Source organism: Cryptotermes secundus, unplaced genomic scaffold (genome assembly GCF_002891405.2).
Source record: "Cryptotermes secundus unplaced genomic scaffold, Csec_1.0 scaffold247, whole genome shotgun sequence".
In the NCBI taxonomy this organism is placed as follows: domain Eukaryota; kingdom Metazoa; phylum Arthropoda; class Insecta; order Blattodea; family Kalotermitidae; genus Cryptotermes; species Cryptotermes secundus.
In genome coordinates this window covers 593655-665743 of record NW_019740656.1, presented here as the reverse complement: position 1 = coordinate 665743, position 72089 = coordinate 593655, and the positions used below count along the sequence as shown (strand labels likewise).

The 72089-nt window shown below is 43.9% G+C and overlaps 1 protein-coding gene across 1 annotated transcript; it reads left to right on the top strand.

The window, feature by feature from the left end:
* The first annotated feature begins 21012 nt into the window (after positions 1-21012).
* Positions 21013-69511, top strand: LOC111872408 (knirps-related protein). Its single transcript, XM_023866274.2, has 3 exons — positions 21013-21488; positions 61183-61260; positions 67020-69511. Exons 2-3 carry the CDS (start codon positions 61183-61185, stop codon positions 68250-68252), a joined length of 1311 nt encoding a protein of 436 aa, XP_023722042.1. The 5' UTR covers positions 21013-21488; the 3' UTR covers positions 68253-69511.
* Positions 69512-72089: the final 2578 nt, after the last annotated feature.

Genomic DNA, 72089 nt, shown 5'->3' with positions numbered 1-72089 from the left:
GGACACGCTAGCAACTGCACAGCTCAGTTCCACAGAGTGAATTCGGATCAGGTGCAGTCTCATTGTTACTTACATACAGGCCGATCTCGTAATTCTGCAGACATTGGCACTAGATGGAGTTGAGTGGTCAGCTTCACTTCCCGGCCGTTTGTAAGCATGGGGTACTGTTTTCGAACCCGGAATGGGACACTTACTATACTGATCGTTCTTCTTAATCACTGTAGGCAACGTTCGGGATTTCTTTCCTCTCGCTCTCACTTTGGAGAGTAGGGCTGATTTATCAGTTTCGCTGAACATTTTTACGGACGGTAGGACTCCTTGGACGGGTTATCAGCTCGTCGCAAGGCCTCTACCTGAACATAGGATAACGCAAACACAGTATAAATACATACAAACACCAAACATCCATGCCTTGTGTGGGATTCGAACCCACGATCCCGGCTTCCGAACGAGCGAAGACAATTAATGCCTTACACCGCTCGGCTACCGTGACCGGCGAAGTCAGGGGATAGCAACTTCAAAATAGGCCACGGCCACTTCATTATTCACTGATCATCTTACCTTTGAACGCTTGAGTAAACGACAGATGCGGACCGACCACAAGTTTTGAGCCAGAGGCGTATGCACGAGTGTTCCTCTGCACTGTCTGCGTCTACTTATTAACCATAGCCGGGAAGGTACAATTTGAATGCAGCAAGTGGCAGTGAATTTTCACACCCTCCCACACCTAGCATAACCAGTGAGATTCGCCCCTTTGTCACGGTAAGTAGAGCATCTGAGAGCCGGTCATTCCTACAGCGGTCTGCGTGCCAAATCACGCTTCCTCGCCCTTCCTCTCTCTGTCTCACTCCTGAATATAAATTGGTCCGAACAGCTCTATTTTCTGGGATACAACACCGTGCAGTCCGGCGAAAGTCAACCGACGTTTCGGAGGAACATATCGCCTCCATCTTCAGGGTTGAACCGTAAGCCAAGAAATAAATAATAATGAATGGATAGACAAACAGATATATAGACAGATGAATAGACAGACCGGGTGGCCTTTGTAGCGGAGAAGTAGTGTGTTTCCTGTGATGTACGACCTAAATTTCGATATATTATTTAGAAGAAATTCAGTCTTTAACATACCAAAATTCTGCATTCTGCCCACAGAGTGCATTTGTGTGTTCCGTATGATTCTCACAATAAACAGCGACTGTTTCCCTAAACAGCATTAACCGGTTGGGCTTTGTAGCGGAGACGTAATGAGTTTCCTGTGAAGCACGAACTGAGTTTTCTGCCCTCAGAGTGCATTTGTGTGTTCCGTATGGTTCTCACAATAAACAGCGACTGTTTCCCTAAACAGCATTAACCGGTTGATCGCCACTTTGGAATCGCAGTATGCGTTATGTGACGGAAGATCTGAAGAGTGTACCAGTCTGTAGGGCAATATGTTCAGGCCATTTGTGTTGCAAAGTGTCAGCACTTGATATGCACAGCTTCAGACCAGGGTAGCTGACCCCAGGGACCTCCACCCAATACTTAGGCTACTTACTCGCTGCACCGTAGCCTTCTGCTTGCTGGGTGGGCTCACATACTTGCAACTGAGGCCTGCGGACCTTGCAGACAGAGGATTAGCAATAGTACACAAAGGACATGACACTCTTCGTAATGAATGAACTTGTGGGCTAGCAAATGAACAATGAATGAAACTGCAAATAATTAGAATTAGTTAGGCAAGAAGAATGGAAATGAGTGGCTGGGAATGGGAAGGGATCAGGGGTGTCCAGCGACTAACTCCACGGAACTGAGCCCTTCTCGAAAAGCCGTCAGTTATGCAGCTACCCAAGAACTTTCCAACATTTCATTTCCGTGTTCATAAGAGCCCTCCACTCCTTTTCCCACAGGGGGTAAAGCGGCCGGTGCATGAAGGTGACCATTCACCTCCAACTAGTGCCGAGGTCAAGAAAACGTAAATCTACACATCCACTCCCCCATACGCCTTCATAGCTTAGTGTTTATTTAGTTAAGCACAGGGACAACTTCACATTTTCTGTTCATTATGGGTTACTTGATCATAAACAATAACACAGACATTTATTTCAATTTAAAAAATGCGGAAGAAGAAGGAAATGAAATTCTGGTGAAAAGGAAAATGAAGGTAGTCACGATAAAATTTTTGTGATTACAATTTTAAACAAACGAAGGTAGGCAGTGGATATATCTGAATTTGAGGAGGCACGGCTGGAGCGTGAGGCTCCCATATGCTATAACATATATACACAGACTAGGCTTCCTATCTGAGTCAGTGGGCTCGATCAAATCGACTGCGCATTCTACTGACAGCGACCAGGCCTAAACACACGAACAGTATGTACAGATATATTCTGAAGCATGTTTCCTGATGTACAGGGAAGATATTTAAGTAGGTCACTATTGAAGTTGAGGTAATAAATTGTAAATTTGTAATGTAAGGCGTATGCTATGTTGTGCTGATGGTAAGCAGAGATAGAAATCAAGAACCAATAGTTACAAAACACGGTTTATATGCGTTGTATCTGTACAATTCCGACTGTGGTAATGAAGGTTGTGCTAAGTAGTTTCTATCGTCTTTTCGTGGGGCAGTTTTCTTTCTGCCGGGTTAAGTACATGAAGCAGCCAGACAGGAAACATACGGTACATCTTGAAGACGCTGGCTTGTTGGGCGTGATACAAGAGGATGGCTTACAAGCCTGCGCTGTACCACTCTGTGTCATACACGCACAGACGCTGGCTGGTACTCACACATTTCACACTTCTCTTTCTTTCCGAAAGAAGCAACAGTAGGTAGCTCAGTGAGTGTAGTGATTAGACTATGGGCTGGGCAACAAAGAAATCCGGAAGAAATAAGGTTCTATTTCCTTATCCACAATGTTCATTCCTGCTCTGAGTTCCACCCACCCTCCTAAGCAATTACAAAAGTGGCCAGGGCGTGAAGCTCTTCACCCACATCATCATCATTAAAAATATGCGTGGACCTATACTTCCACGTACCAATACATCTTCGTGGAGTCATGCGTTAGCTTTGCTTTTGAAGTGATCTGTGAGATGTCGCCTTGAAGTCCGACTGCACGATATCATATTTCTCTCCCTATTGAAAGCTGTGAGAACGCTTACTGATGACTTCAAATGCCACGTCTGAGTTCTTCGTTTCCTTGGTAACCAAGGAAACAAAGAACTCGGACGCTGTGTATCAGGGTCTCTGTTGTTTCCTGATCTCATCCTGATTCTGCGCACAGTCTCCATTTGGCGCCCCTCATTGGGATTCCTAAGTGTGCCGCAGGAGGGACCCATTCTCCAACACGAACACGAATTCGGAATTGAAATGTTCTTTAAAACCAGCATCGCACCGGTTCATGGCGATGTTGGGTACGGTTCAGAAATGCCTTTGTCCCTCAACCCTTACACTTCGAGACAATGGTATCGGGCAGGCTAACCTAGCTGTAAGGCTCTAAACTAGTGTTCTGAAGGCTTTTATTTCGAACTTCGGGTGGGACACTGGCTATCCTGTCTGAAGTACGTCCCGGAATTCCTCACTTCCTACAAGGGAAGTTCCGGGATAATACATTGATCAGGCCACAATCGTTTCCAATTTATTTTATCCCCTGTTTTTCTAACATTCGACGTTATAAAGCCTAGATAATTGCATAGTGGGAGCCCATCCTCCTATACACTGGATACCGACGTTAATTGTCCAGGGGTAAAGCGGAAGGGGCGTTAAGCTGACCAATCAACTCCATTTAGTTTCGAGGTCAAGAATATTGGAGCTATACCCTCACACTCCCACGTCTTCATGTTTTAGTGCTTAATTAATTAAGCACAGGGTTTAATTAGAGCAACAGCGACCATGTAACGTGCTGATCCACCGTTCTGGGAGCCCTACCGACTGTGTATCACATTAAGAAACTGAAAGATAAGGGCAGGGCCCAAACTGGGATGCAGAGCCACTAGAAGTAGTAGTAGAATATCCCAAAGAAATGTAGAGTTTGAGGTCATGACGGTGGTTATGAAAAGGCCAATTTTCTGGGATATAAATGTAACGCCGTGTCTTCCGGTCAAAGTTAGCAGACGTTTCGGAGGAAAACATCGAATCTGGGCTGAAGAGTAAGCCATTCAACAAACAAAAGCGGAGTTTGCTGCCTAATTCATGCCATTTTCTTGCTTGGCTTCCTCTTCGACCATGATGATAGAGGCCATATGTTTCTCCGAAAATCGGTTGACTTTCACCAGATTGGGCGGCATTATATCCCACGAGAAAAATTTTCTTACAAAAAGAAACACTACCCTTAACTCACATGAAACACGTGATGGTTAAAATTAGGTGTATTTAACCATTTAAAGAGTGTATCTATTTTAAACAATGCCCTACAAGGAACTCAGTCCGTACCTGACAGGAACACATTACGTCTCCGCTACAAAGCCCAACCGGTTAATGCTGTTTAGGGAAACAGTTACTGTTTATTGTGAGAACCGTACGGAACACATAAATACAATCTGTGGGCTGAATACAGAGGTTTGGTATGTCACAGCGGGGGTTTCATATAATAATTGCTGTGCATTAAAGGGGTTAAACGTGTTTGTGTTCATTCCCTATTTCTTCAGGTATCCTTGTACAGAGCAATAAAACTAATATTTGCACAAATTGGTCCTTCTAAAATTGCTACCTGGGAGTAATTCATAACTAGTTTATCAGTTGAAAGGCTTTAGGTGTGCTCAATTTAGCTTGTGTGCCGTTAGGTTTAACAATCATTTCCATGCGACTTGGTTGTAAAAGTGTGTTCGGTGAACCAATACAACTGAAGGTCAGTTTTGTACTATGAGACATCTTCACTGAGGGCCAAGTCCTATCCTCCTGCAATGTGAGAACGACGGGTACCGCAACTGAAGAAGGCAGTAGAGGAGTCCTACAGACCTTCGCTATGGGCCCTGCAAACTGAATACAGTGCAAAGACCCCAGAAGAATACTGGAAGTGATACCGTGTGCCCTATCAGAAGCTTACCGACGTTTCGGAAGAACATAAATGTCTTCGTTTCAGGGTAGATGAAGTCACAAACAAATAACCAACAAAAAGCAAAAGCAGAGCCCTCGACCCTGAAGATGGAGGCAGTACGTTTCTCCGAGTTGTCGGTTAAATTATATCGAATTACGCTGCGTCAAATCCCGAAACTTCGATTTGAAACCTTGCGATTTGTAAGTAACAGAACTTGTATGCGATTTGACGCCCTTGTGTCGGTGAACATGTAGATCACATTATTGTTGGCTGTAACTTCTGTAGTTTGAAAAATGGGCATGATTCGGGAGAACATATTGCCTCCATCTTCAGGGTCGAAGAGAAAGACCATACGGGATTGTAATTTCAGAATATGTGGAATTTGAGGTTCCCGCAATATGGCTGTGATGACGTGTAAATTGGTAAATAAATACCAGGCTTGAAGGAATCAGATGTGTACCCCTTAGTGTACAATATGGATGCAGCAGGCTCCTCCGAAACGTCCCTAACTATCTACCAGATTGCATGGTGTCACGTCCTATAAGAAAACAATCTTAGTTCATATTGAACACCAGTGACATCGAAATGACTGGTCTAGCCAGTGCTCCGGGTTCATATTCGGGAATGATCGGTTCGAAACTCAGTGAGGGTATCGGCTAACTACATTGAAAATTTTCAAGGTTCACCTCAGTCCCTCTGGGCAAATTCTAGGATAGTACTCCCTTCCAAATCATTTCCAAACCAGAAGCCATTATTTCGGAGTGGGAACAGCTCAGACGGGACAGCGATTGGCTACAGGCTAGACGGTCGGGGTTCGGTTTCCAGGAGGGGAACGTTTTTTTCTCTTGTCCCTTAACGCCCAGACCGGCTCTGGGGCTCACTCAGCCTTCTATAGAATGGGTACCGGTGACGATTTTCCCGGGAGTAAAGCGGCCGGTGCGTGAAGCTGACCGCTCAGCCCCATCTTGTGACGAGGTCGAGAATTCTGGAGTTGTACCTCCAGTCCATACATCTTCATGGCATGGTGATTAATTAAAAACATGGATACATTTTATAACATTGTTCCAACGTTACGCAATCTCGATGTTGGAAGCACGAACTTCTATCAGACAAGACGGCGTCACATTCCAGAAGATATTCACCGCCGGGACACCGGGTCACAATGATTTGCCAAGTGAATCTTTGGAACTCACAAATGTGCCTTTGTGACGCACATGCCTTCTCGTGTTGATGTCGCATCTATTGTACACATCGAAACAAGATGTGGGTTATAACCTTCGACCTGATCACCGTTAGAGCAGGTAGGGCCCGCAAGGCAATGGAATGCAGATTCAGCCATCTTGTTTGTGGGTGTTGGGTTTCATAGCCTCTCTCGATTTTCACTGCGATCGACTAAAATTGCTTCCAGAAGACAAACGCATCCGGGTGTCCCTTTGTGGCTTGCGGGCCCAATTCCGGAGATCAGAATTGCTCGAACCACTGATTTTAACCTCCTTTCCTTATTTTGAAAAAGGAATAAAGCAGGCTTATGCGAACACGATGCTGTCTGTATGTTTGTGTATCTCCTGAACGCCTGAACCAATCTTTATTAAACTTGTTATGTATACCATGACAACTGAGCCTATCGCAACGGCGTACTTCTTAAATCTGTTGCCATTAGTCTGTGTGTCTTCGTTTGTATTCCACTCTCGTTGCTAGGCATCGGCTAGGCAAAATCGTTACCGTGGCAACGAATGCACATGCAACAACAGAATAACTGCTACACGCGTCGTTTTCTACACGGTCTGTGTTGTATCTTAGGAAAATAGGCGATTTGTTCTTCCCAGAACTTCTTGTTTGTTTCAGTTGGTTACTTAACGACTCTGTATGGCGACTAGCCTAAATGGTAGGATGAATGATGAAGTAGACGGGATTTGTAAGGGCGGGGTTGTGGCCTCACCGAGATAATATGGCGGTATTTTCCTGGAGTGACTGAGGAAAAACACGGAGGCTTGTCACTCTAGTCGATGTCTCTGCAGACTCGAACCGAGCAGCACAGAAGCACAAGTCTACAGCTTACCGATCGGTGTTCCCCTGATGTACAGAAATACAAATACTAATTTCGGGTCCACACAGCGATACACTTGGGTCCTTACGTCGTGTGGATGTGGGTAGTGATTCAGGCGTTTCGGAAGTACCGGGGGCTCTTTTGTCCGGGGCAAAGCAGCCGAGGCGTGAAGCTGACCACTGACCTCCAACTAGTGCCGATGTCAAGAAAATGTGGATGTATACATCCACTCCCCCATACGCCTTCATAGCGAAGTGCTTAATTAAGCACAAGGACAACTTTACCTTTACGTTATTTAACGATGAAGACAGTAGCTCAGAATAGGCAGTGCCGAATGAAATAATGAGTAATAAATTAGGATATGTAAGGAAGTGGCCGTGGCCGAATTTGAGGTATTGCCCCGGCATTTACCTGGAGAGACTGAATATAATCATGAATAACATGAGCCAGGATAGGCAGAGCCTCGTTCGAGATCCGAACTAGAAACTTCCCGAATACAAACTCGTTAAGTCTGATGAGTTTGAATAGAAGAGAAACAGAGTCCCAGATACGAGACAATCCGGACAGCCTGAAGCTCTGCAGAGAATGCTAATGTGTGTTTCCTCAGGTGAAAGTGATATTTGGGTGTCTTGCGTTGCGCGACAGAATGGCTGTCACCATTACCTACTGAGCACTGCAAACAGAAAAGAGATCTTGTCGCGTTTGCACGTCGTTATTTCGGAGTTAGCGGCGTGGACCGAGCACATTAGCCATGGCACGCATGCGCAACGAAATAATGAGACGGTGATCTAGTTCAGAATAAGAGGAGCCGGGTTAGCTCAGTCAGTATAGTGACTGGGCTACAGACTGGATGATTAAAGAATTGCGGTTCGTTTCCTGGCAAGGGAAATAGATTTTTCTCTCCGACACAGTGTCTAGACTGGCTCTGGGGCCAATCCAGCCTCCAGTCCAATGGTTACCACAAGCGTCTTCCGTGGGTGTAAAGCGACCGGGGCGTGAAGCTGTCTGCTCACGTCTATCTAGTGCTGAGTCTAAGAATATTTGGAACTGTACCAATGAAACAATTAGACAACTAATGAGAAACCCCTGAACTAACCATCTCGCAAATTAGTCAAACAGTAATGAACCATTCAACCAGTCAACCATTGAGCAAACCTATCTAGCCCATCATGTAAGAGTCGAACAGTCTGCCAACCAAAGTCAGTTAATCCACCGGCCAGTCAACAAGGAAATCACTGAACCAACTCGCGAACCAGTCGGCTAAACAAGCCAAACAGTCAACGAACTAAGCAATCAGTCAACAACGAGCAAACCAATCAACCAACCATCTATTCAACGAGCTAAAAAGGTAACTAGTGAGCAACCAAAGTTGGTGAACTTAACATGTCAGTCAACCAATCAGTCCACAAACCCAAATCTATCCTCGGTTGAATTGATTTGCACCGCTGTCCAGAGGAGGCAGGCGCAAGCCCTCACTCGCCTGCCCAGGGTAACAAGTAGAGGCACGGACTCAGGTCTTGTCGATAGGAAGCGCAAAAAGTGAAATCCCACGAGTAGAGAACCGCGGCCTTCAGAAGGCAAACTTAACGAAGCGAAGCCTGCCGCGTTTCTTGGTCTTTATGACAGGAAAGCAACTGTGAGGGCGGTCTTCTAAGTGGAACAATTTGGCAAGAACATGCTCAGTACAAGCTGCAAGTCTTGACTTACACGCTGTATAAATGTACGCTGTTGTTTGTTTCCTTTCAGTTCCCAGGGACCATGTTCTGGTTCAGAACTCTTTCTAGTCCGCTTTCTTTAACTAACTCCGCGGCTTTAGTCCGCAAGCGAACTATACCGACCGAGCGACCGCCGCTTGTCGGCGATGTTAGTGCCAACTTTTGCAGATAGATGGTGTTGTGTGGTCAGCGCAACGAATCCCTGCGGCCGTTATTCTCGGTTTTTTAGACCGGAGCCGCTATTTCCTTGAAATAGCTCCTCAATTATTCTCACGAGGCTGAGTGGACCCCGTTCCAGATCCACTACATCTCATAAAATCTGGTAGCGCTGGGAATCGAACCCAGGACCTCTTGATCTGCAGCCAGGAACTCTGAACACAGAGGTGGTCCTTATTTTGAAAAAAAAATAATAAAAAATAGGCTTAAGATGGCCCGGATAGCGCAGAAGCTATAGCGACTGGCTACGGGCTGGACGACCAAGGGGTGGGAGTTCGAGTCCCGATGGGGGCAAGAATTTTCACTTCTGCATGTCGTCCAGACCGGCTCTGGTGTCCACCAAACCTCCTATCCAATGGGTAACGGGGGCTCTTTTCTTGGAGGTAAAGCGGCCGGGGAGTGAAGCTTAGCAATCACTTCTAACTAGTGCCGAGGTCAAGAAAATCCACTCCCCCCATACGTCTTAATGACGTAGTGCTTAATTAGTTAAGCATGGGGACAGCTTTACCTTTACCTTAAGATATCTATTTGCTATGTATTCCCCCCCCCCTAAAACCCTCTCGTTTCCTGCGCGGCCCGTGTCGTATCAGAGGGAAGTATCCGATTAGTTCTTCCTACACCTTCTGAGAGGGGTCTCGGATAGCTCAGTCGGTACAGTAACTAGCTACATTTCCTTTGTGGGTTATTTAGGAACCTGTCAGTAACGAGTCTACATAGGATGACTGATGAACTGGTAGGAATCTGGAAGGAAGCTGCTATGGCTGATGGAGGAAGAGGGGTACAGATATTTTCCTTCGCTTAGAACTCGCCGTTACGTAACCAAGTTTACTTCATTACGAAACGAATTCAAAGCTGCGCACGCGATTGCTGGGCATACTGACAAGTGATCTGTCGTCCCGGAAAAGTAGTACAGCTGTTGAACCGGCTGAGTGGGAGGGGAAGGCACGCGACTCCCCCGCGAGGAGGAACATGTGTTGACGCGAGGACACAACACTTTCACTTCTGTCATTTGTTTGCGTATTCGTTACTAGGGCTACTGAGACTGTGGCGTAATGGGACAGCTCCGGTACATCACGAGGTGCACTGTATATTGGTCACGCTGTTTGCGCAATCGCAACTTCTTACGTTTACGAGGCTGTCCACTTTGACGCCCGAAGGGAAGTGTTAGAGATTTCTGGCACGTGGCATGCCGAGTCAGAAATCCGAAAAAAAAACAACAATTTTAATTCTTGCAGAACCCCCCCAAAAAATTGAATTAAATCCTATAAAATTTGCGACGAATTTAAATCTTGATCATTTTGCATGTAAATATATTCCATTAAGTAAACACAACCATAGACCTAATTGCAAATACGGCATCTATTGTGTTATTTGAGGTAACCAGGGTAGTGACCATGAATGATGCTATCTACTGGTGTGTGATGCCGTGTAGTTTGATAAACGTTAACAGAGTCGAGTAAGCAGCAGGCAGAACTATGTTAGCTATTTTCACTTACGCTTCTACTATCTTGATGTAGGAAATGGTAAAAAAAGTAAGGGTATCCCTGTAACAGGCCGTGGAGACCCACAGGGTTGTGAGACGTCGAGGTTCCCACATTTTCTAGACAATCGGCTCAAAGATGGCGGTGAGGTCAGCCTTACGTGTCTGCCGCCCTTTACCCCCAGGAAGATTCCTGGCACTCATTCCTGTTAGAGTCTGAGTCGACCACAGGGCCATACTGCGACTGGAAGGATTGGGTCAAGTGAAAAAAAAAATCCAATGACCTCATCGGGACTTGAACCCGCGACCTTCCGGCTTGTAGCATAGTGCCTCAACCAAGTACGCTACCGCGTGCCCCCGTACACACTTCAAAAGATACAGGCCACTTAGGAAGGCAGATGAGTCATTTGTCTCTTCAGACAAAACTTGACACTTTCTTCAAACCTGCATTACTACGTTCAAAAACAAGTGCAACTTCTGAGTCTTCCAGCTACTGTATCTACTGTGTAAATGTATTGCCATTTTTTGTTTTTTTTTAAATAAAGGCTCTTAAAGTAAATCTGTCCCTGTGCTTAACTAATTAAGCACTACGCCAGGAAGGCGTATCAGGGAGTAGATATATAGATCTACATTTTCTTGACCTCGGCACTTGCTGCAGGTGAGTGGTCAGGTTCACACCCCTGCCACTTCAACCCTGGGGAAAGAGCCCCCGATACCCATTTGAGGAGGCTGGGTGGGCCCCAGAGCCGGTCTGGACGACGTGGAGAAGATAAAATTCTAGACTCTACCGGGACTCGAACTTCGAACCCTTGGTCGTCCAGTCAGTAGCCACTCGCTATACCGACTGAGCTAGTCCGGTTCCTAAATAGAGACTCTGGAGTGATATTTTTTATTCTCATTAGCACTAAGTATATCATTAAAATTTCCAGTTATTTGTGTTCTAAAATTTATTTTTTGTCTTTTACAACTACCTTTTGCTTCACTGATCCGGATATCTCTCCCCCCAGTTACTCCGGATTAGATAAGGTGAGAAACTTTGTGAGAAACTAGCAGTTTTTCAGCTGGAAAAGAAACTCCCAGCATTTTACGGAATTCGAAAGTTCATTACTATTTTCACAAGAACCCAACACTGGTCCTTATCCTGAACCAGATATATCACATCCACAGCGGACAATCCTCTTTGAGATTCATTTTAATATTATTCTCCCATGTATGTCTAGATATCTGTACTATATTATTCCCTCAGGCTATTCTGTCAAATTTTGTATGCAAATCTCTTCCTTCCTATGCGTGCTACATACTCTGTCCATCTGACTCCTCTCGACTTTATCATCCTAACATTATACGACAATGAGTAAAAATTATGAAAATCCTCATCTGTTTCTCCCCGTTCCCTTCTTACCTCCTCTCTCTCGGGTCCAGATATTCTCTGCATTTTGTCTCTGTTCTTCCTCCTAGCGTGAGAGACCAAGTTCGACACCCGCACAAAACTACAGGCCAAATTATAATTCTGCACTACATGATGTGTTACAATAATTACTCCGTGGCTTGAGTCCGCAAGCGAACTATTCCGACCGAACGTTATTCTCGGGCTTCTAGACCNTGGTCAGCGCAACGAATCCCCACGGCCGTTATTCTCGGTTTTCTAGCCCGCAGCCGCTATTTCCTAGAAATAGCTCCTCAATTATCCTCACGAGGCTGAGTGGACCCTGTTCCAGACCCACTACTTCTCAGAAAATCTGGTAGCGCTGGAAATCGAACCCGCGCCTCTGGATCTGTAGCCAGGAACTCTGACCACCAGACCACAGAGGCGGTCCAAGATGTGTTATAAACGGAGTAAAAACGCGGCGGTGAAAACTTCAGTCGCTAAGTTAATTAGGATGTTGACTCACGCTTGTTTTGAGGTTAATGAGTTCGCGAATCAGGGAACTGTATGTCACATCCTTCCTCCAGATAAACAATTCGAAACACGAACCGTTTTGCTAGGCCTCGTTCCAAACGGAACAAGGCCGGAGTTGACTCCTTCCTGTGCAGAACCGAGCGAGGGGCTGCAACTGTGGCGACCGCGGCCGTCCATGCCATCTACCGGCGTCACCACCAACGAACCCACATCACCACGCGAGTAGTCAGAGCCCCAGCCTCGTCACCAGACACGGAGAGTGCATGAAAGGACAGGGATTCTTATTTCCTTTTCTCATTTTATCACGAGCCGGGATAGCTCAGTCGGTATAGCGACTGGCTACGGGTTGGACAACCGAGGAGTCGGAATTCGAGTCCCGGTAGGGTCAAGAATTTTCTCTTTTCACCTTGTCCAGACCGGTTCTGGTGTTCACCCAGCCTCCTATACAGTGGGTACCGTAGGCTCTTTCTCCGAAGGTAAAGCGGCCGGCGTTTAAAGCTGACCACTCACCTTCAACTAGTACTGATGTCAAGAAAACGTGGATCTATACATCCACTCCACCATACACCTTCATGTTGTAGCGCTTAATTACCTTTCTTGTCTCCTTTATCATCCCTATCTTCTTCCGTTTGTTCTCTTCTTCACCTCCTCATTTATTCTAATCTCTCCAATATTCTTTATCTTCCTGTCTCTGTTCGTTTCCTCCTCTCTGACATTTCCTCCAAAACCTATATTTTTATCTTTTTCTCTTAATTTACGAATCCTCTTTTTTTTCTTCCGCTTATGTCTTCTCATCTTTCTTTTTTTTTCCGACTTCTGTCCTTCCCTCATTACTCCACTTCCTCTTCTTTCCCACCTTTCCTTTATCAGGGTCGAACTGTGGCTCAGGCCGTTTGGTGCCTGCTTCCCACCGTGACGGCCCGTGTTCGCTCTTAGGTGATGGACAAAATGGCGCTGGGCAGTTTTTCTCCTACTGCTTCAGTTCCCCCCCCCCTGTCATCATTCCACAACATTGGTGCTATATAGAACGGCTGAGGAATAATTGGAAACTGTGTGAAGGGAAGCGGTCGTGGCCTATTCTGAGGAAATATCCGGCATTTTATTGCAGGTGTTAAAAGCCACAGTAATGTTATATTTTAGCGTCCTGTTGCACTGATTTATGTCCATGATTTATTCTAACCGTCTTACAGTGCATACATTTATTCACCCTACTCATCTCTCTTGCACTACATGTTTCAGCACAAAAGTGCCATCCTCAGGTGCTTTTCGATGTACGTGAAACTACTTCATTGCATGCCCTGTTGTCTTTATACTGTTGAGTATAACACACGCAGTCACAGGAGCAAGACACAACACAAAGCACAATGCACACAAGAAAGTAGGAAGAATACTCCGATAGAAGAAGATACGTGTGACTCGCGTATTGAGATACGACATAAGGATGACAAACCCTGAACAGTTTTAATATTTTTAATATTTAAAATTTAGCAATATATATGACGAATATATATTTTAGTATAAAGACAACAGGGCATGCAATGAAGTAGTTTGACGTACATCGAAAAGCACCTGAGGATGGCACTTTTGTGCTGAAACATGTAGTGCAAGAGAGATGAGTAGGGTGAATGAATGTATCCACTGTAAGACGGTTAGAATAAATCACAGCCACAGTAAAAATATTGGGCATCCTGGCCGGGATTCGAATAGGACATCTCCCGAAACAATCCCTAACTTCTCCTCCCTTATTATATTTTCTCTCATCTTTCTGCTCCCATTATTCGCCGTGTCTTCCTTCTGCCTCCTCCTATTCTTCAACTTATTTGTCCTACTGAAGACCGCGATTGGGGTCAGGAAGGGAACGCTGCGCTGCACATCCACACTCGAGCCGTGCTGTACCAATGAACCTGCTTCTAGATTTGCTCTGCCAATACAGAAACAGTTTGTCACAGCTCGCTAATGGAACAGTAACCTCCACTGCTGTCTCACCCGTCTGCCAGCGCTCCTTCCCCGAGCTTCTCCACTGCGACATGAGCAACCATACGTTCCGCACAAAATAATCAATTAAGTTAATATGTTCGTTTAACTAACCCACACACCAATTGAAAATATATCGAATCGCTAATTAAAAATATTATCTGATGATATAAAATAAGAATTAATATGTAAGATGCTTATTGGAGTCGATCACAGTGGCCGCGCGGTCTAACGCATGAACTGTCTTCGCTCGCTCGAACGCTGTGATCGTGGGTTCCAATCCCTCGAGGCATTGATGTCTGGCATTGCGACGGGCTGATCTCCCGTCCAAGGAGTCCTAGGATTACGAGACTGAAAATGCGGCCAGGGCACAACAAATGGCTGCAGAGGCATTGATGGATGAATGAATGTTGGAAATATTTCCACATATACAAAGTTTGAGGTTCTAAGTATGGTGACAATATTAGACTATTTTTGCGTATGGCGCCTTGTAGTCTGGTAGATGTTCACTGAATTTTTGGAGTAACACGCTGCCCAAATTTCCAGGGCTGAAGTGTACGTGAAGCAGCTGACCAGCGAACACAGCAAGCCCGTCTATTGTTAGTAATAATGTCTGTTCAGACCGTTATTAAGGATAGGTCGTCCTTTGGGTAGACGACCTTACGGAAGAAGAGTCCCTGTGTGTTCAACGGGATTTTCTGTACGCTGATTTCGGTTCCCATCGTGTGCTGAAATTAGAATCTAGTAACTTTCTAACGCCGAAGTTATCATACTTGTAAAATGACCTCCACAAATTAACTAATTAGGTTCATGGAAGAGGTTTCTTCTGGAAACGGTAGGTGTTCCAGGAAAGTTTCATACGCTAATGAAACTTTGTGTCTCAGTTTAGGGGAACAACACAGACTCAGGATGTTTCGGAGCAAGCTGCAAAGGGGAATATCTGCACCTATGATGTCGGAACTAACAGTAACACGAAGAAAATTACATGAATAGAAAATTCATAGTTTGTATTATCAGACATCTTTGGGGTTTTAAAATCAGGGGGGAAAATATGGAGGGAGGATGTAGAGCGCACAAGTAAAACTATCTCTGTAACAGGCCCATAGGGTTGTGAGACGTCGAGACTTCCACATTTTCTAGACAATCGGCTGACAGTTTGCCGTAAGGTTGCCAGCCTTACGTGCCGGCCGCAACTTCACCCCCAGGAAGATTCCTGGTACTCATTTCTGTTAGACGCTTAGTCGACAATAGAGGGGCTGGAAGAATTAGGTCAATTGAAAAAATCCAATCTCATCGGGAATCGAACGCGCGATATTATAGCTTGTAGTATAGTGCCTCAACCAACTATGGTACCGATTATGACTCACAGGACGGAAAATAAATATATATACATTTTTGGTAAGAAAGCATGGAAGCAGTAGACCACTACGAAGACCTTGGCGTAAATGTGAGGATAGTATTAAGATAGATCCATATTTATTTGGGTCCGGATAGTGACCTGTATCTGGAGGCTATGATCGATATAGCGAACCTTCGGGTTCCATTAAAGACGCGGAATTTCTGAACCAGCTGAGCGACTGTTAGCTTCTCAATAAATACCCCAGTGCGTGGAGTGAGCTGGTTCCATGGAATCCGAAGGCTCATCACCGCGCTCACAAGAGCACCCTTTACTATTTCAGTGCTATATCTGTTCGCGGTTTGGAGACTACTTTCTCGATCAACTGTTCTCATTTCCAGGTCACCGTACCGGCGGACCGTTAGGTCTATATGTTTTGACATCAAAGCCCCTGCGTCTTGTTTTCTATTCAAATATAGTTCGTGTTTGAAATACGTGAAACGACAAACAAAAATAATACAAGTTCTAACATCTCTCTATTCATAACGTCCTCTCGACTCTTCTGTCCTTCAGCTGCGATAAGCAGATGTTCTTGTATAGCATAACTTGAATGACTGGGCTAGAAACTTATACAGAATTAACAATTATCAATTGCTCTTTTCTGGAGAAACAGAAATTGCAAATCCTTAAAGCGCAGTGGTTATTATATGTACTCACCGGTTCCAACATTAACAAAATTTGAAGTCTTGCTAACTAGACGGACCGGAGAAGGTAATAGTTACTCTGATAGGCAAGGAATTCCCAGAAGTTCAATATCTTACCCTTATCTAGGGCCGGGGCACGCGGTAGCGTAGTTGGTTGAGGAGCTATGCTACAAGACTGAAGGTCGCTGGTTCAAGTCCCGATGAGGTCATTGGATTTTTTTTTCAATTCACCTAATCCTTTCAGCCGCACTATGGCCCTGGGGTCGACTCAGCCTCTAATAGAAATGAGTACCAGGAATATTCTTGGGGGTAAAGGGCGGCCGGCGCGTAGGGGTGACAACCTTACCGCCATCTATGAGCCGCTTATCCAAAAAACGTGGCAACCTTAACATCTCACAACCCTATGGGCCTCCACGGCCTGTTACAGGGATACTTTAAAGAACTTATCTAGGGCCAGGTGAATACAGTTAACTCTTCCGTTCTATTTCTTTAAGATCCGGTACCCTTCCGCCTGATAAACATTCCCTTTCCTTCATAGTTTCCTACCAAAATTTTGTATGCATATCTTTTGTTTACCCAAGCGTGTTTCATGTCCCGCCCAATCTCATCCTATTTGATTTGATCTTATTAATATCTGACGATCAGCATAAACTTTCTAAAGACTTCTACACGCCACCTGAAGAAGGAAACAGATCCAGTTTCAGAAACGCTGTTCTTTATAATAATGGAGGGTGGACAAAGTCCAAAAACCCAGTTATCCTGAGTAAAATGCGAATATTTTCCTATGTAAAATGTAACAGATTGGTTATTATAACGTCACCGAACGTGTTTACTGTGAGGTACGAACTGATTGCACTAAATAGCATTCAGTCAATTGGTTATTGAGTAGGGAAGGAATATGTTCACTGTGAGGTAGGAACTGAATCTTAAAATATTACTGACAACTTCATGTTTCAAAGGTTTAAGATCCATACATTTCTGTGGTTGCCTGAAGGGATGAGTAATGTTTTATTTGGGCCTCACTCATCATATTGTTACGCGACTGTGGGTGTGCAAATTGAAGAATTGGAAAGTAGACAATAAACGGTGTCTCTAGGCACCCGTTCTGCGTTTCACTTGCACAAGCTGTAACTCAAATCAATTTGTTGAGGTGTGACATGAGGAAGTGTGCAGCTTCCGCGAAGTACCAAGGATTTCAGTAGCCACACTCAATACAATTGACCCTCAACATTCACTGATGTCGGTAGCACTGTCTCAGGGTGTAAACAGTTTCCTTTATTCTTATCGCGGTAACTTCCGGGATACGTAAATACATACATACGAGTACAAGCGCCATTTTTAGGGGGCTCGCACGTCGAAGTCCGTCTTGTAACATGTTATTCCTTCCTAACAGAATGTAATCAAGAGAACAAGATTGCCTAAGGCACAAACAACGATAATACCCTACAAAAATATCGCTCAACCGTGTAATTAATACCCTGAAGCTAAGATTTATCTAAATAATACATATGTATAAAGTAAGTTCCTACATGAGAGTAAGAAGGAGCCGGGGTAGCGCAGTCGGTATAGCGACTGGCTATGGGCTGGACGACCGAGGTGTCGGAGTTCTAGTCCCAGTAGGGTCAAGAATTTTCACTTCTTTATGTCATCAAGACCGGCTTTGGGGTTCATCCAACCTATCCAATGGGTACCGGAGGCTCTTTCCCGGGGTACAGCGGCCGGGGCGTGAAGCTGACCACTCATCTCCAGCTGATGCCGAGGCCAAGAAAATGCAGATCTATACACCCACTCCCCCATACGCCTTTATGGCGTAGTGCTTAATTAGTTAAGCACAGGGACTTCACCTTTTTACCTCACAGTAAGAGCCGGGATAGCTCAGTTACGGGCTGGACAACCGAGGAATCCGGGTTCGATTCCCAAAAGGAGTGAGACTTTTCTTTTCCCTTGGATGTCCATGCCGACTGTCGGTACCACAGTCTCCTGTTCAATGGGCACTGAATGCATTTTCCTCGGGGGTAAAGCGGTCGACGAGTGAAGCTTACCACTCCTCATACGCCTTTCTGGCGTGATTCTTGATTAACAATAAGAATAAATATATTATTTTCTTTTTCACTTCATGCATCCTGTTGTGTTCAATATACAACCATCATAACACAACAAATATGAAGATCAGTGCCTGGTTTCGGCTCTGCTACATGTTTCGGCTATCAGTAGCCATCATCAGGCAAATACACGGTTAACATATATATGTTCTGACAGTTGTAATAAAGAGGTTGAATAAATATATTGTTGATTTCATTAAAAAACCTGCGTCTGCTGCTGAGTTGTCCAGACATTTCAGCAGAACAGAATTTGTGTTTAAAAAGTGTCTTAATATGAATTACGAATGAATATATAAAAAAGACAAACAACTGTACGTAATTAATTAAGTATAGGGACAACTCTACTCTTGCCTCATAATAAACGCGTCGAGTTTCCTTTCCAAAACCAGTCGCTTAATGCTGTCCCAATAGATGTCCCCAGAAGCAAGAACAATACGTCATGCAAGAAGCCATCCATAAGCACCGGGCCACGTCTGATCGTACAGTTCCCTTCACCAAGCGAAGACTCTACATTACACCATTCAAATCACACATAACCGAGCTCCACCTCACTTCTTTATATTTACCGTCACCGCCTTGAGGAAACCGCCACTGTACGCGAAAACACTGACCTCTACTTCACCTACATGGCTTTAACATTTTAACACCCAGTTCTATGACTAGCTGCAGTTTGAAAAATGGATCAATTTAATTGCCATTTCAGTTTTCATGTAATATAATTATGGGGGCACGCGGTAGCGTAGTTGGTTGAGGCACCATGCCACAAGCCGGAAGGACACGGTTTCGATTCGTGATGAAGTCACTGGATTTTTCAATTGGCTTAATCCTTCCAGCCGCGCTATGATCCTGAGGTCGACTCAGCCTCTAACAGAAATGAGTATCAGGAATCTTCCTGGGAGGTAAAGAGCTGCCGGCGCGTAAGGCTGACTTCTCCGCCATCTGTGAACCGACTGTCTAGAAAACGTGGGGGCCTCGACGTCTCACAACCATATGGGCCTCCGCGCCCTTTTACAGGGATATATAACTAACTAGTAACTTATTTACGAACCACCCGATTATGCTCTATAGGATCTATAGTCCTACAGAGTAACAATAGGAATTAATATTGATTTTCGATTAATTTTTTATTTTATAAAATTCATTAACAATTGTTGTATAGATACTCACCCTAAACCATGACTGTATTCGGCTGGAATGGAGGCCGGGGCACCGGTTGTCCTGTCAAGAGTTTTATTCTTGACTTGTCTCTGTCCCTCCAGATGGGAAAGCACTTCTACCATGCCACGACGATTAATTCCAAATTCTTTCGAATTCATTATTCGCTATTCATCCCACTATCAGACGCTAGAGAGGGGGAGATGATGACGTCGCTAAAAAGAAACATCGAAAGAATTAAGTGGGGGGCACAGACGGTCCGTTACCTAGCGACGATTGGGGACACAGACAGCAAATTGATTTCATAAGCCTCCCACAAAAATATGGGTCCATAGAAACACACAGAAAGGTGATATCATAAAAAGTAAAAAGGTAAAGGTATCCCTGTAACAGGCCGTGAAGGCACATAGAGTTGTGAGACGTCGAGGCTCCCGCGTTTGCTAGACAGTCGACTCACTGATGGAGGTAAGGTTTTCAGCCTTACGCGCCGGCCACCCTTTACACCCCAGGAAGATTCGTGGTACTCATTTCTGTCAGAGACTAAGTTGAGCCCAGGGACATAGTGCGGCAGGAAGGATTAGGTAAATTGAAAAAAAAACACCTTATCGGGACTCTAACCCGCGACCTTCCGACTTGTAGCATGGTGCCTCAACCAACTACGGTACCGCGTACCTCAAGGTGATCTCATAAGCTTTCAAAATTAGGAATTGGTATACGCAGACAGATACACAGACAGCAACGTGAGTCTATAAGCCTTGTACTTCTTAAATAAGGAAATTAAGCTAATATGTAGAGAAGGAAACGCACAATAGCGGTTGATAATTGTAACTGTCATAGCATATTCTGCGGTGCTGTACACATGTAACGGCCCCCGTCTGTGATCCTGGCCACGATATTCCAACTGCGATGCAGAGAAACTTTGACCGGTGCCCATATAGCGCAGGGAGTGGAATTCACTGCCTCGGGCCTGGAGAAGATCTTGTTCCTTCCACCCAATGACGCCAGCAAGTGCTGCTTCTATCTGGCTGGCCTTAACAGAACCTGGCAAGTGATGAAGCAGAGGAAGTGGCGGATAAAGAAGAGAAAGAGAGGAACATTCTTGTGCAATCGCTTTAACTGCTGCGTATACACACAAATTCCTCCTTCTCTTTCGACACCCCTGCCACCGTCAACTTCTTCTGATATATTCTTAATATAGCACACACAAGTCATCATCTGCTTGCTATATTGGAACTCAGGTAAAGTTTCTATCCCTCTCCTCCCCCCTGGTTTCGCTCCCCACCAATATCTCGATATGCCCCCTCTACTTCCACCGCTACGACCTCCTCTTCTAGACTCCTCAGATTTTCTTAACTCATTCCCCTGCTGGAGACCGCTCTCTCCCGACCTGCAACGCAGCGCGCAGACCTCGCGGCCGCTCTGTTTTCCCACTCACTGACGGCCGATAGGAGAAGAAAACTTCTTTACGCACTGCAACAATCGCCGGCTTGTGGCGGCGCGAGGTGCGTTTAGCGTCGGCATCGCCTGTCGCAGTGAACGCCGTATTTCTAGCTACACGTCAATTCAAAAGTTGTCCACATTAGAGTGATTTAAGCATACACATGTGTTCAGCATCTTATATATTTCGAAAGAGTGTCTAAGGATTCCTGCTGTAAGTGTGTCAGAGTGAACAGTGCGGAAGAACATGGCCAAGGATTATGCGTCGCGTCTCCGTGAGTAACGCACAGTGCACAGTTCGGCAGTACAGTATCTTAGCAGCATCTTCTGTCGTCCATCTGTAATCCCAAAACAACACCAAGACGGCTACTCGGGCGCTAAATTTGAGAGACCCGCTGGAGCGAAGTTTGGAGGTAAGTTTCACGTTCAATTCACCTTAATTTTAATACACATAGATTGAATTAGTAAGAGTCACGTCTAGTCCAGCGTTGAAGTCACCATAATATTTCAGTGTAAAAGATTATACGCATTTCAGTTATAAGAGCAATGGTTTAAAAACTGTTTGAAGTTAGGCATCACATTTAATCTGCCATTAAAATCAGAGTAAACTTACAGTAAAAACAATTAAAACATAACATGAAGCAAGGTTTCACGTTTATCGCAGCGTTAAAGTCACCTGATACCTTGAAATTATTAGCGAACAGAATTTGAATGTTTGTTCCATTTCTATCCCAGCGTTCATATCACCCTGAATGTGCCTGCATTAGAACGCAAACAAAATTTTAAATTATAAACGTTTAGGTAAATATTGTAGCCTTCATTTAAATTTCAGCTAGGTGTAAGCACAAAAGTGTAAACAGTTATAGAAGTGCAAATAATCAAGGAAGGTCCAGTGACCGGTGACGTTGCTGCTTCTCTGGGAAACACGAGTATTGATGTGACGCATTTAACCTCATTCGCAAGCTGATGCGAAAAGAATTTATTTAAATAATTGAACTGAATATTCTGAAATCAAAAGTTATGCAGAAACGTAAAAGGTAAAGCTGTCCCTGTGCTTAACTAATTAGGCACTACGCAATAAAGGCGTACGGGAAAGTGGATTATTAGATCTATATTTTCTTGACCTCGGCACTAGTTGGAGGTGAGTGGTCAGTTTCACGCCCAGGCCGCTTTATCCCCCGTACACATTGTATAGGAAGTTGGGTGAACCCCAGAGTCGGTTTGGACGATTGGAGAAGTGAAAATTCTTGAACCTACCGGGACTCTAACTCCGACCCCCCCCCCCGGTCTTCCAGCCCATAGCCTGTCGCTATACTGACTACGGTATCCCGGCTCTTAATACAGTTACGTATTTGCTACAAATGCGTTGTTAAACTAGGCTTTAAGTACAGCCGGTAGTAGTTCACACAGGACCTATTAAATCAGTATGCGAGAGTCGTGTCCCAATATTTAAAGTAGAGTTTTCAATATATCGATTCGTACCCATCGTTTCTATCTGATGTCGATGCTAAGAATATGTTGAGCTATACCTCCACTGCACCATGCGTCTTCGTGGCGTGGTGATTAATTAAGCATATGGGCAACAATAGACAAACTAACCATCACAGGGACGATGAGAACTTCTAGCTGTGACGTTCCAAGGTATTTCGGGAAAATTATTTATATAGATTGAAAAAATATCCAATTTCTCGAAAGGCTATTTAAGTTAAATTCTATTTCGGCATTTGCCCGAATATATTCTTGGGCATAAAGAGAAGAGGCAATTTAATGACACCCTGGAACATGAAGAACATGTCCGAAAATTCTGTATAACCCTGACGATAGAGACAATACGTTCCTCCGAAACGTCAGTGAGTTTATATTGGACTAGCCAGACTCACACCGGGAGCACGCAATAGCGTACTTAATTGAGGCACTATGCCACAAGTCGAAAGGTCTCGAATTCGATTCCCGATTAGTTCATTGGATCTTTCAATCGAACTATCCCTTCCGGCCGCACCATGGCCCTGGGGTCGACTCAGCCTCTAACAGAAATGAGGGAGGCCGGCGCGTAAGGCCGACGACCTCACCGCCATATGTGAGCCGATTGTCTAGAAAATGTGAGAGGCTCGACGACTCTCAACCTATGGGCCTCCACAGCCCCTTACAGGGATAACTTTACCTTTTACCAGCTTAACAGCCCAAAAGGTACCACTCATAGCCACCCTGTGGACACTCAGATCCAATATACAGTTCTTTGATTGTTGAATTAACACCCGCTTACATATCGGCAGAATTACGAAACCAGTGAACTGGAAAATAAAAATATCAGAACAATAATCAGACATCCCATTGAAGTCATTATTCTCTCCAACATGTAGCGCGCTAAGGTGAGTCTGAAGGCTCCCACAGCCGTCGGAGTAAGATGTGGGACTCGGAACAAAGAATCGTTTTGCTGGCGAAGGCCAACAGCAATTTAGCAATCAATCTGCAAAGCATGAAGTTCTTGATGTTGCATATTCGTGTGGATGACAGAGGCAGTTATGCATTATGATATGTGTTTGAGTGGGTTTTTGGTATATTGCGAGTTCGAACTCTTCCCCTCCGGTGCATTCGCTTCTTAAACAAAACACTAACGTAACTCATGATATATATTTTCTTCTCTAACTTGTTCACCTGATGATGGCAGCCAGTTGGGCCGAAACATGTAGTGTTCGAATATTGTGAAGAGAAGAATGTTTTCGAAGAGTGAGTTTCAAAACATCGACAAATTTCAACAAGGGGGGGGGGGAATTCGAGTGCTAACGTAGAGTACGCAGTGCAATAGGAGGCCGTACGGCGCTTCAGAATAACAGCACTTTCCACAACCTTTGTGAATCTATGATGCCCATAAGAACACCGCTTGGAACGGGTTTCTATGCTTACCTCTTTACTACAGATATTCAATTATGGTGAATCATTTATAGAAGGGTACAGTGATAACAAATCAGAACTTGATTGAGGAGGAAATTGAGAGCAGACTGAATTCGGGTAATGCTTGATACCATTCAGTCCAAAACTTTTTGTCTTCTCGTCTCTTGTCTCAAAACATAAAAATTAGAATATACAAAACTATAATTTTGCCTGTGGTTCTGTATGGGTGTGAAACATGGTCTTTGACATTAAGGGAGGAACATAGATTGAGGTTGCATGAGAACAGGGTGTTGGGGAGAATATTTGGACAAAAGAGACATAAAGTGATGGGAAGTTGGAGAAAACTGCATGAGGAGGAGCTTCATAACATATACTCTTATCCAATTATAATTAGAACGAACAAATCAAGGAGGATGAGATGGGCAGGGAATGTAGCACGAGAGGAGAGGAGAAGAGGAATCCATATAGGATATTGGTGCAGAAGTCAGAAGGAAAGAGACCACTGGGAAGACCAAGGCGTAGGGGGTGGACAATATTAAAATGGATCTTAGATAGTATGAGATTGATCCGGCTCAGGATAGGGACCAGTGGAGGGCTCTTGTGAACACGGTAATGAACCTTCGGTGTTCCATAAAATGCTGGGAAATTCTTGAGTAGCTGCAGATCTGGCTTCTCTTCAAGAAGGGTTCAGCTCCATAAGTAGGTAGCATTTCATGCGAGGGATGCGTTCCAGAAGAACTCGCAAATTCAACACAAAATAATAGGGATTTTGGGGTTCGCATTATTTCAAACTTTGCGCAAAATGTGGGACTTCATTAATATTGTTTTCATAACGCACTATTTCAAATTCTGATAATAAAATATGACCGCAGTTTACTGTGTTCTGGGCTATGACGCCGTGTAATTCAGAGTAACGCCTGTAAGTTGACATTCTACACAGAGTCCCAGTCCAGATGGCAGAATTAGCACAACGCGGACCTTCGTAACCAGGGTTGTGAGAACCTTAGATCAAACATGGTTCTCCAGTTATTAAGCATACATATTAACCCCACGCAGTCATTTTCCTGTGCCTTCCAGTCACTATTACAGGAATCATGAAGCGTTTAATCACTACATACAACTTTCATACGCATCTCGTCTGCATTGCAAGAACGCATGTTTCTGAGAACACACACACATACACACTCATATCCTTAGGAACAGTTCCAACCGTAACATTTCCACCGTGTAATTAAAAAGCTTTGAGGCCGCACGGGCCTCGTCGAGCACGATAAACATACCGTGTTCATAGCGAAACAACAAAATTTTTATTTGGATGTTACCAAATTACAGGCCATGAGGGAGAAGAGGGTTACATAAGGAAATTATGAAGTGTTTCATTCTCATTAATCCAGTATTGATCAGGCTTTTTATTAGAACTGCATCTGGTTGTGCTAACATTTCTGCCAACAGATGTTCCAACTTACCATAGTATCTCTCTTATCAGATGTAGTTATTTTCATGAAGAATACAGCGTTTTGAAACCTGGGATATAACACCGTGTAGTCCGTCATAACCAAGAAGATAGTAATGTAAGCAAAGTAAAGCTATCCTGTAACAGGCCGTGGAGGCCCATAGGGTTCTGAGATGTTGAGGTTCCCACATTTTCTAGATAATCGGCTCACAGATGGCGGCAAGGATGACAGCCTTACGACCCGGCCGCCCTTTACCCCTCAAGAATATTCCAGGTACTCATTTCTGTTAGAGGCTGAGTCGACCCCAGGGCCATAGCATGGCTGGAAGGGTTAGGTAAATTGAAAAAAAAAAATCCACCTCATCGGGATTCGATCACGCGACGTTCAGGCTTGTAGCATAGTGCCTCAACCAACTACGCTTCCGTGCTCCAACCAGAAGATAGTACTCTTCCAAACCCAAAACCCTACATTAATGTTTACAGTTCACTGTGAGTACGCGAAGACGCCTATTTAAAAGGTGAAGTTGTCCCTGTGCTTAACTAATTAGACACTATGCCATTAAGGCGTATGGGGGAGTCCATGTATAGATCTACGTTTCCTTGACCTAGGGCTGTTTGGAGTGGTCAGCCTGACGCTTCAGCCGCTTTACTCCCGGGGAAAGAGTCTCTGGTACCCATCGGATAGGAGGCTCGTTGGGCCTTATAAACGGTCTGGAAAACGTGGCGAAGAGAAAATTCTAGACCCTACTGGTATTCGATATCGAACCCTCGGTCATCAAACTCGTAGCTAGTTACTATACTGACTGAGCTATCCCGGCTCCTATTAAAAAACTATAAACTTTCCTCCGAAAGTTCAATAAATATCAAATCGGGCGGGAGAGTTTTGCAGTTCATTTAGAGACACTGTCAGGCGAACGGTTGATAGCAATGAATTGGGAAAGATCCGGAAGGAACAGGTCACGGCCTAATTTACAGTATTAGCCTAACATTTTCATGGCGTGACTGAGGAAAACGACGAACTTGGGAACAACTGGTGTTCCAAGGTTAAAACTGGACGTCTCACGGATACAAGTCAGAAGGATGCCGTCTTCTGGGATGTGGTGCCGTGTAGATCTTGTGTGAACCGACGTTTCTGAGGAATTTATCGTCTCTAGCTTGAGGGTAGAAAAATCGGCGAACGAGATAGAGAAAAATAAAAGCGACACGTTCCTCCCAAACGTCGGTTCACACAAGATCTACATGGCGCCACATCCAAGAAGACGCCATTCTTCATAGTCACCGCCGTGAAAACCCCAAATCTTACACAAGTCACAAGCGTTATCCTTTGAGGCAACTTGTTCAGAAGGACAAGAGATCCTTCTGAAAACAAACTCAGACGTGTGGAATAGAACGGACCAGTATAAGAGCTGGCTGTAAATGTTAGGATATCGCATCAGGTATTTGGTTTAGAAATTTGGTGCTTTCGCGGTGACGAAGTTTGGGACTGTCATCTGAGTTATGACGCCGTGGTTACTAACATTTCGGAAGAGCATACCGCCTTCGTTTCAAGGTACACAATGTATTAACAAAGTACGTAATATCAAGCAAAACAAACGTCGGTTTGTTTGATGTAAAATAAACGACCGAAACAAACACAATAATATGAGAATCGCTTTGTTATACATTAATCCAACTCACATTTGTTGTGTAACGTTTCAAAACACTAGAATTTACTTACACAACAGAATGTGTAACATAAAAATAATCAAAGACACTTATTATTATCTGTTTTTTATTGCTAGTGGGGTGGGACTAAGTCCCTTGTACTGCGGCCACTTCTGGCCTATTGTACAAGCCCCAGATGATAGGTGAGGGTGATTGTGGAGCAATTGGTGGAATGAAGATTGGCAGGGGAAACCGAAGTACTCGGAGAAAACCTGCCCCAGCGCCACTTTGTCCACCACAAATCCCACTTGACCAGACCCGGGATCGAACCCGAGCCGCCGCGACGGAAAGCCAGCGACTAACCGCTTGAGCTATGGTGCTTCCCTTATTTATTATCTAAGATGCGAATTCGTGAATCAAATCTTACATCGTGAATTGTATGCTGCAGTACTGTATGCCTAAAACGAAGTGTTTAGACATAAGGGCTCTGCTTGTCACCTGTTTTCACGCTGATTTCTTGTGTCGGCTTATTCTTCGACCGTGAAGATGGAGGCGGTATGTTTCTCCGAAACTTAAGCTGACTTTCAACGAACTACACGGCCCTACATCCAGAAGATAGTATTCTTCATAAGTACCGCTCTGAGGACCTCAATTTCTACGATGTGTTTAAAATTTTTAAATATAATTGTAAATATATGTGCCGATTGCTTTAACATTAGAAACTGTATTTTGCCCAAACACTGTATTTATGTTCTGTGTGATTCTTGAAATGTACAACAATTATTTCTCTGCAGAGCATTACTAGAATGGTCCTTATAATGGAAACGCAATGTTTTCTGTGAGGTACGATATAAGTCATTTAGAAGAGTATCGACAAACAGACGAAGAACACAAATGAGACGTGAGCAGAAGAGGGACAAAGAGAAAAGATAACTATATAAATAAATGAAATCAGTCAGCCAGAATCAGTATATTTAAGCCTGCTAACATATGTGATGTGATGTGATGAAAAAGTTACCAGGGTGACATAAAATAAATAGGGACTACTATCAGGAGACGAAATTTATGTGGAATCCAGCGCTGATGCCTCATGGCAGTTCTACTGACAACTGCAGCTAAACTGCAGAGAACTCCGGCTATCCAAGGCTTCAGAGGATGCTACATCTGCATGAGATACGTTATCTGCCTCGTTCCATCAGCAAGCGCTGATAGCTGACCTCAGCCAGTGACTGCAATTACAATTATGATTTGTTTACGAGTTCGTTTTAGCCACGATTTTCTTCTCACTTAATTAATAGTTATACTCTTTAGCTCATTAGTAGGCCTATTGCGTTATGCACAATTAATTTCTCACTACATAGCATTAGTCCGCGTTTCAACATCGCAAGGCTAAATCCTTCCATCAGTTCATATTATTAACCATTTCAAGCACAGTGATTACTTCAGGCACCTCATGCAAAAAGATTCTCGAACTCTACGTTTTCTCACAGAGTGTATTCAAGTATTTACAGTTCTCAGATTAAACTGATTATTTGCCTAAACAGTATTAACCGAATGTGTTTCCTGTGCTCCAGGGACTACATTTTAAATATGTAAAGGTGAAGAAGCGTCTGCATTTGTCTTATAACTTAGGAAATCACACAGCGATACGGGTGGGTATGGTTTTCAGAACTACTTAAGGCTCTCCAGTTCAGAACTACTTAAGGCTCTCCAGCTCAGAAATAGGCACGCTCTTCAGTTCAGAACTACTTAAGGCTCTCCAGTTCAGAAATAGGCACGCTCTTCGGTTCAGAACTACTTAAGGCTCTCCAGTTCAGAAATAGGCACGCTCTTCAGTTCAGAACTACTTAAGGCTCTCCAGTTTAGAAATAGGTACGCTCTCCAGTTCATAAATAGTTAAGGCTCTCCAGTTTGGAAATAGGTACGCTCTCCAGTTCATAAATAGTTAGGTTCTCCATTTCAGAAATAGGCTCTCAAATTTACAACTACTTAGGCTTGACCGTTCAGAAATAGGTATGATCTCCTGTTCACAACAAAGCACGTGCAGTTCCGGGGAATGATCTCCACGTGCTAAAAGGAAATCGTTACAATGCAGGGTTGTGCATTTTCTTCCCCAACATGTAACGTTGTCGGGAACTGTATTTATGACGTCTCTAGGCACTGGAAATGGCTTCCTCAAAGTGGAGCGCGTCCACCCCGATTTCCAGCCCTGATTAGGAAAACAAGGCTAGCTCCAATCTGATAAAAAATTGGGGTTTATAACTGCACGAGGTTGAGGTTTCTGTCACTCCTCGTCACATAAGCAACCTGCTCCCCCAACGCCGCTTCCCCTCTTCAGACCTCCACTGTAATGAACGGTTTTCTCACGGATAAAAATCGGTCCGTCCAAGGTCGCAAAATGCACGAATCCGTAATTCCTCTGTAATATCCCAGTTCTTGGGGCTGGTTTTGGGAAGGAACTATTCATCTCTCTCGCTCTCTTTACCATTTACCACTCTGTCTGTCCTGCATGAACCAAACCATTATTTGTCAGACAGAGCCATTAGTATGTACAGGACCTCTCAAACATTACCACTCTGTAGTAACATATGGGTATGACGTCAGTTCTATTCCTATCGCTGATTGGACTGTTGATTATGCTGATTTCAGGTCACCTTGGAGGTATGAGAAAGATTAATAAGCTGTTAAAATAAGCCCTGAAATTATTTAAGCAAAATGGTACCCCACAGATGACGTTAGGCAAAGCGCTGTGTGAAGGAAATGCAGGCGCCTATGTTTGGCTAGTCACAGGATAGAAATCTTTGGCTTTGCGTGACTAGAGCCAGCGGATGTGAGAAGATTGTGGATAATTCTGGTTCTAGCATTGAAATAAGGGAGGAAGCGAGACTAGAGACTTACAGTGGACCTAGAAGCGCTCTAAGAACTTGGAGCGACTGGAACAGTTGTCACTAATACAAGACGTCGTGAACCTTTCTGCATATTAACTATACAAGAATTGCCGGATCGAATATAAGGTATTATAGACGTCCAGAATTTCAAACTATAATTTCACTGCAAAGCATATGTACAAGAAGAATTGCTGTCTCTTCGCCAGGGACACAGCAGCTAAAGCTTTAAGCAATGAGCAACACTCAAAATAAAAAAATTAAAATTTACTCACAAAATTAAAATTAAAGATTGTAAATGATTATTCGAATAACTTCAAAAACTTTATAGCAGTGATTGGCCAATCACATCTTACGTCGACGTCCGTCTGCTACTTTGTATGGACCCTGGTATTGTTTCGATCTACAAGGGGGAACGGTCCCGTGTGGAGGCGGGGTCCCATATCTCCACCGTATCCCTGCGAGTCCTAGGAGGCGAAGAGAAGCAAGCCCAGTGCCTAGGGGTATAACCAGGCCACCCTGCTCCTGGGGAATATAAATACGGGGTCCTGGCCTTCCAGGATGGGGGAGTCTCGAATCTGGTATAGTTAAATGTGGTCTTGTGTCCCGCGGAACTCGGGCCTGAGAATGACTGCACTGGCGAAGACCAGCAGCAATTGCAAGCGACAGACCCGTCCTGTCGTCAGAGAGGATGTTACATAAGGACTATGAAAGCAGGTGTCATGAGTCTTAAGGGGCTGGTCGCCGAGACGAACTGATTGGCGATAAAACCGCCAGTTGTAAAGTAACTGACTCTTGCTCGTGCTGCAAGATATTACAAAACGTTTCATAAATTTCTATAATCAGCAGCACTGATTTGGCAAAATCATTAGTTATCTGTCGTTTGAATAGGGACATTTAATATTTTCCTTAAAAAACTATAATTAAAGTGCACGAAGCAAAATATCCCGTGTGAAATCATTCAGCTGCAACGTACACGTGACAACAGTTGTAGGGCAATGTGACACGCTAACAACAGGTATTGTCTTCAAAACATTATCAGTGAGCCGTAACGATCGGTTACCTAGCAACTAAAGCTAACAGCGAATGCCTCTCAACCGTTGAGAGATGGCAGGATACGTATCATTAACACATTTTCTCAAATTCGCAACATTTTCAAGGTAACTTATAATTTACATTGCTGAAAAGCAACGAATTTTTATCTGCTACTGTTTACAGAAAGCAGAACCACTTTCTCAAATGTAAAATTCTTCAAGGATGGTCAGCGTCTTTGATCGAGATATGACGCGTATAGCACAGAAGGAAATGAACATTATATTAATACTGTCATGTAGTGGGGGTGCCTATAGACGGGGTTTCGATTGGTGACTCGATTTATTGACTACTTATATACACACGACTCAGAATTGCAAGCAATTACAGAGCCATCGCTGATCAACACAATACACAAATCACTCCAGCACTCAGTCTGCTTTCACTAGTCGTTACTTGGTAACAGGTTTCAACAAAGGAGATTTTTCACCGTCAAGCGCTCACGTCCTATCTTCACAGCCTCCCGTACAGAACTCAACCGACCTCATTGCTCAAACTGTCCTGGTTATAACTTCTCCGAACAGACACATGAAAACACCGTTCTTCTATTGTTGCATATGTGTTCGTTGCCGCGGGAACGTGTTTACCGAGCTGTTGTCCAGAAGCGAGTTGCGTAACCACGTTTATTAAGAAACTTATGCCCTGACAAGGGGAACTGTTTCGCGACCGTTACCCAGCAACGTGTCTACACGCTAAATTATGTACAAAGATGGCGAAGGCTCAATCAATTAAGTTTTAAATAATAAAAAAATTAAACTAAACCCTTCAGACGTTAGGATAAAACTGGTCGATGTTTTGCATATTTTGTGACCAAAAAAAGAATAGCAAAAAAGGATCGTGTTTATATATTCAGACATATACTTTGAATGCCATAATTAGGACGTAATTGAATGAAATGTATTGCACATAAATAATTTGCATTGAATGAGGGGCTCTGTCGGAGTAGAGTGTTAATATATTTGCATATGATTTCTACAATACTAAACAATTCAATGACATTCACAGAATAATTTTTATATCACATAAGCAGTCAATAACGAAGTGAACACCGATATACATACATTGCGCAATCAGGTGGTTAGACAGTTCCAGGTGAGGTAATGCAAAATTCGTAATGGATACAAATGTACTGAAGCAAGTCTAGTCCAAATTCATTCCACTTTCCTCCTCTGCCAGTCATTCCACCATTGCTCGATATTCATCCACGAGCATAACCTGATCAGGCACCACACTATCACACTCTCCATCTTTTAAGTTACGAATTTTCTTTCATGATTGCAATTAAGGGAAATTACACGTAGTTTTATTAAATTGACACTATTATCTTACTCTTTGAATATCCCAGACGAGTTTCATATATATTGTGGCATATAGATCCGTTGCTAGGCGGTGACTCTGTAAATAAGGGCCATTGCTAGGTAACGTCAGCAAACATACACGCACGTAAAAATGAAACAACGGAGTTATGGAACCTACTTCTAAGCAGCGGCTCCGTAAACATGTTCCCGCGGAAACGAATACGCGTGCAACAATAGAAGAACGATGTTTTCGACGTGGTCCGCACTGAGAAGTTATCTTGAAGGCGATTAAGTTGATCAGTTCAGAAGCCCCAAATATGAGAGAGTAAAATATGATCACGAGTCCCAAGGGACTCGGACCCGAGAAAGAATGCGCCAGCAAGGGCCAGCAGCATGTACAAACGACAGACCCGTCCTCTCGTCAGAGGGCCCCCCACAAAAACAAGACCGTAACTGTCAAACAGTAATAAATATCTGGTTGTGAGTCCCAGATGGGGCTCGACACCAAGATTACTGACTGACTGACTGACTGACTGACTGACCGTCAGTCGCAATGTGATTTTGACTTTGATTAGTTCAGTTGTCAGATGGAAGTCAGCCTGTGAAGAGAAGACTAGGAGCTTGGTGTAAAATGGCTGCCAGCCTGGGCCCCAATTAGTTGAGGGCTGGAAGTTCTGTGGAGTTTTGTACAGGAAGCTTTGAAGAAAAGAGTTAGATGCAAGAGTTCGGCCGTGAAAAGACTTTTATATGTGATATCTGGAGTGTGTAATTCAGTGAGACTATTATAGGTCCTGTGTTAAATCCATTGGCAGGAAACGGAGAGTGAAGACTAGTAGACTGAGGAAACTAGTCTGTGTGTAAGAGTGATGTATAAAGCAGAGTCCCGAGCGGTGTATATAACTATCCATGTAACAGGCCGTGAAGGAACACAGGGTTGAGATGTCGAGGCTCCCACATTTTCTATACATTCGGCTCACAGATGGCGGTGAGGTCAGCCTTCGAGCCGGCGGCGGCCCTTTACCCCCCACTAACATTCCTGGTACTTCTTTCTGTTAGAAGCTGAGTCGACCCCGGGACTACAGTGCAGCTGGAAGGATAAGGAAAATTGAAAAAAAAATAACCCAGTGACCTCATTGGGAATCGAACCCGTGACCTTCCGGATTGTAGCATAGTGCCTCAACCAACTACGCTGCAAAGTGTCCAGGAGTGGTGTATACAATTGGTCAATAAATCTAATATCCAATCCATACTCCGTGTATAGTCACCCTTAAATCGCGACAATATTAACATGCACCGTAGCCGCGCATAGCTCAAGCGGTTAGTCGCTAACTTCCCACCGCGGCGGCCCGGGTTCGATCCCGGGTCTGGTAAAGTGGGATGTATGGTGGACAAAGTGGCGCTGGGGCAGGTTTTCTCCGAGTACTTCGATTTCCCCTGCCAATCTTCATTCCACCAAATTCTCCATCATCATAATCACCCTGGACAGGCTACAATAGGCCAATCAGTGGCCGCCGTGCCGAGTGGACCCAACTGGACTCCACTCCCCCACTAAGCGAATTTAAAAATTTTAACATGCATTTAGTTACAAAGAGAAACTATAAATGAATGCTTAATATTGGATGAGAGAATTATTATACAACGCTTTCAGAATTGAGACGCTATAGCGTCGGATTGTAGGATGACCAATGAACTGCAATGAATCTGGCCTAAACATTTTAGTGGAGAAACTGTTGAAAACCACGAACAGCGTCAGAATAGCCGGTGCGGCAGAGACTGCCCCCCCAACACGCATGCGCGGTACCTGAACTGCCTATGAACGCTGTACTTCACGCGTATCAAGGATTCCGGATTAGCTGCATGCAGAATGGCAAAGAAAAACTCAATTTACATGTAACCATGGCAGAAGGCTAAGCGTGTTTGTGATCACAGGGGCAATGACGCTGTGTTCTTAAGCAAACTCTTGCATACAGGACGTACTCTACGTCACAACGCAACATTTAGTGTGTATATATGTGTTCTAGTTTAACACCTGTTGCGAATTCAGCAGCAAGATTCATCATTTGCTGTACTATTGGATTCCCCTGCTTCCTCCGGTATTCCTTTCCATTCCTACATATTAAGGAATGATACGTCGAGGCCTATGTTTAACGACATCTCCTACGAATAACGCCCATAAATAATAACAAACCGTCTCCTTGATATAATAAACTACACATATCCGAATCAAAATATTACATTTACTCACGACATAGACACGATACACTGAAACAAAAATCTCTCGTTCGTGGTATAACTTGCATTCGTGTCACGTGTTAACTCTCGGAAATTCGTTGCTATGGTAACTCAAAATTTATAATGAAAATGATAAATTTTACTGTTAGCATAGCAAAGCGTTAAATTTGCGCTGGCCCTCGCCAGTACAGTTATTATTGTTTTCAGGCCCTTACGGGACTCATAACCAAATTATTATTCGTTCCAAGAACATTTGGGGCCTTCCTCTTCGACGACAGGAGGTCGCACAACTAATAATACCTACAGATATTAAAAGAAATTCTCAATATTGTTGCCAATATGTACGGTAGCCACGGCTGGTACAGCGATGTAGAAATACTGCCGTAGAGTTTGCGGATGCAGTTCCAGTGTTCACTCACAATCTTCCTTTCAGTTACACGAGTAAACGCAATTCTTGTTGGATTTGGGCCTCTCATAGCGGTGACCTCAAGAATGCTATGTGACACCGTACAGTCCGATATTTCGCATTATAAGATTACACAAACGTCATTTTTACCCGTCTGCACGGTGTTACATCTCGGAAGGTTAAAAAGTTGTCCCCTGTGCTGAACTAATTAAGCAATACGCCATGAAGGCGCATGGGGGAGTGAATGTATAAATCCACATTTTCTTGACCTCGGCACAAGTTGGAGGCGAGTGGTCAGCTTCACGCCCCTACAGCTTTACCCCCGGGGAAAGAGCCCCGGGACCCACTGGATAGGAGGCTGGGTGGGCCCCAGAAGCGGTCTGGACGACGTGGAGAAGAGAGAATTCTTGACCCCACCAAGACTCGAACTCCGACCTCTCGGTAGTCAAACCCGTAGCCAGTCGCTATACCAACGCCATTCCGACGCCTTCTCAGAAGGTTGTACCGTTATTAATTTGAGCGTTACTCGTTATTTTAAAGTTTTCGCTACTATTTAGTGCGATGTTTACAATTAAACAGCCATGTTTTGAGCGAATAACGGGGTTATCTGGAACAGCATAACGTTAGTTGGGAGTCGTAGCAACCCCGGACTACCGGGCGCCAATCTGCTACCTGCTAAACAATGACCGCCAGTTTCACATCTATAATACTTTGTAAGGGAGGACCAACGCTTGTTACCAGATCAGGTCCTTTGTTATTTTAGTTAATTTTAGTTCCTTCGTCCTCTCTTACACGTCTTCTAGGTTTCCTCACAAATTACATTTTCTCTACCTCCATCAAGTATTAATTGTTCTTGCAGGTATACGTTTAATTTTAGCTCTATATTAACCGCGTTTCCTAGCTCCGTGCAAAATGGATCTTAGGGACAGGAGCGGAGGAGCCGGACTAGACCCATTTGGCTCAAAATAGACACCAGTGGTGGGTTTTTGTGGGATGTGACTGACCAAATATTGGCTTCTCAAGAAGGAGCCAGACAAATGGAACTATTTACGGTGTCGTCTTTCAAAGTAGTTGGTGCTGGCTGAGTTCGAGCCTAGGTAGGGGCATGATTCCATCAAAACATATCCATCGCCTCTAGGCCCCCATGCCATGAAGACGAAAAGGTGAGTGGAGGTACAGCTCCATGCGCTCTTAACTTCGGCACTAGGTGATGTGAGTGGCGGTGTCGAAACTGTGGTACAGAAAAATATCTGGCTCTTACCTCATCTAGGAAACCGATTTTCCGGTCTAGCCCCGTGGCTTTTCACTGTAGTGACTGAGCTGCCCGGTTATGTTTTTCTAGCATCTATACGCTTTAGTTTGATTCAGCCATTAAAATAATCGGTTCATGCTGTAACACCGGGGCTTGATCCCGGGCAGGGGCAGATATTTCTTCACACCATCACCATCATATTCTCTGGGGCCTATCCAGTTCTATATCTGGCAGCCAACGCGGTTTCTTCCTCAGACTTAAAATTCGTTGCGTGTTGCCACCACGCCTTCTGTACGCCCCCATGGTGTGGCGCTTAGGTATATGGGAAGCGTTACCTTCAATTCGGGGGGGGGGGGGCAGGCCATAGCGTAATTATTTGAAGGGCAATGCTACAAGCAGGAAGGTCGAGGGTTCAAGTCCAGATGAGGTCACTGTATTTTTCAATTGACTTAATCTTTCCAGCCACACTATGGTCCTGGGGTCAACTCAGCCTCTAAAAGAAATGAGTACCAGCAATCTTCCTAGGGGTAAGGGGCGGCCAGAGTGTAAGGTTGACAACCTCACTGCCATCTGTGAGCCGATTGTCTAGAAAATGTGGGAGCCTCCACGTCTCACAACCCTATGGTCCTGTACAGCCTGTTACCTTTCCATTATTATTGTTCTTACGGAATTTCGGGCTACAAATCAATGAACTGTTGAATCGTACTATTCTGCATGAACGCAAGTTATGTATTGGAAAACGAACGAGCGTACCGTTCCTGCGAATACAGATCAGTATGTAAGATTTGAGGTTCTCACGGCGGTAACTATGACGAATGGCGTCTTCTTGGAGGTGGCGCCGTGTAGATATTGTGTTAACCGACGTTCCTCCGAATCGTCGTTTAACACAATATCCACACGGCGCCACAGCCGCAAGAGACGGCATTCTCCGATGTTGATCACGTTCTTATGGGGGTAAGTGAAGCGCAGTGCACTATATCCATCAGATATTTTACGGTTAATATTTCTATGCGTTATTCGTGGGATACTCCACTAAACGTTGGTTGCAACACACATAATTCGATGGAAACTAATGCGGAAGAAAGCAGGGGAAATTAGTAGTATAAAATTTTATGTAAAATTGATGAGAATTTCCGTTGAATTCTTAACGGGTGTTAAGTTAGTAATACTGTATTTTAGCGTCATATTGTGCGTATAATCTTTTATTCAGGCTCACAACATATGCATTAATTCTAGGATAACTATACAGATTCCACATTATGACATGTTTCGGCCACTATTTGTGACCATCATCAGGGAGTGCTTATACACTAGTTAGTTAGTTAGTTATTAGAGAGGGTGGGTTTCCCCATGCACTTAGACCTATAGTGGTCCATTGTGCTTCCCTCTATGATTTGTACCAGTCTCTCTATCCTACCGGTACTGATGCTTACCATCAGTCCCGCCCAGCCAGCGAGACCGGCTCTACTGGCTAAGAAGTATCTATAATGCTTCCCCCATCTACCGGAGGTATTAGTGACTGCTGTTGGGCGGGAAACGCCCGCAATTTTGGCTCAGTGACCTCCTTTGGAGGTATGAGGTTCTTTTTACGTGCCGTAAAGCTACGACACGGGACCTTCGGCTTAAAGTCCCTCCCGGAGGACTTGTTCCCTGAATTTTTCCGCCCTTAAAAATTCGACGACTTCCGCCGGGTATTTGAACCCGCGTACTACAGTCATGAGGTGGGAACGTTACCTCTAGATTACGGAGGCTACACTAACTCTCAGCTCCCTGCTTTTTCCCCTTCCATTGGCCGCAGATTTTTAATTATAGACTTAAACACTGTAAATCTTATAAACCTTTCTCCTAGTGTTCCGAAGGGTGTGCGTTTTTCGCAATACAAAACTCTTTTAATTTGCATGAGCCTTGAAACTGTTTTTGTAACTACTTTGGTTTTAATTATGTTAAAATACGTTAAAAATAATTTGAACTATTTACAATTAGACCATTGTTGGTTAATTATTATTCCTCTTGTTATTTTTGAGCACGGCAGCACCAGGTTCCCGTGTTCCCCTGTCGCGTGCTGGATTTATACAACGTACATTTGCTTATTTTTCGTGTTCGCTTTTTGGGTTGTGCACTGGTGTTCTTGTGTAGGGTGTATATCTGTAACGCTGGCAGGTGTTTTGGTCATAGGGTGCTGCTACATGCCACGTGACCATCTGCCATACTGCCACATTCCATTTGACAGTTCATAAGCTCAGAAGGGCGGTGCAAAATAACCAAATACCAATGTTTACATATAACTCTCATTAGCTCAATAAGGTTGTGCCAGGTGTTCATAATAAGATGAGTAGAAGCGGAACGGCGTAATACAGTGCGTTCAGTTAAGGAGGAAACTTCGCATCACCGCTGATCCGGCCCAACATTCCTCACAGATTGCTGCTGTAACTGCCGATAGCAGAATGAGTCATTAGCGCTGATAAACGCGCGCCGTAACAGTTACAGCAGCAATCTGTGAGGAATATTGGGTCCAGTCAGCGGTGTTGCGAAATTTCCTCCTTAACTGAACGCACTGTATTTTCACAGTTCATTATCTTAGGCAACAGATGTGATGTGATTGATTAATTCTTGGTTTATTTACATCAGAGTATGGCATAATTGAAACGAAAAATCACTGAACACAAGCCAGTAATTTTCACCTTGTCGGTTTGTACATGTGTCCCACGTGTAAGAACTTGAAAACGTCTGAATGGACTTTCACGAATTACCAGGAATATTCCTGTGGGAGTAAAGGGCGGCCGGCGCGTAAGGCTGATAACTCACCGCCATCTGTGAGCCGATTATCTAGAAAATGCGGGAGCCCCGACCTCTCACAACCTTTTGGGCCTCCGTGGCATGTTACAGGTGTAGCTTTACCTCTTTTCTTTCTATGATATTGGGCAGTCCTAATTTAAATTCGTCGACACGTCCCAATTTTCGTTAAAGTCGAATAAAAATAATGAACATTTAAAATTTGATGTACGAATGATTTTCTGCGCTTATCTCGAACGTGTAAGATTCATTCTGAAAAGATAACTTGCACAAATGTAAAACTCTCCTGTACTTACTCATGGAGCTGAGCCCTTCTGGAGGAGCCGCCAACTCTGCAGCTACTCAAGAATTTCCGAGACTTTTATGGAACCCGAAGGTTTATTACCGTGTTCACAAGAGCCCTCCACTGGTCCCTATCCTGAGCCAGATCTATCCAATCCATACTATCCCTTCTTATCTCTCTAAGATCCATTTTAGTATTGTCCACCCAAATATGCTTTGAACTTCCCTGTGGTCTCCTTCCTACTGGCTTTCCCACCAATATCCTATACGCATTCCTCGTCTCCCCCATCCGTGTTACATGCCCTGCCCACCTCATCCTCCTTGACTTGATCATTCTAATTATACTTGGAGAAGAGTACAAGTTATGAAGCTCCTCATTATGCAGTTTTCTCCAACCTCCTGTCACTTCATCTCTCTTCGGTCCAAATATTNGTCCAAATATTCTCGTCAACGCCCTGTTCTCAAACACCCTCAGTCTATGTTCCTCCCTTAATGTCAGAGACCAAGTTTCACACCCATACAGAACCACTGACAAAATTATAGTTTTGTATATTCTAATTTTTGTTTTTGGACAGCAGACGAGAAGACAAAAGGTTCTGGACTGAATGGTAGCAAGCATTACCCGAGTTCAATCTCCTCTTAATTTCCTCCTGAATCAGGTTTCGATCTGTTATCGTTGTTCCCAAATATCTGAACTGTGCCACATTTTCAAAACATCTGTTAGTTATCTTGATGTCATGATTTTGCCCTGCATTTTGGTGACGAGACAGCAACATGTACTTAGTTTTCCCTGTGTTTACTTCTAGACTAACCTATTTACTTGCGTCAATTAAAGTTTGTGTATTTTTCTTTATGGTATTTACAATATCACCCAGTACATTTATATCATCGGTGTAGACCAACAGCTGATGTGTCCCGCTTAATTTCAGTCCCACCTGGTTTCCCTGGACCTTCCTAATCGCAGGGAAACCAGGTGGGACTGAAATTAAACGGGACACATCAGCTGTTGGTCTCTCTTATAACATAAATAAATGAATAATGATCAATTATATGTATCGTATGCAAAGGTAAAGTTGTCCCTGCGCTTAACTAATTAAGCGCTACGCCATGAAGGCGTATTTTGGAATGGATGTATAGAGCCACATTTTCTTGACCTCGGCACTAGTTGGAGGCGAGTGGTCAGCTTCACGGCCCGACCTCTTTACCCCCNCTTGCGTCAATTAAAGTTTGTGTATTTTTCTTTATGGTATTTACATTATCACCCAGTACATTTATATCATCGGTGTAGACCAACAGCTGATGTGTCCCGCTTAATTTCAGTCCCACCTGGTTTCCCTGGACCTTCCTAATCGCAGGGAAACCAGGTGGGACTGAAATTAAACGGGACACATCAGCTGTTGGTCTCTCTTATAACATAAATAAATGAATAATGATCAATTATATGTATCGTATGCAAAGGTAAAGCTGTCCCTGCGCTTAACTAATTAAGCGCTACGCCATGAAGGCGTATTTTGGAATGGATGTATAGAGCCACATTTTCTTGACCTCGGCACTAGTTGGAGGCGAGTGGTCAGCTTCACGGCCCGACCTCTTTACCCCCGGGAAAGAGCCTCCGGTACCCATTGAATAGGAGGCTGGGTGGGCCCCAGAGACGGTCTGGACGACATGGAGAAGTAAAAATTCTTGAGCCTACCAGGACTTGAACTCTGACCTCTCCTTCGCGAAGCCCGCAACCAGTCGCTACACCGACTGTGCTGTTCCCGCTCATATATACCGCGTGTGTAGTTTAAAAATAACATATCAAGCATAACACTTTCAAAACGAGTGCTGACAGTGAGCGCTCACATTGTCCCCTAGGCTTGCCGGCACATTTCGCTGTAGATTCTCCTTTTCGCAAATGTCGCCCCTGTAATACCGACTGGAACATCGCTGTTTGTTGTTGCATCTTCTTGATTCTTCAGCAACTATCTGTGATTAGATCTGTATTTGGTTCCCATGGAAACGACATAAGGACAACTTGATAAATATTGCCCTGTTCAGTCTATATATACGTACTAAAAGTAAAGTTATCCCTGTGCTTAATTAAGATCTGTAATTTCTGACTTCGGCACTAGATGGAGGTTATGGTCAGCTTCACGTCCCGGCCGTTTTACCGAGGGAGAGCTCCGGCACCCATTGGCTAGGAGGCTGTGTGGGCTCCAGAACCGGTCTGGAAGCCGTGGAGAGGAGATACATCTCTTGTCCCCACCGGGATTCGAACCCAGGCCGTCCAGGCCACAGCCCGTAGCTATACCGACTGACAATTAAGCAGCTCTTTTATTTAGTGACAAATGTTGGAAATCGAGCTGTGTGATTTGAAACACAATACATTTCCAAGCATAATTAGAATAATCAAGTCAATGAGGTTGAATTTGACGAGGCATATAGCACGAATGAGGGAGAGGAGGCATGCAAGTAGGATATTGGTGGGAAAGCCAAAAGGAAGAGGACTACTGAGAAGACCAAGACGTAGGTGACTGGACAATATTAAAATGGATATTAGAGAGACGGGATGTGATGATATGGATTGGATTGATGTGGCACAAGATAGGGACCAGTGGAGGGCTCTTGTGAACACGGTGATGAACCTTCTGGTTCCATAAAATGCTGGGAAGTGGCTGAGTGGGTGAGTGGTTGCAAAACTGGCGGCTCAGATCCATGAGTGAGGGAGTGAGTGACACATTTTTGGGAAGCACAGAAATAAATATTGTTAGTATCGATGTAACTTCATGCACGTACTGTTTCTATAAGAAAACAGAACAAACAATTGAAAAACGCAAGGCGTGAAAGTTATTTACGCTTCACGTATTCTTAACAGAGTACTGTATCTACGGAACAGCGTTGTCTCTAGATAACAAACATGAAACAACGTTTTATAAACACAGTTCTCAGTTTTTACATCGGTCCTGGTTTTGCATACCATACGGTACAAACAGTACCTCAAGCTTATTCATAAAAAGTGACTGAAATGTGTTAAAATGTAAAGCCAGTTTCTGTGGAGACCCGAACCCACTGCTCTCGAATCGCCGTTGATGCATGAAGCAGCGAAAGGCCACGAACCATCTGTAAGTTTCACATGAAATGGAGACACAAGACCCAATATTGACAGGTAATACAAAAATATTAAACTTTATCCCTGTGCTTAATTAAGCACCAAGCACTGAAGGGCAACTGGGTAGTGAAGGTAAAGCTGTAGGCATTTCTATTCTTCTGTACTAGACACAGGTAAGCGGTTACTTTCACGCTAAGTCCTCCTTACCTTCTGAGGGGCCTTTTCGTTACCCGTTCGATGCGCCCGGAGTTCGTACACGTATGTTTGCCCCACACGGGGATCGAACTGAGGCCGCGCAGCTCATACCTCAGTCACTGTGCTCACAAACTTGTAAGGTTTGCAATATGTCAATGTGGCTTAGAATGCAGGAAACTCCGAGCGGGTTAGACCAGCGGTAAGGCTCTGTATTCGTATTCGGGAGATAACGGGTTCGATTCTTGGCCAGGGTGCCGGTAATTTTGACTGGGGTTTTAATAATTTTCCTTAGTAAAAATCTGTAAAGTTGTCCATGTGCTTAATTAATTAACCACTACGCCATGAAGACATGGGGGAGTGGAGGTGTAGCTCCACCATTCTTGGCCTTACTCCAGAGAAAATCAGACCCGGTGGATTGGAGTTCGAGTTCCGGTGGGGGCAACTATTTTCACTTCTCCATATGGTCCAGACCGGCTCTGGGGTTCATCCAGCCTCCTAACCAATGGGTACCGAGGGCTCTTCCCGGAGGTAAAGCGGCAGGGTCATGAAACTGACCACTCACCTCCAACTACTACCGGGGTCAAGAAAATGTGGATCTAGACATCCGCTCCCTCATACGCCTTCGTGGCGTAGTTAAGCAGAGGGACAACTTCACTTTACCCATTGGATAGGAGGTTGGCTGGGCCCCGGTACTGGACGCCGTGAAGAATAGAAAAATCTTGCCAAGACGAGAATCGAAACCGGGCAGTCCAGCCCGTAGTCCGTCGCTGTAGCGACTCCTATTTTTCCTCAGGAACATTTCCGGATTAGTGCCTCGACCAGAGAAACGGATTTACAACACAGCGCTGTTGCCACAACGCCTTGCAAGCAGCGCACAAAATCCCGCACGACAGTGTCCACGCTCGCTGCTTTTATTTCAGCGATAAGAAACGTCTTTCGGTGACCGGATGTTGCCTGCCATTCACTTGTAGCAATGCACGTTACACACTGCCTGCTGCTGCTAATCGTTTGCATCCTCTGCAGGGCTCTGTGACAAATGAGGAACACATCATGCTATGTAGAACACAATGGTAAAACACTCAACCACGTTGACGTCTATGTTTTCAAACGTGGCCGCCATTCTCAACAGAAAGTGCAGTGAATCTGGTCGAGTCCAAGGAGTGTACAGTGTGTATGTGTTATGCACAGTGTATGATATGTGTTATACCCCCTGGTTCCACAGAGAAACTTCACACACCCCATTGGTTCTACACTTCGTCGTCGACTTACGACCGACTTCCGTTCTGACTGACAGGTCGCAAGTCGATCTGGTCGTATGTCGGCCATATATTTATTAACAGTATTTTTTAACCTTTCTAATCTTTTTATCATCTTTATAATTTATTTTTAAAACCTTTACATTTTAATCATCTTTTATGTTTCATTTTTTTTTTGTGGTCGTATGTGCGGCCGGTCGTAAGTCGACCAAGTGTATAGTGCAACTCCACATTACCCTTGGTCTCAGAGTGAAGTTTGGTGTCAGATATATTTTACATATCCCCTTTAAGTAGCGACTTAATTTATATCTCAGATTACGTGTTATCGTACATTAGAAACACTACACCATATAGACAAGTTTATCATTTGAAGCAAACTTTACACGTGTCCGGTACCCCGTAGCCTCAGTTCAGAAACGGAGCACCGCAGATTCTTCAGATTCCAAGAACTTTCAGACAAGAGAAGCTAATAATTAGCATATGAAATTATGTGTACTCAATCGATGTACACCTTTCCCAACTTAACTGAATCTGCAACCGGTGCCATGCAAGGCTCAGTAAATATATTCTACACGGTATAAAGGCCTGAAGCCCGAGGCAAACCGAGAAATAACTGGGTCTATACTTGGAAACAGATTACTGGCTGTTCCTTCCATGTCAGAACCAGTAAGTACATTTCATCTCGCTCTGAATCGCTGGATTCACTTGTTAAGTAGGTAATGAATTCCACGTGGACCGGCGTGAAGGGAGAAATGTTGCACGAGTTTTACATGAGGCTGTTCACGTTTTCTGTGCAAGTCCCCCCCCCAACTCAGATCTGTATTCAATTCAGTTGCCAGAAGCGGAAGGTACGAGTACATTGGATTGTGTAGGTTCACACCAATGGAATTCTTGCTTGAGAAAGAATCGTGCCCCCGTACATTTCGCTACCGATGTGTAATAGGTCTGTACCTTCCAATTAGTAAACATCTCAACCCACGAGAAGAAGAAGGCAACTTAACGACCCCAGCAATTTTAAAATAGCGTGAGACCGAACACGGACGTGTACAGTAGCCAACAGTGCTGACTGCCATCTGCAGTCAATATCAGGAAACTGTGCAGTTTTCCCACAATGTTATATCTGAGATTCTTACTGCAGTGATTATGAACACCGCGTGGAATGTGACTCCGCGATACCAGGTAGAATTTAACCGACGTTTCAGAGAAACTTATTGCCTCCACATTAAGGTTCGAAGAATAAGTCAAGATAGTCCGCTTGCTGTTTGCTGGTAACTTGCTTAGCTTACTCCTCGGCACTGAAGGCGGAGGCAGTACGTTCCTCCGAAACGTCAGTGAGCTTGTAGTGGACTACATGGCGTCATATACTACAATACGGCATTTTTAATGTGTTTCGCATGGTCCTCAAACTAAATATCGACCATATCCCTAATTTCATGGAGCTGAACCCTTCTTGAGAAGCTGCAAGTTGCGCAGCTACTCAAGAACTTCCCAACATTTTATGGAAGCCGAAAGTTCATTACCGTCTTCACAAGAGCCCTGTACTAGTCCCTATCCTCAGCCACATCAATCCAGTCCATACCACACAATCCTATTTCTCTAAGAAGTATTTTAATATTATTCACCCACCTACATCTTTGTCTTCCTAGTTGTCTCTTTCTCTCTAACATTCCCACTAAAATCCTACACGCATTCCTCTTCTCCCTATTCGTGCTAACGCCTTGCCCACCTCATCCTCCTTGATTTGAACATTCTAATAACATTTGGCGAGGAACACAAGATATGAAGACTAGTGAAGACAACACCACACGCTGCTAGAGGGAACAACGCACAAGAAAGGGGCATATTACAGATTGCAGACGTAGCAAAACACGGGCTAATGAGCAGGAAGACAAGCTGCAGAAACAAACATGACTCTAAACAAGTGGACGGCGCCCGTTATGAAATGAATAGGATTTTACAACACAGCGCGCCACAAATACATACAGGACAACATTAAAGAACCCTCTTCTCGAGAACAAGGGGGAACACGTTCGACCCCCGTCAAAAGAAATAACGAGGGGGACGACACGAACCCGCCTGGTTTACGAATTCCAATAGAATCTTAACAAACTAATTATAAGTATTTTAAAGTATTGGAACAGCCGCTTTTTCAGATTTTACAGCCAATTGTATATTATTTATATTGTATGTATATATTTTAACTTTTAGAACATGTACTGTAATAGTGACTTCTAACTGTATTGATGTAAAGGTGTCCCTCTGAAGATGGTCTTTGAAGACCGAAACATGTAAGGGTATGAGTAACTGAAAAAGAAGAAGAAGAAATCTTAAACAGTCACACTGGACGGAAATATTTAACTTTTTCATAACATTGTGTTAAATGTTAAATGGTGAATAAAAATTGTTGCATTATTGACGGACTGTGACTACATAGACATTTGCTTGAAGCTCCTCATTACGTATGTGAAATTCGTGTAAAACTAAAGAAATCAAGATACTGAACGTAAAGGCGCGTCCACATTACTCGTGCTCGTGCTCGTCGGGAGATTCGTCTGGCTTTTACTTGTGTCCGTAAATCTTCGTCCACACTACTTCAGTTGCTCGCCAGGCTTCGGCGCGTGAGGATCCGTATATTTACTCGTAGTGTGTATAGGCTGTAGTCGTATTTTAATTTATTGGCTATACTTTTTAAATTTAAAATTTAAAATTTCCTTGTCTCGTGTGACTTGTCATATCGTCCGCATTATTCGCCAGCATAGCGAGACACACGAGCACGAGTAATGTGGATGCGCCTTAATACAAAGGAGTGCTCAGTCTCAGTCACCATCTGTGGCGCCTCATGATTGCTTTGCTGTACTGGAGACATCTAAAGGCCACTGCCTCTAAATACTGGGTTGTCACTGTGAGTAATTGAAGAGAGACTGCAGCCCATGTTCACGATCTGGCGGATGAATCAGAGTACGGACTGAATATCGTCTTGTTTGCAGAAGCCCGTTAATTTTCACGTCATGTGGCAGGCGACCGGCGGTGACACATTGAACCTCCCTTTCCCAAGCCGGTAACATCGCGCGCCGGGAGTTGTCAGTCGGACAGCCGCTGGAGCCCGGCAGCTAGACGACAGACATGTCTCTTACCTCCAGCAATTCGCTGCCTTGTATTCGAGAGGTTCTCGGTTCGTGTCTCGGACGAGATATCGATTATACAAAGACTTGTGCTTTCTATTGGTACCTCTACCGAAATTCCTGGATAAAAGCTACAATTTATCCATGGGCTTAATTATGTCATGAAAATGTATGGAGGAGTGGAATTATAACTCCACGGATCTTAACCTCGGCACTGGATGGTGGTAAGTGGTTACCTTCACGAACCGGCCGCTTTACCCCCGCTGCCAATTATATAGGAGGCTGTGTGGGCCCCAGAGCCGGTCTAGATGCTGTCGGGGAAGGAATAATCTTGCACTTGCCTGGAATTGAACCCAGCCTATAGCGTAGTCTCTATACCGACTAAGCTATCCCGGGTCCTCAAGTGCTGGGATAGCAGCGTAAATTAGACCAATACCCTTCCTTCAACGTTGTTCCCAATCCGCTATTCACTATCACCGTACTGTTGAACGCATGGTTTTCTATATCGTTAATACATTAGAACAGCGTTGAAACTATTCCCTTCTGGGATGTGATGCTGTGCAGTTCGGGGAGATCCCGACGTTTCGGATGAATATATCGTTTCCAACTTCATAGCTGCAAGAGTGAACCAAGCAAGAAACCAGCAGTAGGCAGTATGCTCCTTTCGAAACGTCGGGCTACATCCGAACTACACAGTCCCAAATCGGCGCTATTGGAATCTCGAAACTCACACAGATGCAGTGTAGATGGAGCAGATTCCTCCGTCAGCTGTGAAACCCATAAGACGACAGTTTCAGTTACTTGGTTAATGTTTCGGAGTGCCTGTGTGTGTGTCTGAAGGCAAGGACGGCACAGAGCTCGCATCCATTGCTAAACTTTCTTCCAGTTCGGAGAAACACCTGATTGCACGCGGCACAGCCATACATCACACGACAAGCCATTCTGTACACTTCATTCAATTGAACTTTCTACACAACGGCGCAGCTTTTCAGAGGACAGTTCCTGGTTTGAATATTGTCACGTCCATCCAGTCGTGTGTACTGAAGTTTGAAAGGCAATCCGGTGTATGCCGGTCGCAGAGGCAACGTCTTGCTGGTACGGTGACGGTTTAACCTCTGCAGACACAGGTCATCAGATGTACTTGTCCCTAAGCACCACACACATCACGGTGCATGATGAGCGCAGACATAGCCCCACTGACTTCTAAATGCAAAGTTAAAAGGTGTAACAGGCCGTGGAGACTAATAGGGATGTGAGACGTCGAGGTTCCCACTAGACAATCGGCTCACAGACGGCGGTGAGGTTGTCACCTTTACGCGCTACACAAATGCCAGACAAATAACTAAAATGATACATAGTTTTATACTGTAATTTTGTGGATTGTGAAACCTTCTAAATTTAATAGATGTATACCAATATTTCAAATGCATCTTATGGTTTCATCTTCAGGGCACAAGTCTAGACAGACAAGAAAGCTTCAAGACTGGCTCACCGCATGCTCCCTAGTTAAGCATTTTGTATATTTAACTCGTAGCGCGATAATTTTGCTATTGATATTATAATCTATATATGATTTGAGTGGTGGATTCTGGGGCATTTTGAACAAAATGGCTGCAATGTGTAATGTAATGTATTCGACAGCTAAACTGAAGAAAACAAAAAACTCCAGAAAAATGACTGAAATTCTTATTGGATTCTTGCTGACTGTAACATGCGAGGTCACAGAGTCGAGAGTCATTTAATGTTCGGTGTATGGGAAACCACAAGATGTGAGCATGCGCAGTTAGCGGTCGGAGTGTCAACCTTACCACTCACTTCCACCCAGTGCCAAGTTTAACAAGGCATGGAGTTATATCACAACTCCACTACATGTCTTCACGGCATGGGTATTATTGTAAAAAAAATGGGTAACTTTTCTTTATCTTTATGTACACTGCATTAATATCCGATAGCTAGGAATCAAAATTAAGCTGGTGCTAGTGAACACGGTAATGAACTTGAGGGTTCCATAAAAAAATGCGAGAAATTTTATTAATTCAGTGGCTATTAGCTTCTGAACAAGGTCTCTACTCTATGCAGTTAGTTTAAGAGAAATTAAATATGCTCGTTAAATTTTCATTTAGGCCCGTGCCTACAATATCAGATTTAATTTAAATCCGTGCGGTATTCACGAAGTTACAAAATTATCCTTGTCGGGAATCGAATTCCGGCTCCTCAGTCGTCCAGTCTTTCTTATATCTATATACTTTCCTTAATTTTTCCTTTTCCCTCCATGCATCCTTTTTGTTTTCTTCTTTGTTTCTGTTTTTTTCCTTTTTCTTCCATCCCTGTTTATTCATTTCTTTATTTTTCCTCATTTTCCGTTTATTTCTCTTTTCTTCAACAGTTTTTCTTCTTTCCATATTTTATTCTTTCTATCCTTCTTTCTTTGCTTTCTTCTATCGCCTTTCTCCCTCTCTGAATATCTTCATTCCCCCCTCACACCGTACCTGTAGGACAACAAAACCCCCTCTCTCCTTTTACCAAGGACGATTAATATTGAAATTCCTCACAGACTGAATTTTAAACCAGTTGCGTGCAAATATTGAAATGTGGAAATCTTCCTTCTGTTGCAGTCACGGGTTGCCTTTGGATAGGGACGTGATCTGTGAGGGTATTAACCTGCGGTAGCAAACAGCTCTCTGAATGCGGAGATTCTCGGAAACGTTTATATTACATCTTGTGGACTTGGCTCAAGTGGTGCACTGCATAATGGGGATGCAAACACACCGTACTAGCGCGCGCAAACACGCGAAAATGGCAACATAGATTCATAAGTGCGCCTATTTCAGCAGTCTGAAGACGATCCAACTGCACTCCTTTACCGGTTAAACTAGTTTACAAAACGAAGGCCGTTCTCTGTATTCCCGTCTAATAACTCTGAAGCAAATTCACGGATATTCCAAGAATTCAGCAGCGACATTATACAATTTGTTACCAAGACGACAGATTCCACAGGCTGGATATGCGCTGAGACCATATGCGCAATGCAACAGTGATGTATTATGCAGCCAACTAATGACTGACCCTGGTCGGAGCGGCGCGGTTGTTCTGCCGATACGTGATTGGTGCGGGCAGCGGGCGTGAACTGCACACAGGAATCACAATCTGTGTATTCAGACACTGACTTATCTGTTGCTCTTAGCAGTCTTATCATTATCTTGTTATCATTATCACTATTATTATTGTCCACTTGGTACTGCAGCCACTACAGACCTACTGTACCAGCCCCAGATGATAGATGATGGCGATTGTGGAGCAATTGGTGGAATGAATATTGGCGGGGGAAACCGAAGTACTCGGAAAACCTCTGCCTCAGTGCCACTTTGTCCACCAAAAATTCCACATGACCTCATCTAGGTTCGAATTCGGGCCACCGCGGTAGGAATCCAGCAGCTAACCGCCTGAGCTATGGCGCGGGCTTCTTCATTGACTTGTCGCTAACGTAATATCAGTTTACAATATCTCTGACCTGACTTAGATCTTTACGCCGTGATCACGAAGTCTCAATATGGGAGAGGAAGCAGAATTCCCATACGGGAGATTGTTGAACACGCAGGGACTTTCTTTCGTAAGGTTGCTTCCTCAAGGTATGATGCACCTTCGAAGTATAGTACAGGATATTGGGAAATGCAGAAGGCAGTGGAGAACCAACGTCTGAAGGGTTTAAAGATAACAGTCCGGTAGAAACAGCTCGGAGAACCTCGGGGAAGAACCGGTGGCAGATGGGAAGATACACAGTGACTCAGGAGTCCAGGAATCCTTAACGGGCTGAAGGTTAGAAATAAAGATAATGCTGATGATTGCCATGCTCATGAAAAGCGACATGAAGTTCATTGGTTCTTTCTGTAAATTGTAATAAAAGGCAAGGAAAATTTGTCTCTGTGCTTAATTAAGCACTACTTTATGAAGGCGTATGGGGGAGTGGTTGTGTAGATCCATATTTTCTTGACCACGGCACTAGTTGGAGTTGAGTGGTCAGCTTCACGCCCTGACTTCTTTATCTTCGGGGAAAGAGCCCCCAGTAACCACTGGATAGGTTAGGTGGGCCCCAGAAATAAGTGAATATAAGAGATGTTCCTTTTCTCTACATTGTCAGGACCGGCTTTGTGGCCCACGCAGCCTCTCATCCAATGGCGGCCGGGGCGTTAAGCTGGCTACTCACCTTCATCTACTGTCGAGGTTAAGAATGGTGGAGCTATACAGCGAGTTCCTTAATATATCTAGAAGGAGCGATGTTCAATTAATCATAGAGATAGATTTACGTTTTATCGTGACGTAACGCCGTGTAGTCCGACAGAAGTCCACTGATATATCTGAGAAACGTACTGCCTCCATCTTCAGGACCGAAGTATACGTCAAGCAAGAAACCAGAAGGAAGTGGTAGAAGAGTGTATTCACAGTCCCCGCAGTTAGGGTGCCAAATCCGAAAAAAATGATAATTGTTTGTTTAAATGCGGTAATCGAGGTTAAATATATCGTTACTCCGTGCAGCTGATACTCTGGAACTCTGTTTTGAAGTTTACAGTTGGTGGACATTAAGCAGAGAATTCTGCCCAATAAAAGAACGGCCGAGATGTTCTCAAAATGTGATTAGAGCAGGATGGTGGGACAGAAAAGCGAGTCGGGGCCCTCTACAGGAAGTGGTTTAATTCTGACTGGTTTAAACCCGGAGGGATGCATGACTAACACACAGTAACATCTTCGAACTTAGAAATTAACTCGGCATTTGCTAAGGAACTAAGAAAACCCGTGGCCAGGACTGAAAAACAGCAAAATGTTAAAGAATTCGTTCCTACCTCACAGGAAACACTTCGTGTCTCCATCACACAGCAACAAATACTGCCTAATGTTTAGACATCAGTGTTTATTGTGAGAAGCATACGTAAAGAGACTGTACGGGTATAACGCAGAGTATATGAATGTTCAAGTAGGTGGTATATACAGTTACGACTGCGCTTTAAAGGACTAATATCTTACCACAAGGTAATGTACATCGTAAGATGAATGTTCCACTGTTTGCAAATCATTTTCATGGGTTAATGAGAGGGTGAATTCGGTGTACTGTAGACATATTTTGAAATTATAATGGAAGAAGAAAAACTAACTTGCTATTAAATTTTTGACATTAACGAGAATATTATTTATTGTCCAGTGACTTTATAGAGATATAAAGTCCATATTATGTAAGTATGTCAGCAAACAATATAATCGGTTGTAAACCACAAATTATTAGTATAGTCCATAAATAAAAATTTGTTGCCTTAAGAAAAACATTTAATGTCGTAACACAGCTAATAATGCAAATTATTGAACATTGTTTTCTACGTCATGAAGACCAAATAAATGCGCGTCTGTGCATTACAGATCAAATAAAAACAGATATACATAACAACACAGAATTAGCTGAACTTGTAAGGAAGTTACAATTATTCGCAGTGGCTAAGAAGTCGGTTGACTGGTTAGAAAAAATATAAGCATAAATAAGTTATGTCTTTATTACTCCCCGAATTCACCAAAAATTGTTAGAAATGAGATTCCTCCTCCCCCCTCCATGTTCAGTGCACAAGTCACAACGCTGCAATACCGTTCTGCAAATTGACTGGCACAACTCTGTGTTGTAATCCAAATTTTCAAACGCCTGTCTGAAATATAATTGGGAATTAATAATTCAATTCAATTCTTATTTATTTACGAGTTAACAGACCAAGGGTCACTTAAATCACGAGTAAAGTAAAGAAACAAAAAAACACATGAGCAAAATACAGAAACAGGAAAATTGAAATAATAATAATAATTTTATTAAAAGGTATTGCTGTTCCTGTAACAGGCAGTGGAGGCCCGTAGGCTTCTGAAACGTCGAAGCTCCCAAATTTTCTAGACAATCGGCTCACAGATGGCGGTGAGGTTGTCAGCCTTATGAGCCGGCCGCCCTTTACGCCCAGGAAGATTCCTGGTACACATTTCTGTTAAGGCTGAGATGACCCCACGACCATGCTGCGGCTGGAAGCATTAGTAGGTCAATTGAAAAGTCCAGTGACCTCAAAGGGAATCAAACCCGCTACCTTCCGGCTTGTAGCCTAGTGCCTCAACCAACTACGCTACCGCGTGCCCCGAATAATTTCATTAACACAGAGTGTATTACTGAGAACTGATAAAAGTAAAACATATTTAAAATACTACTACTACTACTACTACTACTACCAATAATAATAATAATAATAATAGTAATAATAATACTTGTGTTGCCACAAGCGAGACAGACAGGGGCCCGGTCCCCAGAGCTTAGTGCAACACGGCTCTGACGACCAAGCACTGTCGCAGCAATATGGTCCACTCCATGTAGGCCACTACCAGTGCTGTGTTGACACCACGAGTTTCTAAGGATGTGTTTGCATTGTCTATTAAAATATTGACCAACGCTTTGAAAGTGGAATAAAGACGGTCTTACCGCATGACTTCTTCAGGTACAATTCGACCTACATCCCTGGTGAACTTCAGAAATTGGCCCCTTTCTGGAATGGTTCTAAATAATACGATTTCCTGTCACGTAGAACAGCGTTTTTCAACTGGTCCTCTGCGATGTTTTGGGGGGGGGGTTAAGTCAACAGAAATAAAATATCTGGAGTTTAATAAGTTTTAACTAATAACATTTATGTTGACTATTATGAGTATAAAAAGAAATATATAAATAGATGGAAGTTCAGATATGGAGATGTTCGTGCAGAATAGCTCATGTATTGTTTTTGAAATCTTTAAGTTCTGCCCACAAAGTGTACTTGTGTGTTCCGTATGGTTTCCTGTAAGGTACGGATTGAGTTTTCTGCCTACAGAGTGTAGTTGTGTGTTCCGTATGGTTCTCACAATAAACAGCGACTATTTCCTTCAACAGTATTAACCGGTTGGGCTATGTAGCGGAGCCGTAATGTGTTTCCAGTGAGGTACGGACTAAGTTTTCTGCCCACACAGCTTTTGTGTGTTCCGTACGGTTCTCACAATAAACAGCGACTGTTTCCCTGAACAGCATCAACCGGTTGGGCTTTGTAACGGGGACGTAACATGTTTCCTGTGATGTACGGACTGAGTTTTCTGCCCACAGAGTGTATTTGTGTTCCGTATGGTTCTCACAATAAACAGCGACTGTTTCCCTAAACAGCATTTACAGGTTGGGTTGTGTAGCGGAGACGAAACGTCCCTGAGAGGGACGGACTGAATTTGTATAGCTTACATGAATTTCGGGTTTGAAATTTAAGACAGGATTTGCACAATTAAGGCTGTTGACGTGATGGAAGAAGATACCACAATGACGAAAATAATTAAATATAACAACACTGGCATTTTCTAAGTGCTAAAGAACTATGGGAAGATAATCATGTTGGCCAAAGTATTGAAGCTCATAGCAGTTGTACTGACATCTGCAGCTAGACTGACGACCAGATCTCGCCATGAATGGTTAACGTATGCTGATAAAACCCATGTAGGTGTATCTATTGCGATACATCAAAATATAGTCCTAGAATTTGCCAAGAATACAGCGAGTGATGTTCAGCGGGCATGTGTTCGCAACACAGAACACTATATTCAAATCACGTTTTAAGTAGGCTATATAAATTCGGTAACATCATCCATTAAGACAATGCCGTCTGGAAACGGCAGTAATGCTACCGCATTTCAATTGCATTTGCATGCAACATGCAAATATTTCTGTAAGACTGACATGCAATGAGGAAAATAAAAGGCACAGTATCATTTTTAAAGAAATAAGTTTCTGCCTTTCGTAAGATGGTCTGTCTTGAACCGTCATACGGAAATACTTTCTGACCATGTAGCTGATAGAGAAATCATTTAAAGCAGGAGTTCAAGTCACATTCATATACCGCCCAAAGAGAAAGGGGGCACAACCCTTTGGAATATGTGTAGATAAGATTCCTACGGCGAGATACCGAGGCAAATGTTTTATCTATTAGTGACACCCACAAAGAGAAATTTACCAGATAGGAATTATAAGTATTAGTACAGAAAAAAAATTAGAATAGTTTGAATTTCTGAACATCTGCCAGTATTTAAGGTATTTAAGAAACATACAAGGGAAAGCTTACTGAGCTGATAAATTGAGTCTACAGACCAAACAACCGTTACTTTTCATATATGTTCACACGTCTCAAATTCTGCGGTTTTGTTTAGGGCAGCTTTTTAATTAATTCATTCATTTATTCATCTCTCAGACATTTCGGCAATTCACTACTGATTACTGATATCCTTAATTATCCATAAATAAAAAGGTTAAAGTGGACATTCGTGTGCTTAATTAAGCACTGCCATGAAGGCGTACAGGGAAGTGGAGGTAAAGTTCATGTATACGTAACGTCGGCATAAGACGGTGGTGAGTGGTCAGCTTCACGCCCCTGTCGTATTATCCCCGGGAAGAAGCCCCCGTACCCATTAGATAGGTTGGGTGGGCACTAGCGCCAGTTTGAACGACGAAGGGAAGAGAAAACTATGCTATCCCTGCTGTGAAACAAACCCCGATTGCTCGGTCGTTCAGTCCGCAACCTATTCACTATACCCACTGACCTACTACAGAGAATAAGCATATGTATTGTATACAGGCGAGAGGCACAGTGCATAACGAGAATGAACTCCTTCTGAAACATTTTTGGGGAGAGGCCATAAAGTCGTTGACTTCGTGAAGATTTACATGCAATTTTGAAACGTATAAACGGTGGTCCATATTTCTCCGATACCGGAGATCACATTCAAGACACGGGACATTTCTTCCGCAAGGTTGGCTACTCAGAATGTGACGTGCCATCACACAACTTTCAAACAGTGTATAATCTGAATTTTTTAAAACGATCTTTCAGAAATAAACTTTAAATAAGATTTACTAGCAAATCACTTTCAAGGAAAGGCCAAGAGATGTACCTACCGTAACAGGATGTGTGCCAAATATCAGAACTGTAGAATTTTCGGTTACTTCGTAACGGACGAAAGTAGGCCTTAAAAATTAAAATAAGTAAAACTATCTCTGTAAAAGGCAGTGAAGGCCTATAGGGTTGTGAGACGTCGAGGCTCCCATAGTTTCTCGACAGTCGGCTCACAGATGGTGTTATGGTGTTGAGGTTGTCAGTCTTACGCGCCGGTCGTCCTTTAGCTCCAGGAAAATTCCTGGTACCCATTTCTGTTAGAGGCTGAGTGAGATCCCAGGATCATTATTATTATTATTCTCATGGGGTGCGACTGAGTCCACTGCGGCCTCCTGTACCATTTCCAGATGATAGATGATGATAATTGAGGAGCGGTCTGTGGAATGCGAATTGGCAGGGGAAACCGAAGTATTCGGAGAAAACCGGCCACAGTGTCACTTTGTCAACCACAAATCCCACTTGACGTGATACGGGCTCGAACTACTTGGTTTACTTGCCAGTTTTGCTAGCGAAACAGTTGCTGAGATATTTACTCAGATGAATTCCATTTGGCTGACTGCATCCTGCCTGGGACTCCTTTGCTACTTCGAGAACACCTGTGAAAAGCTGGCTTGGTTCCATGTGTCCCGTATCAAATCCGTGAGTTAGGACATAACTACAATCGCCAGACAGCAGTAACTTCCTCACCGCCGTCAGACGAACGTTCTCTGCATTAAAACAACAGCCCTTACATTGTGTTTAAATTATTCCGAAACACCTCAAACAGTAATATCCGAAAGGTGAAGGTTTCAAACCTATGTTTTACATTTTATGGCACCTTTTACTGCAGTATCTTAATGGATTTGGGCATTTTTCCAACCAATATTTTTAACCCATTTTAGGAACCGATGTCCCGCCAACATGTTTATGGTTTCTAAGCCCGAGATATTGTTCCTAGCGAGTTCCTTCCTCCCGCACAAAGAGCAACAAAGGTGACATGTATTACACTCTGCCTAAAACATTTGCGGGATGTTCCATAGCTTAAGTAGGCGACCTTCATCATCACCATCGGCTCGGCGGTTCTGTGTGGACTCTGGGATTCTTCACAGGCAGTCCTCTCTATTCATAACCACATTCCATGTTCCGGGGCACGCTGTAGCGTACTTGGTTGAGGCACTATGATACAAACCGGAGAGTCGTGGGTTCGATTCCCGATAGGATCACTAGATTATTTAATTAATCTAATTCTTCCAGCCGCACTATGGCCTGAGAGTTGACTCAGCCTCTAATAGAATTAAGGCGCTTAAGGCTGACAACCTTACTGCCATCTGAGCAGATTGTCTAGAAAATGTAGGAGCCACGTCTTACAACCCTATGGACATACACTGCCTGCTACAGGGATAACTTTACTATTTTAACCTTAAGTTCCACGATCCAGTTCTCAAGTCCTTTAGACATTTGCTATCACGTCTTAAGATGGCCCGGCAGCCTGTTCCTTCTTCAGCTTTCGTGACAATATTTTCCTCCCGTAGGATAGGGTTATGGGCCTCACGGCCAACTCCCAGCAATACTGAAAGGCTAAATGTTTTCTGTCAGGGCTGTCTCCCTTAGTTGGTTGGTCCCATTTTGAAAGCTTTAGGGACCCCGTCTTCGCCCTTGCATGATTTAGCCTCAAAAAAGGCATTGCCCAGGCGTCACGACGTGGACTTGCATGCGTCGGAGTAGGTATGCACAACTGGCATCACCGGAGATTTGAAAGCACAAATCCACCTACAATATGTTCACCCGCGGGGCCATGTACTATCCCAACCGTAAACTAACCATTTCTATTAAGCTGAGTCCTTGAGAAGCTAGCAGTTGCTCAGCAGGTCAAGAAACTCCCAACATTTTAAGGAAACAGAAGGTAATTACAGTGTTCACAAGAGACCGCCATTGGTCCCTCTCTTGGGTCAGATGAATTACCTCCCCAATCTTCCACCTAATTTTCTCAGACATTTAATATTATCTTACCATCTACTTTTACGTCAAACCAGTGGTCCATTTGCTTCAGGTTTTTCTATCAAAGCTGTGTACTCGTACTATGATATTGTGCTGCATTCTGGTGACGAGACATAGACACACTTCTACGTATCAAAAAGTTAAAACGACTGACGTCAAGCACCACACACAGTAGTGGGCTTCTTTCTTGAGCCTCAAGTTTCCCTGGGCGCAACTAATTAACCAATACAACATAGAGACGTATGGGGGGAGTGGATGTACAGATCCCCGTTTTATTGACCCCGGCACTAGATGGAGACGAGTGGTCAGTTTCACGCCCCGGCCACTTTACCCTCGTAGAAAGAGCCACAGATACCCGCTGGAGCCTGAGTGAGCGCCAGAGCCGGTCTCGACGACGTGAACATGGGAAAAATGTTGCTCCTACAGGGACTAGAAAAATCAACCCCTCGGCCGTTCAGCCCGTAGCAGTCACTATACCTACTGAGCTATCCCGGCTCACCTTGCTAGAGATGAGACTTGCAAATATCCAATTTTCACAGCTTTGTGATACAGGTAACTCTAATCTACAGAAGCCTATAAACAAATGTTGACTAGCAAGTTTCCTTGTTGATCTGTTAGTGGCATTCCCGGATATTACACGTACAATTCTGACTTTGTGCTACAAGTTTGTGCTGCAGAGCAAGTAATGTTGCGGGTTTGTTCAGTTAGGTTCCTCGTTTCGCGCTTCTAGAAATCAACGTTTGCAGATTGCACAATTCAGCACCCACCTTCACAAAATCAGTAACATATTCATATCTTTAAACAACGTTGATGCTGGTGACGATATAACAACCTTAAAATGTTCTGGACAGAGTTTATTGAAGTTAATCTTGAAAACATTCCACTATATGACGTCATGTAAAACGTAATATTTGAAGCGCAACTTCGGATTTGGTCTTGTTTTCTTTATTTACATTACAAGTCTTGAAGATGGAAAAGAATTCGGAAAAAAAAGAAGGAGCATTTTCTGACGTTCCCTTCCTGCAGACAGAGAGAGATAGAAGTGTGATATAAGGCTCCTTGCTTAGAGCGGTTGGCTATTAAAATGTGAAGTCTAGGCGCATGCGTCCCACTCCAAGGCCTGCAACAATCTCCTTTCCGCGTCTTCTTTTGCCTCCAGCAACTCACCTGTTCTCCCCAGATGGCAATAAAGCTGTGTTTGATCTATACGACATTTTGTGCGATAACAATATTTTCCGAATGTTTCAGGTCATGGGTGGCCCCAGGATTTATTTTAGGGGGAGGGAGGCACCCAGAAAACGTGTTTACGAAGTCACGTTTAAACTGTTCAGCTTCAAGCTTCAAGCTTGATGGACACTCGAGGGTATTCAGGACACATGGATGTATCCTTAAAATTAATAAACGAAATGATTAGTAAATAATGAAAAGTAAAGGTCTAGAAATTTCTGTGCAGAGACTGAGGAACGATAATCATCTGACAGGACAATCTATGTGCAGCCGAGTTTCACAACTTGAAATTAAAAGAATACAATTACGCGGTAGAAGCGCACTATTTCCACTAAGTTGCTCGATACTCACTCATTAATTAATCCTTTAGAGTGGTTAGCATATGTACCACCCGCTTTAACATATTAAAACTCCTGCTCTCTTCTCACAGAGTGTATTTGTGTGTTCCGTATGGTTCTCACAATAAACAGCGACTGTTTCCCTAAACAGCATTAACCGGTTGGGCTTTGTAGCGGAGATGTAATGTGTTTCCTGTGAGGCGCGGACTGAGGTTTCTGCCCACAGAGTGTATCTGTGTGTTCCGTATGGTTCTCACAATAAACAGCGGCTGTTTCCCTAAACAGCATTAACCGGTTGGGCTTTGTAGCGGAGACGTAATGTGTTTCCTGTGAGGCACGGACTGAGGTTTCTGCCCACAGAATGTATTTGTGTGTTCCGTACGGTTCTCACAACAGCGACTGTTTCCCTAAACAGCATTAACCGGTTGGGCTTTGTAGCGGAGACGTAATGTGTTTCCTGTGAGGCACGGACTGAATTCTTATATATTATTGTCACGTGACAAATAATTTCACGCCTTACTTGATATAGCAAATTTATTGAACAGTCGCTCTCACAGTCACACAATTTACAATCTCACAATTACTGTCATTGGCAGTATCACAAATGCTTCTCCTGTAGTCACTGCCATGCACTCGATACAACCCGGCTAGGCGACTGCTAGATTGAAACTGACAGGTTACTCTCTCTTTAGTAACTCACTACTCACTTACTCGTAACTGGCTCAATCCTCACTACTGAATAGTATTCGCTGCTCCTTATTTAGCCTCGGCACGGACAACACAGAAAACAGTTACGTGATAGTTACCGCTGTTGCGTGACGCCGTGTTTACAGGTTGCCTAGCAACACTGTAGAGAGTTGTTTACTGCTGTGTAGTAACCGCGGTAACCATTGTTACGTCATCGCGGGGAGGGGGTGTTTACCGAGCGTTGCGCACTGATGGAAGGAGTAGGGGTATGTGACGTCACTCGCGAGACTGCAGAGTTCACGTGACCCCTACTTCCCGTTGCGCCTTTCACGTCACATTATTTTGATGAATTTCATGCTTACTTATGTACCTCCACTATGCAGACCCTTTCTTCAAAATATGATAGCGATTCTGTTGGCCAGCAAATTCTTGAAGATACACTCACTCATAAAATCCCACAAACCGACCATATTCTGAATACAACCCGCCACTTCTCACCTTATTTCTATTAGATTCATTTGAACGCGATCCTCCAGTTTACCCCTAGAATTATCAGTTTCCTGTATTCAATTTTTGCGACATGTCTGTTATATACTATTAAACACTGCTAAAATTATCTCATGTTTACGCACTCCACCATGACGGTAAAGCTCTACGAACTGTATCTAAACTTCCACACTTGTTTCAGATAAGGGGTCAATGATGTGTTACCCATTGACGAAGAGTTCGCCGGTACCCCCTATATAAGAGGACTGGTTGATCCCGAGAGCCTCTGTGAAACTAGTGAACCTCCATGAATACTATCCACAGCAAATTGCAGTCTTAAGGGATGAGCCCCCGACAAATTTAAAACTTCTTGAATGTTTCCACAGTAAACTTCAACCCTGACTAATGTGCCCGCATCAAATATCAATGTTTACGTGTATTTCGTCAGTACATTTCAATGTGAACCATGTTTCGCTTGAGAAACGACAGATGAAAGCGAGAAGTGAACTGAGCTGCCCTCTATGTGTTTGCAGATGAACCAGCAGTGCAAGGTGTGTGGCGAGCCGGCGGCCGGCTTCCATTTCGGCGCCTTCACATGCGAGGGATGCAAGGTAAGACTGAGCGAAATGATTACCCCCGTGCCTTCCGTAAGGGTGGGTACGTATATATTATTATACGGGATGTGGAACTCCACCGTGACACGGCAACGCAATAGTGATACACAGAGCCATCTTGCGGATGAAATTGTCAACAGCAATAAGATCAAGTCAGTGTCTCACATGCTTTAAGGGTTCAGAATTTTTTCGGTTGGGGGTAAACAGAAAATGTGGGGCTACCCAGGATACAACGTTACGTTGAAAACCTTTTAAACTACTTTCACTGACTGCCCTAGATATTCAGGACAGTCGAGTGTGTTTTCAAAGAAGTCCTGGTTTTTATATTTTTATTGTTAGGCCATAACATTCGGTAATTTTTTTAATTTGTTTTTTTTTCCAAAACATCAAGGAGGAGGGGCATATGCTTGGCTTGCCGCCTTCTGCACTCTTCGATTCCTGTTTAATTCCAGATGAAAAGTAAACATAAAATATTAATGAAAGCCTCAAATTAATATTAATGTACGCAACTTATTGTTAGCAGGACTGTTACATCTATGATGATGAGGTGGGGGCACCAGTACCATGCATGGGGGGAAATAAGCGCAAGTTCTTTGTCGGAAAACTTACAATGCTGACATCACTTTGGAGGATAATATTAAAATAGTTCTAGCGGTGACTTAAATATACCATGAAACACTAGCGTAATTGGCTCACGTTGTGCAATGGGGCAACAGCAAAACATCTGAAGAGGGCTGGCGAATGTGACTGCATTGTTTTGCAAAACTGAACAAAACCCGCCATATTAGTATCAGGAAAGCTCAGTCATTACAGTGACTGGCTGTGGGTTCGAGCCCTGGGCTGGGACTGGAAACTTCCATTTCGTCACCATGCCTACATGCCCATAGCGCCGACCCAGTTTACTGTCGCATTTCCTACTGGGTTAAAGCGGCTGCAGTGTGAAGCTAACAGCCGCTCATATCTATTTAGTGTCAAGGTAAAAATGGTTACAGGTTTGCTTCCACTTCTTACTTTTCAGATTATTTAACGACGCCTATCAACTACATAAGTTGTGTAGTGTCGAACAAGGCAGCGATGAGTGAATAATGAATTGGGAAGGGTGTGGAAAGAAATATCTGTGGCCTCTTTCCCTGGAGGGACGGCTATACACCACGAATAGCTGGTTATCGGGCCAAGGTCTGAACACGGTGCTCTTAAACATAACGACGCCATGCTCGGCAGACGCCGTCGACCGAGCGTCACATTCGAGTTGCTATACTGCTTCGTGTCTCGAAGCGGATTTTCTTGATATTCCTGAGTTCCTCCAAGCAAAAGACGGAAAAGTGTTTCAAAATAGGCCACGACCTCTTCCTACACATTCTTTCCAATTTATCTTTCAGTGATCAACCTATCATTCGAAGCTGTATAATGTAAGCTAATTGAAAGGCAAAGTTGTCCCTGTGTTTAACTAAGCACTGCGCCATGAAGGTGTATGGGGGATAGGATGTATAGACCCGAGTTTTCTTGACCTCGGCACTGTCTGGAGACCCCAGAACCGGTCTGGACGGTGTGGAGAAAGAGAAAATTCTTGACCCTACCGGGACTCGAACTCCGACCCCTCGGTTGTCCAGGCCGTAGCCAGTCGCTTTACTGACTCATAACATAACTGAAAAGTATCTTTAAATAAGTATGTGTATACATATAAAATAAAGTTGTCCGTGCTTAATTAAGCACCAGTCACACTATTGACTTCGGCACTAGACAGAGGTGAGTGGTGGGCTTCACCCACTTGCCGCTTTGCTCCCGGGGAAGGAGCCTCCAATATGCATTGGACATGAGGCTAGGTGGGCCCCAGATCCGGTCTGGACGCTGTGAAGATGAGACAAATCTGTTGCCCCGCCGGGAATCGAACCCAGACTCTACAGGCGTCTAGGCACTGTGTTGACTCATTCAGCATAGCTCCCGGTTACTAAATAAACGGAGCAAGACGCCTCTTGGCCAAGATACTGCGATGGGCCGGATATGTGCGGCAACAATTGACACAGAACCTTAACAAGAGCGTTACATGCTCCACAGAGTCCGAATTCACGCAACAATGAGCTTGAAGCCGAGAACTGTTACGTAAGACGTGCCGGAGGTGTGGGGAGGGGGGGCGTTTTCTAGATAATGTATGTTAGTTACAACATCGACCACAAAAATCCACGAACCGGAGCGTAACGTTCGCACTTAAACAGGACAGAATCACAGCCACAGGTCTGATTTTCTTTTTATTCCAACACAAAATACAATGCAATTATGTAAATTTCTCTTTTCATTTTTCAATAAGTGTAACGATATGTCGCATTCTTTTGCAAGAGGGAAATCTTCCAGGATTCCGTTAATATGTCAGTTGTCTCTAAACCAGTATTACGGACGAAGAAAACATATTTGAAAATTTAAAATTTTGCTTTTACCTATAACTTAAGAACAAAACCAATATAATATTAAATTCGGATATCTAATGTTATTTGAATTTCAACGATTACATGGATACACGGGGGGGGGAGGGGACGCGGTAGCGTAGTTTGTTGAGTCACTATGCTACAGACCGGAAGGTCGCGGGTCCGATTTCCGATGAAGTCATTCGATTTTTCAATCGATTTATCCTTCCAGCAGCAATATGGCATTGGGGTCGACTCGGCCTCTAACAGAAATGGGTACCTAGAATCTTCCTGGGGGTGAAGGGCGGCTGGCGCGTAAGGTTGACAAACCTCACCCCCATTTGTGAGCCGACTGTCTAGAAAATTGTTTCATAACCCTGTGGGCTCCCATGGTCTGTTACACGGATACAGACATCAGTGGGTGGAAGTAATTCGGTGTAGATACGGGCTGGAAGGAAGGGGTTTGATTCACGGTACGGTCAAGAAATTTGTCTCTACTCCACAGCGTCCAGACCGGTTCTGAGGCCCACCCAACCTCCTATCCGATGGATACTGTGGGGCTTTTCCCCGGGATTAAAGCGGCCGGGACATGAAACTCCCCACTCACCTTCGTCTAGTGCCACGGTCAAGAATGATGGAGTTAAACCTTCACTCCCCCATTGGTTGTAGGGACGGGAGGCGGTTAAACTGGCTCAGAATCGTGTCCAATGGCGGTGTTGAGATCTGTTTCCCGCTACTACAATTCTATTGATCTGCCGTTATTACGATTTGTGATTTCCAGTACTTTTGACGTAGTTATGAAGGATTAAGATTGTTCTAGCAATGAAGCAAGCGGTATCCTTACTAATACGCAAGAAAACGTGTATTTCCTCAGCAGAGGAAATGGTAGCGGGCCATCTCCTTGACTCAGTGTTTCAGGGTTAACTTGGCATTTAGTTCACTGGGTCGGAAGTGTTACGTACAACAATACTTCACTTTTATTTACATGTTTGTTCCGGTTAGACCACGTGACGTACTTTGTAATCCCAGCAGAAGGCTGTGTTGGGATTTCAGTTAGCACTTTCCCTTGGCATGTGCTGAGCTCTGTCGGCCAAGTGTGTAATATCAGACAATTAACTGTGCTCATCAGACGAGAAAACAGTGCATTGTTAAAACGCTGAAGCAGAGACGTATGCACTTTACACATCGCGATATTAATGATAATATTCGCAAGCCATTAGATATCTTAAGAGTTTCAAGCACTTCTTTTCATGTTATGTAAATTAACAAGCGAAAATTTCTCTCGTGTAAATGTATTACTCTAATGTAGGTTGCATGGAAGAGGAAGCTGATACAGTTATTGAAAATGAAAGAGAAATTTAGGGAATATTACTTTGTTTGAGGTGTTGTGTTTCAATTGTTTCCGTGAGCACAAACAAGAAAGTATATTCGTACCGTATTTCGTCATTATCACGTCATGAGTAGGGATATAAAATCATAGTACATTGGTACTACTGAATTTGTCAAAAAGCCTGACAAATTCAACGTGGGATTTATATGGAAATTAATGGATGTAATCAGATCCAGAAGGAAACCAGTACATTTGGCAACAAAGTGCAGTTTAGTAATTAATCAAAAGTCTATTTATTATGCATTGGACAGTAATTATTACATAACACACGTTTCGACCATTATAAGGTAATCCTTCGATGGTAAAATACCGGTAACGGGGATGAAAGGGCACGCGGTAGCGTAATTAATTGAGGCACTACGCTACAAGCCGGAAGGTCGCGGATTCGAGTCCCGATGAGGTAGATGTTTTTTTCACTTGACCCAATCCTTCCAGCCGCACTATGGCTCTGAGGTCGACTCAACCTCTAACAGAAATGAGTACCAGGAATCTTCCTGTGGGAGTAAAGGGCGGCCTGCGCGTAAGGCTGACGACCTCACCGCCATCTGTGAGCCGATTGTCTAGAAAATGTGGGATCCTCGACGTCTCACAACCCTATGGGCCCTCACGATCCGTTACAGGGATAGATTTAACTTTTTATTTTTACATGGATGGGTGTAACGTCAATCGTAATAAAATAAATGTTAACTGCAATTGTATTTCTAATCTCTCGTTTAATAGAATTTTAATTGTATCAGAATGTCCCTCTTTTATTTCTAATGATTATGCAACCGGGGGTTGGATAGGATACACAACATATGTAACCACCTGAGGACGATCACAGAATGGCCGAAACATTGTTATGAACTAACAACTTAGTGTCCACTGTATGACGACCTTATAATTACTATATAAATAACTACATAACGAAACAGTATCACTGGAGTTTTGCCAACTGAACCAGCGCAAAAGGCACTGCAGTAGAGGGTTGGATAAACTGTTGTGCCATACAAGTCCTAGTTAGATTCAATAAGGCCGTGTAATAGCTCAAGCGGTTAGTCGCTGTTTTCCCACCGCGGCGGCCCGGGTTCGATCCTGGGTCTGGTGAAGTGGGATTTGTGGAGGCGCTAGGGCGCGTTTTCTCCGAGTACTTCCGGTTTCTCCCTGCCAATCTTTATTCCACCAAATTCTCCATCATCATAATCACCCGGGGCAGTACAATAGGCCAATCAGTGTCCGCCGTGCCGAGTGGACCCAGCTGGACTCCACTAGTTTCAATTACCAGAATATTACAAGAGCCGTGAAGTCGGGCGGAAGTTTAGTGACATTTCGGACGAATATACTGCTTCCACCTTCATGACTAAAAATAATACAAGCAACTACCCTTCTTGCTCACCTTGCTCTTCGACCTGAAGATGGAGGCAGTACATTCCTCCGAAATATCTGTGAACTTATACTACAGNTAACACCACATACACTGTGCCAAATCCCAGAAGACTGCTTTATTCATAGTGACCGCCGTGAAAGCCTCAAATCTTAGACTACAGTAATCGGCATTACAACGCAACTCTTCATATTGACCGCCATGAGAACGTTTAAAAAGATGAGTATAAATTGATTAATATTTAAAGAGGCCTATATTCCAGCAAGTTACACCACCAAGTTCGGCAGACGTTTGCCGACGTTTCTAAGGAACTCACTCTTTCATCTTCAGCTGTTTATTTCTTGTTCCTCTGACACTTTTTAGTTTATTTATCAAACACGAAGTTGGAGGAGCAGGTTCCTCCGAAACGTTCGCTGGCTAACTGGACTTAACAGCGTCACATCTTTATAATAGTCTTCATAGTCACCGCTATCACAACCTCATATCCATTTAGTTTAATGAAGTATCAGGGGAAAGATTTTTCGTTATAAAACATAATGCATACTACAATAGTTATACGTATTTGGTCAACTTAAATAACTCTTTCTTTAATTTTGTATTGCAGTCATTCTTCGGACGGTCACACAACAATCTGCACTCCATCTCGGAGTGCAAGAACAACGGAGAGTGCGTCATCAACAAGAAGAATAGGACATCGTGTAAGGCGTGCCGGCTCAGGAAGTGTATGATGGTGGGCATGTCCAAAAGCAGTTCCCGGTATGGACGACGTTCCAACTGGTTCAAGATCCACTGCCTCCTGCAGGATCAGCACCAGCAACAAGCAGCGTCACAGCACTACAGGCAGCAGAAGACGCCGCCCCCTGTCACACTTCCAGGCGCTCTGAACATTTTGGGGCAGCCTGCACAACACATGGACCCACGTCTGCAACATCAGCTAGCCATAGCAATGTCACATCATCAGAGCCTGCAAGGTCGGACGAAGGAGGACCTTCTGCTGATGAGACTGGACTCCATGTCTCCGTCCATCTCACCAGAGTCTCACAATTCCGACACATCTGTGGAGGTGAGCGAGAGCCGGCTTGTGGCTGGAGGGGGAATCTTCTTAAATAACAACACTAAGTGCTCCCCAGACCAGCGGCCGGGCTCCAACGGTAAAGACGCGTTCATGCCTTTCCCTTTCGCATCCCTGGCACCTCTCGGACCTGGTTTCCAGCACCCCGCAGCTTTCTTCCCCCCCTCCACAGCGACTTCCCAAAATAACGCTATCCTCTTCCCCCCGAGCAGCTTCTTGTACCGCCAGCCGCCACCCAAACCCCACCACAGTGTCTTCAAAAACAACAACAACCATTATACCCACAACAACAACAACGGAGATGTGTGCAGTAAGAGAATCTTTCTGGACGCCATCCTGCGGTCCCAGCAGTCCCAGCAGTCCCCGAAAGGGGGAAGCAACAGTCGGGAAGAGGACGAGGAGGATGAAGAAGATGATGACGATGAGGAAATGTCAGTTGAAGGCTCGTCGCTGCGTAAGCGTCGCCTGTCCTATACGGCGAGTAGGCGAGAGAGGCGTAGGGTATCTGTGTCGCCCCAGCAGGATGATCCAGAGCAGGAGAACCCTATAGACTTATCCATGAAGGCTTGTCAAGACGACGAGAGATTGACGTCCCCTGAAGGGAGTGTCGGTGACGAAGTGTCAGACCAAGAAGAGGAAGAAAGGGGCGAGATCACCGAGGAGAACGGAGAACACGATGATGAGTACGAGAGTATGGCTAATGACCACAAGGAGCGCCACAGTCGAAGTGTGGCTGCGCCCATAGATCTCACAACTCGAGCATAGACCAGTAAATCAGTCAGATGTTATTTCATCAAACTTAGGAAGCATGAGGAGCTGTATAAACTTGTTTGAGTGGAGGACAAATTCTAAATTTGTAATTGTATTAGGTACGTTATTAGGCAAACACTGGAGACTCGTTTCTTCCGGGGGAAAAGTATATTCTCCATCATGGGTGACAGGTATCGGAAGTTGTGTGAAATCACCCATTTTCTGTATATCTTCACGCAAATTGAGGCGCTGCATAATATAGATTATGCAGGTTGCTATTCTGCCGCTATGTAGGAACCGTTATTAGTTACAAATAGACCAAACGTGAGCAATGAACCACAGTGGGAGGTACCTACGCTTCGGACGGTATTGCAGTCACGACCTTTGCCGAGAAAAGTTACCTCTATCTAGCAGCACTGTTTACTTTATCGAACATTATTTCCAGAACCCATTAAAGCTAATGGAATTGTCTGTCCCTCAAGAGAACATAACGTTTTAAGAATGGATGTAAAGAAGGTTTATCTGCGGACACCTCTAAATAGAAGTGGGAATTGTCAAATTTTCCCGTTGAAATATCAGTAGTAGTAGTAGTAGTAGTAGTAGTAGTAGTAGTAGTAGTAGTAGTAGTAGTAGTGTTACCATATTCTTGTTAAAGACGTGTAAAATTCACGAGAATTACGTAACTTCGTATCAACTACCGCCACATTCACTGCTTAATAATCACGGCGCCATGGCTCCTTGAATTTCACTATCACTAATACCAACAAAATGAAAAACAGTGACCAAGCCAGTCTAATTGGGCTCTCTGATCTAGCTGATATTGTGTCTGTGGCGTTGGTATTACTTAATTTCTCCCTAACTGTAGATGAAAATAAAAGCCGAATGAATCCTGGACATTTGTGATTTTGAGCAAGTTTTAATCAGTTTCGAAAGTCACAGAGAAGTAGAGAAATTTCATACAAATGACAAAGTTGTCCTGTTACTAATTAACTACGCACTATGCTATGAAAACATGGGTGAGGGGGGTAAAGCTCCAACATTCTTGACTTCGGCACTAGATGCAGGTGAGTGGCCAGTTTCACGTCCCGGTCGCTTTACCCACGTGGAAAGAGCTGCAGGTACCAATTGGGTAGGACGCACTGCCGGGAATCGAACCCTCACCGTCCAGCCCGTAGCCATACCGACTCCTAGTATAAATTATAGAACAAAAAAGGAATAAAGTTGTCCTTATACTTAACAAAATTAAGCACTACGCCATGAAGGCTTATGGGGGAGTGGATGTATAGATCCACTTTTTTTTTACCTCGGCACTAGTTGGAGGTGAGTGGTCAGATTCACACCCCGGCCGCTTTACCCCAGGTACCCATCGACTAGGACCCCAGAGCTGGACCGAATGATGTGGAGAAAAGAAAATTCTTGACCGTAGCGGGACTCAAACTCCGACCACTCGATCGTCCAGCCCGTGGCCAGTCGCTGTACCGACTGAGCTATCCCTGCTTAAATATTATTGTTAATTTAAGGGAACACAAGCACAATAATAAGAATCTTAAGATTACATTTATTTAAATAACAGCGGCATTTGAAAGCAAAATATTGGAGCAGCATCGAAGACATTTGTTTTTAGTTTAAATAAAGTGGCGTCATTTTGCCAAAGGAGTTTGCCTTCCATTTTACGACAGATGTTTCATACTAATCCGACTGCTGGCCATGACGCGCGACAATTGAAGAACTACACACGGTTCTTAATAACTTAGGTACACAAACATGGCCGACTTCACATGCATAGATGCACATCTTGAGAGCAAGCTCTTTTTAAATACGCCGACAGGGCGCATTATATTACTTGGGATTTTAAAGAAACAAGATAAATTCATTGAAAGGATTAAAGAGGCTGTTATAATAACGGCACGATCCGCATGAAAACAGTTCGCTGTTGACTGTTCACATGAACATACTTGTATTTGTTTCTGAGTCATGATCTCGGGAAATGATCAAGTTATCTTGTATGTAGAGCTTTCAAAGCACTCAACAGATGAATTGTGAGGTCTAAGAAACGTATCGATTCTTAGAGGAAACACAAAATGTGGGTCGCCTTTTATGTTGAAACACAAGCCGTCTACCGTGTTTCTCAGAGCTGTTCAAATCTCGCAGAAGGCAAAACAAACACGACGTGACCTTACTGAATGAGAGATAAAACGGAGCGTCTGTTTATTACGAAAGCTTTATAGGCATATCAATGGAATACTGACAAGGTACAGGGTCATCTTAAGGATGAAATACGCAACGCTTCGTGAATTAGTCCGTCCATATTAGCGCAGGTCTTGTCTAATCAAAAAGGTTTATAGCCTTTACGTTATTAACCAACATCGCGTCAGTGGCGGCTCTGCAGGAAAAACAAATTAACAGTCATTAACGGCTTAATTCTACGAAGAATTGGCGTGGATTAATCAATCGGGTTGGACAATCGTAGAATCGGAGTTCGATTACTGGCGGGGGCGAGAAATTTTTTTGTCAACGCTAAGTTAGACCAGCTGATGTGACAACCTAGTGACGTCGGGGATTTTTTCTCGACGGAAGGCGTCCGGGGCTGGTAACTAACCTCCGCCTAATGACGATATTAAGAATGCTTGGGGCTGTACCTTCACCCCTACACGCCTTCTTGGCCTACAGCATCGATTTTTTTTCTTATGAATATAAACGGGGAGTTTCATCTGTATGCCTCGTTTTTTCATATCTGATGCATTATGGACTAATGTTATCTCATTGCTTTCAAAATTGGGGCTCGACATCACGCGTCTACACTGAATATGAAGGCATAATTTTCGTTCGAAACATCCGTAACCACCCAAAGTATACACGGATTCAAGTGAAAGAAAACCGAGTTCTGGAACTTTATAGTTTTGCAAATCAAAAGAATGCTTAGTGTGGACTGACCCGGCAATACGGGTTAACCGAGCCAGCAAGTGGCGGCACCTATTACAGCTTCCCCCCCCCCCCAAATTTTCATTTTTATTATTGAAAATTTCTGCTTTTTTTTTTCACATCGCGACCGCTAATTCGCAGTAATCTAAACATGACACGCAGCAGCACAAGTAAACTTATTATAATGATTAAGACCCCATGACAGTTTTCGTCGCCGTGTCTGAAAATTTCATTTTTTTTTAAGTTTGAGCAAGTTTAGAACAAAAACACGATTAAGTCTTCCGGGATGTATGTAGTTCGGCGAAATCCCTCTGTTTCGTAGAAACACATCGCCTCCATCTTCAAGGTTGCAGATTAAGATATGCTCAGTTTGCCGCTTGCTTGTGCTGGTTTCTTGTTTGGCTTGATTTTCGGCACTGAAGATGGAGGCGGATTGTTACCCCAAAACGTCAGACACGGAGCCATACGGTGTTGTAATTCGTAGTTACTGCCGTGAAAGTCTCAAACCCAACTTACTTTCTAAGTATTTTAAATAGGGAAGACAAAGAACTGAGGCAGTGTTTAGGCTTGGGCCGGTCATGTGCGCATGCTCCTCAGACCATGATAAATCAGTCGATAGATCAAACTCGCATTTGAAAGAGAGACTTCGATACCTGATGCGGCGGTGATCCGGCTGTCCTGCATGGGCGCACACACTCTCTGCCAGGCGCGTGTCCCTTGCTCCCTACCGAATATGCTCAGTCATGCACCAAGATATCACGAAAGCGAGAAATCTTCCCAGTTGATGTCTCTCCACAGCCACGGAGTCGCAATAGCGACGGACCACAGGCTGGACCGCCAGGGATTCCATTCCCGGAAGGGCCAAGCTTTTTCTCTTCAGGTCGTCCCAACCGGATCTGAGGTCCACCCAGCGCTCTATGCAATGGGTAC

Bases quoted from the DNA above. Each gene is read 5' to 3' on its own strand.
- LOC111872408 (XM_023866274.2), top strand. From the start codon at position 61,183: ATGAACCAGCAGTGCAAGGTGTGTGGCGAGCCGGCGGCCGGCTTCCAT. The intron at 61,261-67,019 runs GTAAGACTGAGC...TTTGTATTGCAG, and splicing joins TCACATGCGAGGGATGCAAG to TCATTCTTCGGACGGTCACA.